The sequence below is a fragment of the Tiliqua scincoides genome, chromosome 4, assembly GCF_035046505.1.
Source record: "Tiliqua scincoides isolate rTilSci1 chromosome 4, rTilSci1.hap2, whole genome shotgun sequence".
NCBI lineage: Eukaryota > Metazoa > Chordata > Lepidosauria > Squamata > Scincidae > Tiliqua > Tiliqua scincoides.
The window spans coordinates 97,965,897-98,037,689 of NC_089824.1; the positions used below are offsets into that span (position 1 = coordinate 97,965,897).

At 46.8% G+C, this 71,793-nt stretch overlaps 1 protein-coding gene across 3 annotated transcripts; it reads right to left on the minus strand.

The window, feature by feature from the left end:
* Positions 1–19,476: 19,476 nt before the first annotated feature.
* IRX4 (iroquois homeobox 4) lies at positions 19,477–40,044 on the minus strand. Of its 3 annotated transcripts, none has more exons than XM_066624869.1 (6): positions 39,694–40,044; positions 30,142–30,308; positions 28,076–28,327; positions 25,583–25,689; positions 22,341–22,654; positions 19,477–21,050 (listed from the first exon to the last, which is right to left on the minus strand). In XM_066624869.1, exons 2-6 carry the CDS (start codon positions 30,184–30,186, stop codon positions 20,308–20,310), a joined length of 1,461 nt encoding a protein of 486 aa, XP_066480966.1. In that variant the 5' UTR covers positions 30,187–30,308; positions 39,694–40,044; the 3' UTR covers positions 19,477–20,307. The 3 variants fall into 3 exon arrangements, with proteins under 3 accessions (XP_066480966.1, XP_066480967.1, XP_066480965.1); XM_066624870.1 differs by lacking the exon at positions 39,694–40,044 and adding an exon at positions 37,896–38,107; XM_066624868.1 differs by lacking the exon at positions 39,694–40,044 and adding an exon at positions 37,431–37,871.
* Between the last annotated feature and the right edge of the window lie 31,749 nt (positions 40,045–71,793).

Below are 71,793 nucleotides of genomic sequence, written 5' to 3' on the forward strand. Positions count from 1 at the left end.
CTGCAAACTAGACATCACTGCATTTGTTTCATCCTTTTTGTATCAAAATTTTAATCCTGTTAATTGCAGTGGTTCTGCATGAGAAAGTTATTGATGTTCCTTGTGTTGCAAACTCACACACAAAAGGGCATCCATTTAAACTCCATGGATTGATGAATATGGAACTGATGAATGTTGGCTGTGGCAAGGCACAGTCAGCTACTGAAGTGCAAAATAAGAGGGCAGAATCTCTTAATTTGAACTTGATGTGGCAAACCTGTCAGAAAAATTGGCCGCTGTTGTTTTAGGGCCACCCTTTGTGGGTGCCATTTTTTGAGTACCACTACTGCCACCAGAGACAGCCGCTGTGCACAGCAGTGGGAGGCTTGCCCCATTGCTGGGGCTTCATACTACACCCTCTCTCCCAATCCATGCCTCTGTTGAAGGACTAAGCAGCTGCACAGTCACATCTTGCCCACTGGTGCATCACCACCAGATCAATCTCCACTTCCAGAAGGACTGAGCCTGGCAGGGCAATGCCATATAGTCAACATGGTAGTGGGGCCAAGTACCACCTGCCATACTATGAAGGGCCACCAATGGTAGTAGTGCCACTGGTTTAAAAACACTGCTATAGAGAGTGAATCAGAGAGAGTTTAGTTTGGCATCCTTCAGTCTCGGAAGACTATGGTGTCACGCTCTGAATGGTGGTTCTGGAATAGAGTGTCCTCTCCAGTGCGCAAAGCATGGGTAAGGTAGATATGGAGGATGGGCTGTTACCCATGCAGCAAATCCCCCCTCTCCACGTCGCTGAAATGGTCCAATGGAAAGGCAGAGGCCAATACGGTTGGTTCCAGCGGCATCGCGGGAGTCGCCAGAACGTGACTGTGTTCAGCCATGAACTGCCTCAGGGACTCCGGCTCCGGATTTTGCCTCGAGGTTGACTCCTGAAGCCTTTTCCATATCTGGATGTAGCCACAAGGCAGTGGAGGTTTGGGATCAGAGTTTTCCTTCTCTCAGATGAGCTGCCTTCCCAGGCTGACGAGTCCCATCTACCCGGTGGCTGTTTAGTCGCCTCTTACGACAAGTACAGCCAAACTGAGGGCCTATTCTTATCCTCAGCCCCCAGGGGAATCAGAGAGAGATTTAAAAACAAAACAAAAACAGGATCAGATCCTTTGATTTGTGAGACTTTGCCAGATAATCAAATTCATACTTTTTTGGAAATAAGTCCCATTGAATTAAGTGGGATTTGCTTCTGAAGAAGCATTATAGACTCACATTGCATGAGTAGCTGTTGCAAAATGTTCTAAAACTGTTGAAAAATGTATTTTGGTTTTGAGAATGCAGTTAATGATTGGATGAGAAAGAGATGAACTCCACCAGCAGAAGTGAACCAGAATGAATAAAAGAATCAGAGTTGGAATGGACCTACAAGACCATTGAGTTCAACTACCTACCAATGCAGGCAATCCACAACGACAACATCCCTGACAGAGGGCTGTCCAACCTCTGCTTAAAAACCTCCAGAATCTACACCTTCTGAGGCAGGTGTACTGAGGCAGAGAACTCAAATAGTTCATAACATCAGGAAGTTCTTCTTATCATCCTGTTAAGCTGTAAGGAAAATTCTACAGTATCAGGTACAAATGTTCAATTGAATAGGTCTACCCTTATATTATGTATTGAAAAATATCTTTTCACCCTGCATTACCATTATTTTTAACATTATTGTTTGAATTATTTTCAGGGCATAGTTAATTGACAGAACAAGATTTAAGCAGAGTTTGAGGCAAGTTTGAGTTTGAGGCAAGCAGGCCAATCAGACTATAGCGAGCAGTCAGACTAGTAGTCCGGTGATGGTAGAAAGCAGGGATGGCGAATCTTTTGGGCTTGGCATATCAAAAATTCAGAAAATGCCTAATTTGACTCTGCAGGCATGTCACTCCCTCCCCCCCTCCCAAAAAAGTGGAACAATACATATTCATTTATTTTTTAAAAATACAGTCCAATCATTTGTGATGCTGTGCATTATATAAAGAAACATCAAATAATTACAAAAATGAAATACGAGTAAAACAAAAATGAAATACGAGTAAAACAAACTCAGTTGTTGTTGAGAGTTGGTGAACACTGGTGTGTTACCCAAAAAGTTGTGGTGTGTCACCCTTGACACGCATGTCATGAGTTTGCTATCACTGATACAAAGCAAGACCGGCTGCCCAATCCTATCTAAATCCCCACATGGCAATGCAGCAGCCTCCGTGTGGCTGCTGCTGTATTCCTTAGAGGACTTACATCTGCAGGAGGTCTCCTCGGGGTAAGGGGATATTTGCCCCCTTGCCCTGGGGTAAGCCCCAGCAACCATTTGATTGCCAGTGCAAGTCTACATTGACCTGGGAAAGCAGATCAGGTGTGAGAGGGGAGTTGGAATTCGACACGCACTACCAAGCCCACCCACCTCCTGGACCTGATCAGTTCCCATCACTGCCCCCTTTTTCCCACCCTCACCTCCCTTCAACCCCCTGTGCAGGTTTACCTGCTCCAGTGGATCTCTGTGGGTCTGCTAGCATACTGGAGGCTTCTCTAGCATCTAACACAATGCTAGTTACACCAGTGGGTGAAGGGGTAGGAATGGGCCACTAGTTTTCTTCCTCAGTAATACTGTCCAGACTGAAGGAGTGCAGCAGATTTGTGAAGTTTATATAAATCTTTAGAACAGAATTGGCTCTGTAGTGTCTTTTGATTCCCTGGGCGAAGAAGATTCTGGTTTGTAGGCAACTTTCCCAGCAGAAAACTGTTTTATAATGAATGTTTGCCACTGGTGTGTATTTGTTCATCTGAAGCTTCCCATTGTTTTAGTATCCATATTTCATTCAGATTATTTTGAAGTGTATGTGTGTGTGTTAACAAATGATAAGGCAATATCGGATAGCTAAGTAGCACATTTTGGATCAGACTAAATTCAGAAGGATTCATGTATTTTTAATAGACTTAAATGTGACATAAAACAGAGCACAGCTGTATACTTTAATATATATAGACAGGCACATACATTTACAAAGCTTGCTTAAGTAGTCTGCTCATCTTCCTCTAGAATACTCCAAGGACTAAGATGACATGTGGCAAAGGATCTTTTAAGGTAATCATATGAGGGAAACTAAACAGGCAGAAATACATTAGTTGTTGACCGTAAGGTCTACATTCCTCAAAGGCATTGTGTGAAAGTTGTCAAGAGGCTCCCTATTGAAACAGGCTTGGATCTAACTCTAGCCTTCTTTTCTCCTCTGTTTTGAACAAAGGAGTCAATCATTTATACTGTGCCAATGGTGCACATTTGCAGAAATTATCATGTGTCTGAAGGAGACATTCAGTTATGTTCTACTTTAAAAAAAAAAAAAAATCATAATCAGCAACAAAAGAAGGGGGAAGCATACTTTATCTTGAGCAGGTGGATCACAGGAAATGACTCTGGAGTCCAGAAAGTGGTCTGGTTGAGATAGGAAAGAGATGGGGCATGTTAAGCTGAATCATTTTTTGGATCACAAGCAATAACCACCCCCAATATGTTGTTGGAGTTTGGGGCAACTCCGTCTGCTGTCCAGAGGTGGCAGGATACTGTCCTGAAAGGGTTAAGCCATGGCCCAGTGACCCTACACTTTACCTCTCCCCTTTGGATGACCTATGTGGGGGTGTGGCCCAGACACAATAACCTTCCCTTCTGCTCCGTTCGCGCCCTCTCTTCCTCACTGAACACTGACCTGACAAGATGGGTCACAGCAGGGCTCTGCTGGCGACACCATCTTGACCACATGGCACACGCAGGATGAGGCAGCTCCAGGGCCTTGTTATCTTAAGTTTAGTGTAACCTCTGATCATAATCAGATGCTGTAACATATGCTTCTATGGAACCGTGAGTAAATGACTTTCTTTTGCAATTTCAACCAGCCATTGTTGTTTGTCTTTTATTAATTACCAGTCAGCCGGGTGTGGGAGCTTCCCTGGGGTTGATTCCCAGCAAGGGGGGGGGGATCTGCTGCTGAAGCTACTCTGCTTCCTCCCTAAAGAGAAAACCAATTTTTTAAGATTCTTCCAACATATGTCACTCACACACACACACACACACACACACAAATTTTTGTCATCTTACATATATAAGAGCATTAGAGAGCTGTATTTCTTGGATTTTTGTAAACATTCAGTGAACCTTATCTACACTGACTTGTCTACCCACAAATTCTTCCATGAATATCCCTTGAATGTTCCAGAGGATGCTGGGGGGAGCATACTGAGCTCAAATAAAGAGCAGTGGCCAGACATGTTGGGTTTTGCCATACCCTTGCATGATATGAGAATGCACCCTAGAGCATTTATGATGGCCATAAAGCACATTTCGCTGGTGGAATGTTAGTTCTGGTGGTGGTAGCTGGGGATAGGATTGGTCTGCAAGAGATTTAAAAAAATGGGCTGCATTTATTGACTGGATTTATAGAAGCTGGAGATGGCTGCGTTGGTGCAACACTTGGAACGCCTGCAATCAAGAATTTAATTTATTTACAAAGCGATCCTTTATATGTTTAGTTGGAAGTAAGTCCAGCTGTATTCAATGAGAATTATTCCCAGGGAAGTGCATTGAACTGTAGTCATATTGCGGAGTACACAATATGCCCTGGGTATGACTTTCAGGAAGGCTTGATCCTCCATGGACTTGTCATTAAGCATTCTTCTTGATTCTTCATTTTTACTACTTCTGATTCTTGAATCAAGCCCTTTTCTGGTGTTGCTGGGGGAAGTGTTGTTTTATTCTTGCTTCTTCTTGCTCTACCACTCATTTTCCCCGTGGTGGTTTTACCAAACAAGAGACAGTACCTATTGACTAACAGAAATACCTCTGAATGTTATCTATCAGCAGTGTGAATCTGTCCATTGTAATATATTTTGGGACTGCAATTCCTTAAGCATAGTATGGCTGTGATCCAATCAAAATTCAAGACATTGAAGTTTTGTTGATTTCAATGGGGGATATTAAACACTGACCATTCCATCTCAGAAGGGGAAAAAACAACAACAACACCCATTAATGTTTTGTTTTTCATTTTCTATTGCTGTAACACATCAGAACCAAAATAGTCTTATATCCCCATCCTATCCCCCTCCATCCTATGTGGTGATGCAGCTGGGCTGCCAGAGAGCACGCTGAGGTGGGGTGTGTGTGTGACCAGGTGTGTGACTCTCTCTCTCTCTCTCTCTCCACACACACACACACACACACACACCTTTCTCATCCCATTTTCATCAGACTTATTACGCCAGCTATTTTTCTGGCATACGTCCGAGGAGAGACAGGGGACATGTTGGGCCAGGAACATGGGAACAGGATGTGGCACTTACTAGTACAGTTGAGATCCCCCCTCTCCCACTCTTGTAATGGCCTTGGCCTGCCCTGCTCCCCACTCTGCTCCTCTCTCTCATGAACCACCCCTACTTCCACCTTACCTGCTCTATTCACTCATCAAATCTTTAGTTGTTTAGTCAATTAATGCCTTCAGCCATCAAAACAAGAATCAAAGACTTGTTGAGTCACTATTAATTTTTTCTCAGTTCTTTCAGTCACCAATAAAAACGTCAATTGCATGTTGCTTCAGATGTTTGCAAAAGATTATGTGTATTATCTTTAGTTCCAGCAGCCATGATTTTCTCTGTCTCATTCATTTTTCACTTTCTTCTTCCATTTGCTTTTTTATTTGTTGAGTGAGTTGGATGTTTGCTTATAAAGAAATATATATCCTGATTTTCCCTAAAAGTGCTCAAAGCAACTCACAACAATAAAAATCACAGGCATTTATATAATGGGAGGGAATTTAAAAAGAAGAAACCCACAAAGGCTTTTTTGTAAGGTCACCAAGTTCAGAGCTGGAGCCAGGTAATGCCAATGAATTCAATTCGTAACAGCCACCGGGTAGATGGGACTTGTTAGCCTGGGAAGGCAGCTCATCTGAGAGAAGGAAAACTCTGATCCCAAACCTCCACTGCCTTGTGGCTACATCCAGTTATGGAAAAGGCTTCAGGAGTCAACCTCGAGGCAAAATCCGGAGCCGGAGTCCCTGAAGCAGTTCATGGCTGAACACAGTCACGTTCTGGCAACTCCTGCGACGCCACTGGAACCAACCGTATTGGCCTCTGCCTTTCCATTGGACCATTTCAGTGACGTGGAGAGGGGGGATTTGCTGCATGGGTAACAGCCTATCCTCCATACCTACTTTACCCAGGCTTTGCGCACTGGAGAGGACACTCTGTTCCAGAACCACCATTCAGAGCGTGACACCATAGTCTTCCGAGACTGAAGGATGCCAACAATACAATAGCAAAGGAAAGAAGGCACTGTAGTTCATGGTATTGCTTAAAAAGTGTGGTTTTCACCTGGTGTCCAAAGTTCAGCAAAGATGAGATGAGGCATGATGCGGCTACCACAAAAGCCCTTTCCCACCTCCCAACCAGTGCATCAGATATTGCTAGGGTGTAGAGAGGGTCCTCCATTGACTATCTCAGTAGGTGCGGAGGTTCGCAAGGAAGATAGCAGCTCTTCAGCTATTCCAGATCTTGGAAGCTTCAAAACAGCAGCTTATTCTTTCAATAAAAACAATTGACAGAACAGAACAAACAAACCAAACTGTACATAATAAACAGAAACCAGCAGGCAGCATGAGCCAAATAAAACTAATTAGCAGCCCATTTCTAACTAACTTTCCAGCACGGATACAGCCATGTCAGTGGGGGACTCATTGCATCCTAGGCAGAGGGATAGTCATGGAGGTCTCCTCAAGGTAAGGGAGTCACCACTGATAAAACCCTGTCTCACATTCCCCACCTCAGGAATCTGCACTTGGATTCCCCAGTGTAATCCAAGGATAGAATTGGTTCATTTGCTTATCAAAATGTTTTAATACCTTTGAAAAGAGACAGAATAAGAAAAATACTGACACTTTTTGGTCGTTACAATCTGTATTGGTCAATTACTCATGGAAAGAATGTGTTGAAACATAGTGTTCCTTCAGAGTAGCTGTTCTCAATGGGAGCCTTATGGCTCCCTGGGAAGCCCTGGCATGTTTGAAGGGGGGCATTGACTGAAAACCTAAAAAAGTGATTTTATGGTTTTCTGTTCATGCTTGATGGGGGACCCCCAAACTTGAGAAGGGGAGCCCCCCCCCAAAAAAAGGAAAGAAAGAAAAAATAAAAAAGAAAAGAAAAAGTTGAAAAAGGTTGCTTTAGAGCATGCTAAAATTCTTAAAGGTGCCTACATAAAACCACAGTCTTTTTTAACTAAGGATTTTCCGCATTATGTGACTTGGTCCCCTTTGAAATCTTTACAATTAACATCAATATTCCAAAGAGAAAACAAATTGTAAAGACACCAGCCTTGGTTCTGCTCCAGAGAAATGAATTGGCAAAGCTCCAATTGATTTCAGCTGGAGACCTATTGACCCCTGAAGTGAAATCAATAATTATTTGGCAGTTTAAGGAAATTAAATAAAGTGGTATCACTGGGAGAAAACAAACATTCTGTACACCCTAGACAGTCACCCTGAACCAAAGGTGTTAAGCTATATGCTGTAGACTTACCTACTGTCTTGAATTGTTATGGATTGCTTACATTTATGGAGTTCTACCCATATTAAGCAGAGCAGGCATCGGGGATGGAGTTTGTCCAGGGTTATTTGCTTGTTTATTGTGCAGGAACAGAATTGTTTGTCTTAATCAGTCCATCTTCCCTGCAAAAGCCATGTTTGATATAAAGGGGTTTCTCAAGGCAACAAAATATGGCCTGGGCACTGTATTTGTACAAGGCCTTGTTCACACCAGCTGCAAATGATAGCACAGTTCTAGGTATGTTTACCTGGAAGTAAGTCCCATTGTGCTTACTTGGTAATCACTGTTTAGAATTTTAGCTTCAGGTGCTAAAAATTGGAGAGGAGATGGGATGACTTCATAGTTGAATCCCTCCCCCCCATATGAAAACACCGCTCAGGGGAAAATAGATGTCACAGAGGACTGTAGCCTAGTATTTTCCATGAGACACTATGTTTCCTTTAATTATATTAAGATTTTTATTCTGCTTTCTCTCCTCAGATCAGAGGTGCCCAGAGTGGTTAGCAAGACTTGAAAACAACACTAAGTAAATTATAAAAAACAAACAAACACTCAGCAATAAGCACTAGAAACAAAGCAGTCAAGCAGCAGTAAAATATTAAAGCAATTGCAAAGGCAAGAGTAAAGCCCACACAAAGAACAACTCATACATTCTGCTGGAATAAATGTTTTTAAGCATAGACAGAACACTGGGAAAAATGGAGCTAATTTTTGCTAAAAGTCAACATGGGAAAGCACTTGTGTGTGTGTGTGTGTGTGTTGCATGCTCATCTGTGTTTACATGTGTGCATGCCCTTTTCTCTCTATAGGAGACAGTTCAAGCATGCAAACCCTTTCCCCAGCCCACCACAGTCACTTGTAGTCTAAAGTGGGATTGTCCAGGAACAGTTTTATCACCTCATTTGCTATTTGTGTCAATCAGCCTAACCACATAGCCTGAACCACACAGTGTAGTTTACCTTTGCCATACCCATCACACAACGGAAGCTGCTGTCACAGAAAATAAAAGCCCATAAGGACTACCAGGTTCATAAGGACCACCCATAAGGACCACCAGAGACCTGTTTTCTAGTGCCATGTTGAATTTCAAAAACAGTGAAAGCAATTTTTTTGAGATGCCATGATTGCAATGAACCCATTGCTTACCTTCCTTGTTTTGCTGCCTAAGGGCACAATCCTAACCCCTTACGTCAGTGCTTTCCAGCACTGACTTAAGGGCAATGCAGCTCTGAGGTAAGGGAACAAACAATCCCTTCCTTTGAGGAGGCCTCCATGAGTGCCACGCAACTGTAGGATGCAGCACACGTCCCATTGGCACTGCTATGCCAGTGTTGGAAAGCACTGACATAAGGGATTAGGATTATGCCCTAAATGTGGCAAATGGCTGGACTGATGGCCTCATTGATGGTGATGATGATATTCCTACTGTGCAGTGTTATGCAAGCCCACTCAGAAGTCAACCCCATTGTTTTCAGTGGGGTTTACTACTAGGAAAGTGTGCATAGGATTGTGTATCCAATCTTATCCAACCTTCCAGAGCTGATACAGTGGTGCCAATAGGGCATGCACAGCATCTTACAGTGGGGGAGGGTGGCCATGGAGGCCTCCTCCAGGTAAGGGCTGCATTATAAGTGCATTGGCACTGGAAAGTTGGATAGGATTGGATAGGATAAGTTACTGAGTGCATGTGTGCCTGCTTGCTGGGGGGGGGGGTCCTTTTTGGAGACCAGGTTCTTTCATTGTTTTTCATAGTTCTTTCAAAATTGTAATAGCTATCTTCAAATACGGTCTATTTATTACACTTAATAATGCTTGTATAATTGCCATAGTTTCTATAGTTCTCCTTGCAAGAAACGTCAACACTTTGTCAGTTTGACTAATTCTGTTCCTGCTAGGATTGTGTACATTGGATGTGCTGATTATGATGAGTGTGTTTGAATGCTTAGCAAAGTAAATGATGGTGTAAAATTATGCCACCTGAGTTTGAAGGCTGGGGACGCGGCAGCTCTAGGCACGAAGAAATGATATCATTTGCTTGTACCATCCTGTGGATGGAAACTAAGGAATCTTCTGTAGCCACCTAGAATGACATCACTTGTTCTGAAGATACTCCCAACAGAATAGAGCTGCAAATGGCTGAAGCAGGCCCAGAACTACAAGATGGAGTGGCTCACAGTCTATATGATGCAATCTTTCCAGAACATTCAGTAAGCTGGAGGCCTTTCCCTTTTGGTTGAGGTAGCCCTGCAGAGTAGGGAATTTACCTATTCCAACTCATCCTTACTCTGGGGCCTATAAATAATCTCAAAAGTCCTTCTAAATTGGGGGCAGGGAAAGAATGGTGACATGTAGACTTATTTGCTAATGCTGTGTAGTGACTACTAGAGTATTTGCCTGGGGAGACTTGGGTTCAAATCCTAAAGGCCAAGTCCTATCCGACTTTCCAATGCCAATGCAGACATGCCAATGGGGTATGTGCTGCATCCTACAGTGGGAGGGCAGTTGTGGAGGCTCCTCAAGGTTAGGGAATGTTCATTCCCTTACCTTGGGGCTGCATTGGTGCTGGAAAGTTGGATAGGATTGGGCCCTTATCTCCCATAAACTTTGCTGAGTAACCTTAGGTGGACTACTCTCTCAGACCTACCTCACAGAGGAGTTGTAAGGAGAAACATTGCTTTGAGCTCCTTAGAAGAACAGGATATAAGTGGATGGATAAATAGGCTGCATTGTGTGGAAGATCCACTGAAATCAGTGGAACTGTAAATGTCCCTTGACAGTTACTACTGCATTTGAGTGTTTGTCTTCAGAACTGTTTGGTGGGATGTACTCTTGTGATTTGACTGACCTCCTCCTCAGCATGTCACCTAGAACTAAGGGGAGCCTCAACTTATCTAACACACCTACCATTTTCCCCATACATGTGGAGCAGTGGTGTAACTAAGGGGGTGCAGGGGGTAGCAGTTGCACCGGGCATCAAACTTCAGGGGGGCAACAAGCTAAGCTTGACCAAAATTGTAAAAATCTTGGTATGTACAAACAATAACATCATATTATATATCATTGGAAAGATAATTTAATACAGTATGCAATGCAGCAAACTGCCCTGGAAAATCTGTATTCTGTCAAAAGGTATGGTCAATTATCCAGAAAATGAAAACACAACTGTCTTGTGGAACAAAAAGTAGATTTGCTCAACTCCAAACTGACCTATGAGACTGATTGTTCTGACTGCCAATGAGATGTTATTATGATACAGCATGGAACCAATAACTTTTTATTTATTTACTTAATTAGATTTGTCATGCGGGGGGGGGCTACAAAATCTTCTTTGACCCCAGGTAGCAGATATATGCCTTAGCTATGCAACTGACTGGTGGGAGGCAGCAGAGCAAGTGGGTGGTGAGCTGCTGGGGGGAGGAGGTGGGTTCCTCCCAATTTTCACTTTTTTAAGAGTCTGGTTGTGACGTCATTTCTGATTGTGACATAACTCCCGGGGCAACATTTTGAACTTGGGACTGGGCTACATGATCATTAGGTACGCCACTGATGTGGAGGTTGCTTCCAGGGATGGGAACTCAAGTCAAGTGTCTTGAGTCCAAGTCACAAAAACATGTGTTTTTCACTGAGTTGTGTAGTCACCTGTGTCGATGACTCAGGCACTAACTCTAGTCTTAGGCCACTGACTCAGTACGCAGTTCCCACACATGTAGACTCATGTCTGTGTCTGGGTGTGCTTGCTTCATGGCAACTCGGAAAGTCCACCCGTCAGGACTCGTTTCGAGTTGAGTCATGGTGGCAGACTGGTGACTCAGCTTGAATCAAGCCACGCTGGACTTGCCTATCCCTGGTTACTTCTACCACAGCCATATGATTATGAACACATACAGCTGCCTCAATACTGTATCAGTCACTTGGTCTATGCAGCCCAATACTATCTACTCAATCACATCTTTGACTGAGCGTTGCTGCTGCCCCACCTCATTTTAAGTTTATAGCCCTGTGGACTGAACTTAGAACCTCATGTGCACAAAGAACACCATTGGCTCACTGCAATGGCAAACCTCTGGATACCTCCTTCTATGAATGGTCTTCATACTCTGGAGTGCTGAGAACCAGCTACCTTCTACATTTCCACCAAGTGTCGCTTCCCACTTTGGGAAATCCATGGGGCTTCAGCTGCTGGGGGGCTGCAATTTACTTGGAAGTAAAGTCCGGTAATTAGCAATGGCTCCCACTCTCAGAGAGCTATTTTAGCTTCTCCGCATAAAATGCATGACAGCCCCATTGCTGTCAAACAAATGTCCCTCCCTAGTGGCCTTCATTGTGAGGAGGAATGATTAAACTCCAAACATTGGGATCAATTAATAAACGGAGCTGATGCACAGGGTGACGCACAGTGATTTTCAGAGTGAGAGAGTGCCTATAAAGTGTTGCTAGAAAAATGAGGATATACATTACTTTCTTTGGCTGATCTTTTCATTTGCAAAACAGGTACATAACTGACAGCTGAAAAGGACCCCTTTTCATTATACTTAACTGTTTTATTAGATTTCAGGGAAGGAACACTCCTGCTGAGAATAGATTCTTGTAGCTAACTATTGTGACTGTTTCTTTCACCTTTTATTAATACAGACACATGCGTGTCTGGAGATCTAGGTTTGCATTCACACACATTCACGCAAGCCTGGAGATAGAAAAGCGGGGCTTGCACTGTTCCATGCCAGCCTGCTGAAAAGCAAAGAGCCGCAGAAGCAGGTGACAGAAATCGCATGCATAATCTCAGGAGACGATCATTTGAAATCTTAATTGGCTGCCTTTTAAATATCATTTAAGGTCTCGTTTCCCCCTGCCTCTCTCGGGCGCACGCCAGTTAAGAAGGTGTGGTGTCAAAGTCTATTGCTTTGGTGCACGTCTCTCTCTCTCTCGCCTCTAAGTTGCAGGGTTTTTGTTTTTTTTTACCCTTGGAAAAAAAAAGGAAAGAAAAGAAATAGACCCATCAGCCGAGGTTTGCGAGGTCGATAAAGCTTTTAGATTTGAAGATGTTTTCAGGGAGCCCATTTCCTGCGGCTAAGAGTTGTTAATGGAGCTTAAGGAATTATCTTATGACCGCAACTGGGAGAACCATATATATATGGGTGTGTTTATCTATATATCTATATCTATATGCATTAGATACACACACACAGACCCATATATATGAAAGAGAGTATATTATCTCTCTCTCTGTGTGTGTATATATATGTGTATATATAATACATAGATCCATAGATACACACACACAGGGCACAATCCTAACCAGGTCTACTTAGAAGTAAGTCCTATTTTGTTCAATGTTCAATGGGGCTTACTCTCAGGAAAGTGTGGTTAGGATTGCAGCCATAGATAGATAGATAGATAGATAGATAGATAGATAGATAGATAGATAGATAGATAGATAGATAGATAGATAGCAACTGAGAGAACCTATTTTATATATACATAAAAAAGGTTCTCCCAGTTGCAGTCATAAGATAATTCCATAAGATATTTATATATAAATTCCCCTCATAAGATAATTCCATAAGATATATATATTGGCCCCCCTTTTCCTGCTCCTGCTCCCTCGACGAGGCTGAAGCTGCCGCCGCCGCTGCTGTCAAACTCTCTTAATGAAAAGTAACGCACCGCTGATTACAGTTTTATTTGGGCCCGATGTAAAAGGCGATGTTAATTTCCCATCCCCTCCTGGGTGGGTTGGAATTTGCCACGGCCGAATGAGTACCAGAGGCTCTCCTTTTCAAGCCCCGCGATCAACCCCCCCTCTCTTTTCCTTTAGGATTCTTCTTCTCCTACCCGCCCCCCCTTTTATATCTGGCACTTTTACACATTGGTCCCACTTTCCAATAGTTCCCCCCCACTGGCACGATCACCTCCAGGTAGATGGGGGAAACTCTCTCTCTCTCTCTCTCTCTCTCTCTCGTGGAATCTATTGATCCAGATTCTGGATCTGGGGATTCATTTCTCCGTAGCCTGCTGTTCAGGCTTGATGTGACTTTGCTGGGCAGATCCGTGGATCCCCGTCCTGCTTGATTGCAGCACACAGGGGTCGTAATTCACCTGCAAGTTCTCCTGCCTGCATCAGCCCTTCCATACCTGATTTCCTTCCATACCTGCCGTTCATTTCGTTGCGACAGGAGAATCTTCCAAATAATGGAATCCTTGAAATGATAGCCTACGCTGTTGGGGAATGGGGTTCCATTGGAATGTTATCCTCAACTCCTGCTCATTTCAGTGGGACTTGCGCAGGAGAACTTCCCAGGAGATTGTGTTCCAGATTGTTGTTCTTGGGTTTTTTTTCTTTTCACAGAGAGAGAGAGAGAGAGAGAGAGAGAGAGAGAGAGAGAGAGAGATTAGCTAGCAGCTCAACCCTATCCATACTTTCCTGGTAGTAAGCCCCATTGACTCTAGTGGGACTTACTTCTGAGTAGACATGCCTAGGATTGGGCTGTAGGACTGCACTCCTCTCCACACATGGCAGTAGTCCCACTGATTACAGTGGCACTTTTTTCTGAGTAGACACGCCTAGCATTGGGCTCTAGGATTGTTGGCAAAGAAAACCCTTCTAGTCCTGTTGCATAGGACTGGTTCTATATTGGCAACCTCCCCCTCCCCCACATGCTGTGCTGAGGGTATCTCAGATCTGAATCTATGCCCTGTTGCCATAAATCAAATTACTGTTTGGGTAGGGAGGAAGATCGTCTTCTTCCACCGTGTGCTTGAATGCAAGAACATCTAGTTCAGCGATTATTTCAAATACGGGGCATGATCCAATCATATTTCAGCTCCTGGAGGTCCTACTCGTTTCAGTTGGAGTCCTTTAAGCATATGCTTAATTCTCTGCTGAAAATCAATATGAAGTCAGAGTACTCCTTGCATTTGCCAGGTTTAAAAAAAAAAAAAAAAAGAGGTTCCTGCCAATATCATAGGAAGCCCTCCGCAGAATTCTGCAAGGAGTGGTACAGTCTTGGGTGAAAATCAAGGAAATATTGAGAAATTTGGCGTCACGCTAGAGAACACACACACTGGGTGGGGGCCGGAATAATTTTGGAGATAATGTTGAGAATTTAAATACTTGAATGGGGAGGAGAAATGGCCCAATCTTTAATGAGGCCCACCTCCAACCTCGAAGGAAGGATCTCTCCAGGGCAGCAAAGGAAGAATCCCTTCTTCCAGCCAAGGAACAATCCCTCCAGGACAGAGAAGGAAGGATCCCTCCAGGATCCTTTCAGCAAATTCTTTCAGCAAAGGGAGAATCCCTCCAGGGCAGTAAAGGAAGGATCCCTGAAGGATCCTTTCAGCAAATCCTTCTAGCAAAGGAAGGAACCTTCCAGGGCAGAGAAGGAAGGATCCCTCCAGGATTCTTCCAGCAAAAGATCCCTCCAGGACGTGGCGTGGACGTACTTTATACGCCGACCCATGCCTGTAGCCTCCTGGCTGGCCTTCCCCACAGGGTGGATGGATGGATTTCCCCAGCCCCAGACACTTGCCCACCCTGATTTTGGCTGGAGAGCTGATCTGCTTTGTCTCGCGCCGGGCTCGCCGCCTCCCGCCCAGACCGACTGCATTAAAATTCCTCTTGGCCCGGCCTCCGGCTGCACAGCCGCCTCCCCAGAGACGCCACTTTTTGCTATTACTGTCAAGTCCCCTTGACTCTTTCTTCGTGCCCTTTTTATCTGTTACAACTAATTCGAGTTCTTTTGCCCTTTTCAGCGGCGAGACGTGGCTTCCCATGAAATCCCTCCCCCAGCCAGCCAGCCAGCCATATCTCGGGTGCAGAAGATGCGTGTGTGTGCGTGCGTGCGTGTGTGTGTGTGCGTGCGCGTGCTATACTGTCAAAATGAAAATTTCACTTCAAATTATCTTGGCTGATGCCACGGGTTGCCCCCCCCTCTTCTCCTCCCTCCCCAGGCCGGGGGCCTCCTGTCTCAGCCTCTTGACAGCCCCGATCAGCAGAGAGGTCCACTCATTTCGATAATATCATCCAAGAGAGCGAAAGTCAATATAATGACAGGGTGGGGAGAAGGAGGGAGGGGAGGGGAGGGCTTGCCGTCCAATTACAGCCGCTGCTGCTCTCCGCCAGCGAGAAGGGGAGGGCTGCGCACACCCCTCGCCCCGGCTCAGCTCTCCATTCCTCCGCAGCCGCACAGAACTGGGCTCGCTAGCTGGAAAAACTCTCGGGCACAGGCTGCAATGCTAGCCACACTTACCTGGGAGCAAGCCCCTTTAATGGGACTTACTTCTGAGTAGATATGTACAGGACTGGGTTCTAAAGCTGCAATACAATTCACACGTACCTGGGAGTAAGCCCCATTGACAGTAAGCCCCATAGGATTTACTTGCTCGAAGGCTGCAATCCTATCCACACTTACCTGGGAGGAAGTATAATGGGATTTACTTCTGAGTAAACAGACAGGCATGGGCTTGGACTGGAAGCCCTGCTTGTCTGGGGCGGAAACGGAATCCCACGCCTTGCCACAGTGGTCACAGATCCGATCGTTGCTCTTTTGTCAGCCCTGACCTCATCAGAGACTCATTGAAGGGGTGCTACTTCTGATTAACGGGGTGGTAGTTCGGATTAAGGGCTGGGGGCGTGGTGGTCTAGATCTCCGCAGAAGGGAGGGCGAGCTCAAGATTCATAGTAGGCTGTGCACATTGACCTGGGAGTAAACCCCTTTGAACACAGTGAGACTTACTACCAAGTGAATCTGCAATGGAAAGGGATGCACAAGGTCTTCTCGGAGTTATATTTATGTTTCAACTGCAATACTCTCTCTTCTCGACACTCCTCCCCCCAGTATTTGTGGTGGCTTTCATTCCTGTTTAACTTTCTATAGAAAAGGGGCTCCCCAGATGTCATCACACGTCGTCTGAGAGCCTATGCCTGTCTACTCAGAAGTCCCATTCTAGTCAGTGGAGCTTACTCTCAGAAAAGTGGGGTTAGGATCCTTCCTGAGATCCTCAGTGCTTCAGGCTGCGATCCTAACCCCACTTTTCTGAGAGTAATTCTCCAGTTGCTCTTTAGTCACCGGATTCAAATCAAGGAGGACAAGGCGAGTGACTAAAGAGCAACTGGAGAATAATTTGTGAGATTTTGGTCTCAAGTTTCTGATTTATTTTAGAATTACAGGAGTCGAGACTATTTGGGGGGGGGGGAATTTCCTGGCTTTTGAAAAGATTTGCTTTGTGGGTGGGAGAGGAGAAAAAGGCCCTCTCCCCTTCCCAATCCCTCCTTGCTACCACCACCCCAATTGTGGGCGGGGGGGGGGGACAGATTTCAGGCAAGTTTTGCCGTGCTCCTCTCGCCCTTCAGAGGGGAGGCTTGGCTCTTCTACCCAGCTGAGACTTGGCTCTTCACCCCAGCCTGCGAGAAGAGGGCCTGAAGGCGCTGCTGCCTCCTCCTTGACACTCGAACGTAGCTTGCCCGGACCTGGGGGGGGGGGGGAGGAAAAGGAGCTCTCTCTTTCTCTTGGCTGCGCTTCTGTTTCATGTCAGAACGCTCACGCATCCGCCCTGAAGTGCTGAAATATTCATAGAGAATCCCAGCGATTCTTCCTCCAGGCCGGCGGAGAAGCTGCGAGTTAAAACGGTTGTTTAAAACATCAAATGTTCCATGAGAATCACTTGCTTGGCGCACATGAAAAAAGAAGGATGGGGTGGGGGAGGGAGGGAGAGTAGCAGCCACTACAGTCACCTCGACTCCCCTTTTGATTTCACAGCCAGACAACCCCTTCGCTCTGCTTTCCCCAGGTCCACTCTTCCTTTCCACGATCATTCTCCTAGCCCACTTCCCCTCCCTTTCAGCTACACACACGGACGAATTTATCGACTGAGGCTGCAAGCCTTTGCACACTTCCTTAAAAGTAAGAGCCCTTGAATTTAATGGGCCTTTCTTCTAAGCAGACATGCATAGGGTTGCACTGTGATTTGCTATGACCTACTACGGAAGAGTCCTCTAGTTGTCCCCCGGGGTAACTCTGCACGATCCTATGCATGTCTGCTCAGAAGTAAGGCTGCAATCCTATCCGCACTTTCCTCGGAGCAAGCCCCCTGGACTATAATGGGATTTACTTCTAAGTAGACAGGCATCGGATTGGGCTCTAAGTCCCCACTGAGTTCAGTCGGACTTACTGCCAGGTAGGTGCGTACAGGATTGCAGCCTGAATTAATTTTAAGGGATTCCTGTGCATCGCGATCCTATGCATATTTACAGTGTACTCGAAAGCAAGTCCCTGTGAGTTTATTGAGACAAGTTCCAAGCAAGCAGACGCGAGGCTCGAACGATTGCGGGTGGAAAGAAAGCCCCGTTTAAATTCCAGCTCAATCTTCTTGTGGATCGCAGCCCCCGTTGCGCCGCTTTTGTTTTTATATACGTCTATCCGGCTTGTTTCTGAAAAGGGGGCGGGAAGAACTAAACTCAGGGAAGCAATGGAGAGAGGGCAGAAGGAAGCAGCCCCCCCCCCCGCTTCCAACCACGTGCGATTCTTGTTCAGGAACGCCACTACTGCCTCTACACATTGACACACCATTGTTGTGTGTCAATGTGTCATTGTTATATATAAACCATTGAATGGCCCTGAGTCCTTCGGCTTCAAAGGCTGTCTAATCGGACATGGTCACACAGTCATTATGAGGGGCTGACGAAAAGTAACCCCAACAAAAGCTCTGGAAACGCAGATGCTTGTCTTTGCTCCTTCACCTTGAAGGTCTCTTCAAAGAGTCCTTTCACCCTTAGATCTTCCCCACCCCACTCGCTTCCTGAAACTTGAAGTGGAGCAGGGTGACCAGATCCAATGAAGGACAGAGTGCCTCTACCTTTAACCATTGTATGGAAGAGGGAATTTGGGCAGGTGCAGTTCGACATGGAAGGGTTCACCTGCCCAAATTCCCCTCTTCTATATAAAGGTTAAAGGTAGAGCACTCTGTCCTACATTGTGGGCCCAATCCTATCCAACTTTCCAGCACAGATACAGCCACAATGCAGCCCCAAGGAAAGGGAACAAATGTTCCCTTATCTTGAGGAGGCCTCTGAGAGTGCACCCCCACCTCAAGATGCAGCACTTGCCCCATTGGCACAGCTGAGTCAGCGCTGGAAAGATGGATAGGACCCTGTATCTGGTCACCCTATGCTTATGAGGTCTGAAGATTCTAATCCTGGCTCTGGTGAAGTCCAAATCTTTAGGATTTTAAGTTCGTTTAAGAGTGCAAAGAGGCTGCGCATTGCCCCAGTCGTCCCACTGACACTCAGTGGGACCCATTGGTCTAAATCCGACCCATAAATCCCATATAGTGGGACCGTGTTGCTGAGTATGACTCCCATTCAACCGCAGTCCAGACACCAGTGTATTTGGGACTACCCTAGCGACTTTTACTTCCAAGCAACATCTATTCCGGATCGTGGGTGGAGGTGGGGGTGTCTGATCCAAGATATTCAGGGCGCAATCCTAACCCACTTTCCAGCACCAACATAAGGGCAATGCAGCTCTGAGGTAAGGGAACAAACATTCCCTTACTTTGAGGAGGACTCTATGAGTGCCACCCAACTACAGGATGCAGCACATGTCCCATTGGCACAGCTGGAAAGTTGGTTGGGATTTGGGCCTCAGGCTGCAGTTTCCTGGGAGTAAGCCCCACTAAACACAATGGGACTTACTTCCAAGTAGGGTGCCTCCTAGATTGGTGCTATCAGGCTCCAGGCGGTTGAAATCCAGGGAGCAGATCCAGCTGTCTCTGAACTTTCCTGCTCACCCTAGCAGCCTGGGGGAGGGGGCCCTCCTTCCATTGGGCAGCGCGAACAGACCACAACTCATGGGCTACCTCTGAGAGACAGACACTTTATTTGGAGTGAACATACCTTTTTAGACATAGCTCAGTCGTCACTTTCAAATGTTTGGTGTGTGCTTTTGCGTGCGCAAATGGTGTCAACTCGGTTAGAAGAAGTGCTTTTTTTGTTGTTGTTTTTTTGCTTTTTTTTGTTGGTGAGAGAGACTAACAATGAAAAGAGGAAGGAGGGGAAACCAAAAGTCCGAGGAAGTCGGCATGCCACAAATCAAAAATAAAAATTAGGAACAAAAAAATAAAAATGGGACCAACAACTCCCTCCCCCTCCCCGAAGTAGCTGAATTCGAACCGGGCGCCCTGGTCAACTCGCCAAGGGAAACGCCTCTAGAACTAGTGGAACGTGCTCTGGACTTAAATAACTGTGAAGAAGTAGAAGAAATTGATCCCTTAAGGTCGCAGCCGTGTGAAACTCTTCCAAACAGCAGAGAAGGAAGTCTTTTTTTTGTTTGTTTGTTCCCCGCCCTCCTTAAGCCACTTCTGCCCAATGTTGCATTTCCGCAACAGAGACCAAAGAGTGGAAAACTTTGGGCCGGGCAAGAATGGGTTAAATCAGCAAACGGAACTGTTTTTTTGTTTTAAATCCATGTTGTGTTTTGCTCTTGAAAAAGTCTCTTCTGAGAAGTCTCTCCAAGCCACTCTCCGCAGGATCTCTCCAAGCCACTCTCTGCAAGTCCTTTGTGCCCCCCTCCCCAACAGTGAGCGGCTCCGCCAGGCAGGTCCAAGGCTTGCCCGCCTGGCCCTGCAAGTGGTGCGTCCTCCCCCCCCCCTTGTTCCAGGGAGGCCGGGCCGGGCGAGGCTGGGTGGTTAGGAGCAGAACATCTTGCTGCCTGCTTTGGGGAAGGCCAGGAAGTCTTTGCCGGAGTCCTGCGGCGCGGCCAGGCCGGCCAGCTGCCCCTTGAGCACGCCGCCCCCCAGCGAGCGCCCCAAGGCCCCCGTCTCCAGGATGGAGCCTTTGGTGGTCGCCCAAGACACTGCGGTGCTGCTCAAGGCCTGGTTCAAAGTGCTGTGCCGGAAGAGGGGGTCGTGGAACACGCCGTCCACCCAGTTCCTGAGGTTGGTGACGGGGGAATCCTTCGCGGGCCGCTCGATGACGCTCACGGCCGGCGGCGGCGCGGCGCCGGACGCGCTCGGCGCCCCCTGCTGGCGCTTCAGCATGCAGGACGGGTACTCCGCCTGGTTGAGGGACGTGGCCGTGTGCGCCAGAGACCAGATGCGCGGCTTGCTGCCGGCCTCCAGGAGCTGCTGCTGCTGCTGCTGCTGATAGCACGGCTTGGCCTCGCAGCTCCTCTGCCTGCCGGCGCCCAGCAGCTCCGCCGCCTCGCAGCCCTCCTGGCCCGCCGCGGGCTCCTTGAGGCAGCTCTTGGCCCTCTCCAGGCCGCCCTCCAGCGCGGCGGGGGGCTCCTTGCAGGGCTCGCTGGCGCACGCGTCGCTCTCCACGTGGCCGAAGGCCGGCGCCTTCAGCTCGCCCTCCGAGCTCTCCGACTCCAGCGGGTCGTAGTCGTCCAGGTCGCTGAGGCCCAGCTCCTTGTCCTCCTTGCTGGAGGGCTCTGGGGACGGAAAGAGGCGACAAGACACCTTAGGGCCACATCAGAGAGCGCACCGCATTGCCTCACGGCTTGGGGGTGCTACTCCTTGCCACTTCTAGGTGGAGTCTGCCATTCATCATTCCCAGTTCACAGACAAGGAAGGGAGCCTGGCATTCACTTGCTCAAGGCCACCCAATGGCTGAATGGGATCCAAACAATTTAAACCTTGATAGAGAGGTAGTGTGAAATGTTGACCTTGTATTCAGACCTCTAATCATTCCTAGGCAGCACACCTTCCAGATTTTCTAAGATTCTAGACCTCAGGGTGGTAAGACAACACAGGTTTAGATTTAGGGGCTGGAATGTGAGATGCAGGGCACAATCCTAACCAGGTCTACTCAGAAACAAGTCCTATTTTGTTCAATGGGGCTTACTCTCAGGAAAGTGTGGTTAGGATTGCAGCCACAATTGCAAAGTGGACTTGTATCACTGACTTGACAGCCTACTCCCTCTGTCTGTGCAGAGTATATAATCTACACTGGCCACACTCATAAGAAAATTCCCTTGCTTTAGATTAGAATATATTGCTTAATGAGACTGCAAAGAAGCCTGAACACTGCAGCTCTTTAAACAGTGCACTCTTATGCACATTTCTTCTGAATTAAGACCCCAGATGCCCAATGGGACTTATTTCCATGCAAGCATGCAAAGAATTGCAGCCTAAGGCATCGAAGACAGGTTTCTGCTGCAACAGACTAATGTGATTTATCTGAATCGAACCTTATTTTTCTCTTACTTTTACTGCCTTTACTTTCTGCCTTTCAGTTTTAGAGGACTTTCCCCCTGGGATCTCCCCTGCACAGAGAATCTCTCCATGGAGACACCTGACTGTGGAACCACTGTTACCCTGCACACGAGAAATAGGAAGTGAGAACTTTTCCATGGGGAAAGGGCTTCCTGGTTCTGATGTCCATCAGCATAGCATCCTAGCCCAGTGCCTAGGGCTGCGATTTTCAACCTTTTTCATCTCATGGCACACTGATGAGAGGCTAAAATTGTCAAGGCACACCACCAGTTTTTTGACAATTGACAAGGTACACCCATTGACAGCAGAGGCTCACATTCCCCAGTGGCCCTACTAACAAATTATCCTCCCCAAACTCTCAGGGCACACCTGCAGTCCATCTGAAGCACACCAGTGTGCCATGGCCCAGTGGTTGAAAATGGCTGGCCTAGGGGTTTCTGTGGTGAAAGGGCATAGGAGATCAAGAGGTGCGTGAGCTCCTCCAACATGCCATAATTTCCAGATACCATCGAGTTTCTCATTCTTCAGGCTCTCTCCATGCCCTTCTCCATCGTCCTCGTCCTCATAGGGCCTCTTTTCGTCTGCGCATTTATTCCTGGGTGGCCAAGTCATCTTGTTCTCCTTCTTGAGCCTCCGCCGGGCGTTGGCGAACCAGGTGGAGACCTGCGTGAGGGTCATCTTGGTTATGATGGCCAGCATGATCTTCTCGCCTTTGGTCGGGTAGGGGTTCTTGCGGTGCTCCTGCAACCAGGCCTTCAGTGTGCTGGTCGTCTCTCGGGTGGCGTTTTTCCTCCGCGTCCCTCCGTCCATGGTGCCGTATCTGTGGTGCGGGAGGGGAGGGGAAGCATCAGTGGAATTGCATAATCATTGCCCCAAAGTAACGCCCCGCCCACTGCCTCTGAGTTGGATTCCCTTGTTAGTTTCCTACCTAATGGAAAAGGAGGCGTGGCCAGTCTCATGTCAAAGGATATGTTCCACCCCTTCTATCTACCTAGCATTAGTCTGTGGAACTCCTTGCCACAGGATGTGGTGATGGCTCCTGGCCTGGATAACTTTCTGGATTTCTGGAGAAGCCCATCACAGGATACAAGCCACGATGGGCATGTGAAACCTCCTGGTTTTAGAAGTAGGCTGCCTCAGAATGCCAGGTGCGAAGGAGTGGCAACAGGATGCAGGTCTCTTTGTGTGCTCCCTGAAGCATCTGGTGGGCCATTATGAGATACAGGAAGCTGGACTAGATGTGCCTTTAACTTGATCCAGTAAGCCTCTTCTTATGTTCTTACCAGCACTAAAAGGGTTGGCTGTAATCAGGCAAATCTCTCAACTCCATTAATGCAAACAGCTACCAAGAGGGATAAACAGTCCCAACCCTATGGAACAGGCTCAAAATCTTCCATTTCACCTGAGCAACAAGACTTTGGGATTCAGCCCACAGACGACTTCCATTGGGAGTAGAATGGTCAAAGGGATTGCCATTGAAATAATACTTCGCATTAATTTGGCAGATAAATTGTTAAGTTCAAACAGGCATGTCAACTCAGAAGTACATCCACTGGGGTTCAATAGGATTTACTCCCAGGTCAGTGTGCTTAGGGCAGACAGCCTGATTATACGTGTGTTTACTCGGAAGTAGCATCCAGTGAGCTCTGTGGAGTTCACTGTTAAATGTGCATAGGATTCCAGCATTAATTGCGCAGACTCCTGTGCGAGAAGCAGAGAAAAAGTTTTCCCTTTTAAGAGATGCTGGGAAGGTGGTGTGAGATGGAAATCTTAGTAAAACGTCAATTCACATGCTAGCAAATGTACCTCTCCGACAGAAAAGGCCGAAGTAACCTCAGGGTGCAATCGTTAATAATAATAAAAAAATATTCCTTTTATTATTAGAAAATCTCCTGCCTACCCTTTCATCCGAGAGATGTCTTATTATTTGTTTTAAACCGCGAAAGACATTGGGCTGAACCTGAATATTGAATGCACATCATCCAAGGAAAGGTCATCAGCACCCAGTGGGCTTAAAAGGTTGAAATAGTTGGCGTGCGTTCTTTCCAGTGCAGCCCTACCCATGATAAAAAAGGATGGTTTTCTTAACAGGTCGTGCAGATGAGGTGTGTGTGTGTGGGGGGGGGGGGTGCGATAACAATTATCCCCATTCGTCTGTAATGTTTGGAAATGGAGCAGAGTTGCACATGCAGCGGGATGAGTAAACAATGTGGATGACACAGCAAACTGAGCATCCTTGGCTGCATCAAGGCAGTGTCCACTCATTCATTCGGCTGGCAGTTATCAAGCATGGATCAGGTCAAGTGTAGAATGTACAAGCGTGTGTGAACGAGCCTTTAGAAGCCAATAGTTATGACTCAGAGAGGGGGGGGTATGATTGATTAATTCATGCTACCTTCGTGTCAATCGGTCTAGTGGAATCCAGAGTAAGGATCAAGCCATCCCTGCAATTTCTGACTTCCTAAAATCTTAACCTGCCCACGGGGATTCAATGCATGACAATACTGAAATCAGGGTCCAATCTTATCCAAATTTCCAGTACCAGTGCAGCCGTGCCAATGGGGCGTGCGCTGCATCCTGTGGTGGGGAGGCAGTCACAGAGGCCTCCTCAATATAAGGGAATGTTTGTTCCCTTACCTCGGGGCTGCACCGTGGATGCACCTGGAAAATTGGATAGGATTGGGCCCTCAGCTGTTTAATGTTGCACAAATAATAACCTCCGCTTTCCATGAGCAAATGGGGTTGTCAGCCAACGAATATTTTTGCAATCTGCTCTTCTGCTTGCACAGAAGTTGGCTGGCTGCTGCCTGAGGAAAGCTCAGGTCCGCACAAAGCAGACCTGAGTCCAGACAAAAGACCAAGAAATTCCACTGCGCGGGCTTCACCTAGAAGGCGCATGCGCAAAAGAAAGTCCAGGTGGATTGTGCCTTTGAGCTACCACTTTACAGATCATTCCTGAACACTACATGATGGAGAGCGGGTCTTAAAATCTCGGAAGATGCACTGGGTCAGGGATTCCTTGGAAATGACTTCATATTATTCCTTCTTTAATAATATGGCTAGGACAGGGACATCATTGGGGTTTGAGACTGGAGTGACTGATGAATGAAGATGTCAAGGAAAAGTGTCACACTTTAAGTGTGTAGTTCCTGCCGGGTTCCTGAGAAATGATGAAGGGGGAGGGAAGGTGTCAGGCAGAGTACATAAGCTCCATATCAGAGCAATGACCAAGAAGCAGACAAAACATCAACATAGCTTGTTACTGGGCATCTGGTGAGAGAGAGAGAGAGAGAGAGAGAGAGCGCCTACAGGTCGCAATCAGGGCCACAGGATCCTAGAGGTGGGTGGGCGACTGTTTTTTCAGGGTGTGCAATTATGCCAGATATATATACTAGTGTGCAAAATTAAAGGATAAGTATGGAGTAACATCAAAGACCTGTAAATGCGAGGGTGGGCAAACTGCTGACTTAGGGTGGGCAATGCCTGACTCCCTCTCCCCCCCCCCGCCCCATCCTTCCCACATTTGCTCCTGCTGGGACTCTTATAAATGCACAGTTACACACAGATCAAATACACTGCTGAGAGTTACAGGAATCTGGACTAGATGGGCCCTGAGCCTGGTCCAGCAGGGCTCTTAGCATGGAGCCACGACTTCCCCAATGAGGGGAAGGAACCACCACCTGACCCTGCCTTCCTCCCCTCCGCCGCCCTCCTTCTGCCTGGCAATTAATCGCTGTTTGGTTCTTACCTGTCATATTGATACTGGCTGAGCGTGTGGTCATAGGGATAGTAAGCAGCCGCCTGGGTGATGCCCGCATGCGCAGATCCACTCCCATCCTTCGAATCGAAGCTATTCTGGAACAGGAGAACCGAGCGGGCTGCTTAGCAAGTTCTTCCCACTCACCCCCACCGGCCTTTGGGGAAGGGGGACACACACGAATCAATGGGTGCAGTAGTACATGGTTATGACGACATGTGGGGAGAGGCATACCGATAGGCACGATCCCAGAGGACAGCAGCTGCAACCCCTACACATGTGCCTACAATGAGTAAGCCCATTGAAAAGTGGGGCATACTTCTGAGTAAATTTCAGTGTTAAGCATGTGCTTGTATAGAAATAATAAAAGCATGCCTGGATTGTGCCCTTTGTTTACAAATTCTTCCAGAAAGTGTGTCCACACACTCGGTGGCATGTGTGAGTTTCCAGCCTATGCATCTTTTTACAGACTTAAATCCCATTGACTTCAATTGAGCGTATTCCCCAAAAAGTGTGGGTAGGATGGCAGCCTCACAGTCCAATCCTGTGCACACTTAACTTGAAGTCAATCTCATACTGAGGTCATCTTCCTAGTGGACATAATCACGACTGGGTTGGTAATTACAACACTCCCCACTAGGCAGTACTACCCTGCTCCCTATAGATCCAAGGACTGCTTCATTAATTCGATTCCATGGACGGGCCAAGGGCAGATTCCTAAGAAAGAACAAGGGTGGTCAAATCTGGCATAGACCCTGCCGAACTTTGAATGGAAGTTGAAAAGAAGTGGGAGGGCAACTTGCTCCCAGCAAAAATCTGGGGCAGGCTGTTGTTCGAAGCCCAACGCTGAGACCTACAGTCCACTCTACGCAATCCTCAGATGCAAGTCCTACCTGGTTTCGTGGAACCTGGGCTCAGGTAGTGCTGTGTGTATATTGTAGGATTGCAGCCTTTCTCCCCAGGGGAGATGTTTAGAATTGACCTATTCTTAAGGGAGAGAGGGGTTTGGAAGTGGGGGGTGGAAAGAGCATTGCCTCCTGGGAAGGACCAGCAACCCCTAGAATCGATAAATCCATTAAACAATGCTCTGGTGATACCAGTAGAGGGAATAAGATTCGTCCACTTCATAGGTGGATCGGTGGGGTTGCTGAACGTAGCGTGTCAGAGATCAGGAAGTAAACATAGACTTCTAACACAGACCTAAGCATGTTTATTCAGGAGTAAGTCCCACTGATTCCAATGGATTACAATCTTTTTTTCCCCCCCAGCAGTGCCTGGGTTAGGTTCAGTTAAGTCCTCCTGGGGATTCAACTTTATTACGGTCCGTAGCATTTAAATTTTAGATTGTAAGCAAACCCCTTCGAAATATCAGACTCACTTCCTTGGCTCTGTTGAAGGATGTAAGTGACAGAAAAGAGATCAGCAGACTGTCAAAACAGTCGAATCCTGGCCTCTTTTTGGTCGGACACCTGTTTACTCAAGATGCCTGTGATTGAGCCACATCACTGATCCCCATTGCTTAGACTCAGGGGTATCCAAAGTTTTTGGCAGGAGGGCCACATCATTTCTCTGACACTGTGTCGGGGGCTGGGGAAAAAAAGAATTAATTTACATTTAAAATCTGAATAAATTTACATAAGTTTACATAAATGAATATATTAAAGATGAACTTATATGAATGAATGAAGATCTTGCAATAGCGCAAGGCCTATAAAAGGCCTTGCACAAAGCAAGGCTAGCCTTTCCTTTGCTGCTGCTACTGCATCACAGACGTGAAACAACAAGCAGTGGAGGGAGCCCTCATCCCACAGCTCACGCAAGAGGTCAAACAGTTGCCCTCATGCTGAGAGCAGTTGTGTCGGGCCAGTGTGGGCTCCAACAAATCTCCGGAGGGCCAACAGTATAGGGACAGACCAACCTTGGTACTCGCCCTGAGCGCTTGAGGTAGGGCGGGCTACACATTGGGGTTAAAATGTGAATCCCAATGCACATCAGTCTGGGAATCAGCTCCACTGAACACACTGAGATTTATTTCCGAGTAAACCGACTTAAGTTGCAATCCTATCCACACTTACCTGGGAGTAAGCCCCATTGACTATAATGGAACTTACTTCTGAGTACACATGCATAGGATTGGGCTCTTAGGCTGCAATCCTATCCATATGTACCTGGGAGTAAGCCCCTTTGACTATAACGGAACCTACTTTTGAGTAGACATGCATAGGATTGGGCTCTTGCAGCGCAATCCTGAACATGTTTACTCAGATGAAAGTTCTGCTGCGTTCAATGGGACTTACTCCCAGGTAAGCGTCCACAGAACTGCAACTTTTAGGGGTGCAGGTTAGGAGGCTGTGGCCGACTGAGATTAATTGGACGTCCGGAAGTCCCCTGGATCTCAGTCATTGGGACTTCGTTAGTTAGTAGATCCGTGGAGTTAGTAGGACCGTGGAGTTAGTAGCTACTCTTGCCACCCACCAGACTTACCAAGGAATAGAAAGCCGAGGCCTCCGTGCCGTAGGTGACGTAGTTCCCATAGCCTTGAGTGTTTGTGTAAGGGTTCCCATAGACTCCCAGGGCCGCTGCCGAGTTGAGCTCGTGCCTGGCCGTGGCCAGCAGCCTGCTCTCGTACACGGGACAGTAGACGGGGGTCTGAGCTGAAGCTGCCGCCCCGGAGTCCGTGAGCGTCCTACCGCTGGTCTCACAGCAAGTGGTCAAGGAGTTGGTGGCCATCAGGAACTAGGAGGAGAAAGGACAGCGCAGAGAAGGCACCGTGAAGGCTTGATGCCAACAGGCCGATGGGCTCACCTGCTACGGCAAAGGCAGTGTTGGGTCCCAAATCAGTGAGGCTTTACGCAACCTACTCATGGGGGGGGGGGGGCGCGCGCAAAACGTTACCATTGATTTTAATGGGTGTGGATTGACCCCTGCTCCCCGTTCATTTATCTGAACATAAATATCATGCCACCCCTTGATTTGTCACCATGGGACCATGTCGAGTAGACGACCAAGGTACCCGAGGGCTAATTGGTCGGCTCTCGTGTCCATCATTCTGCTTTGACAAGGAGAATATCCAAAGTCACCCGCCATAACTACTGCAAGGGAGGTCTGTCATCATTTGGCTGGGTTGAGCGATCTTACAGCCCAATCCTAGGCCTGTCTACTGAGAAGTAAGTCCCATTATAGACAGTGGGGCTTACTCCCAGGTAAGTGTGGATAGGATTGCAGCCTTAGGAGTAAGGCAATTACCTAAGGAGTAAGTCACTTGCACTTACCTGAGAGTAAGCCCCATTGACTACTATGGGACTTACTTTTGAGCAGACATGCATAGGATTGGGTTCTTCCATCTTACCTATCTTAAGCCCAGTTGCTTAACAGGTTTGGGGATCGGGCAGTCAACATATTCCTGCAGGGTTCATTTAAAGAGTAGAGTGTCTGGGTGGGAGGAGAGCCCTCGTCATCAGACTAGTCGATGGAAGAAAGGAAAACTTTTCAGGGTCGATTAATTACGATTAATTAATCTCGTGGCAGACCCTCACATCCACGCCCACACACGCTTCCCTCTCGGTCCTAGAACGCACTGACTGTACTTCGACGTTAAACTCCTGTAGCTGTGAGTGAAGTTGACTTCCAAAACTGGATCGCACTCTTTGAAACGTCACTTCTAAACTGCTTCGGGACCGCACATTCCTTTCCCAGCAGAGCTTGTTTTGCAGGCAAGTCCCAAGTCAGAAGCCCACCCCACTTCTCAGAAGCGCTGCGTTTGTTCTAAGTGCAGCCTCCTTGCAACAGCTTTTTCTGGGCTCGGGGAGGTTCCCTTCTGCCTCCTTGGAGCCGCAGCTCATCTGGAGATCTGGGCTACTCTCGGGTGCACGTTTACACCAGTAAACTAAGTGGGACCACGTCTGAGTCAGCATGCACGGAACCAAACCGTGAAAAACAGAAACCTTGCCACCCTCTGCTCATTTACTCCAGAGTAGTGCCATTGATTTCAGTGTGACGGAGTTACTTCCTCCCCCCCTCCTTCACTTCTTGGAAGGAAGACCTGACCACTTAGCTCAGAATCTCTGGGACTGTCCCTTGGGGGTAAGCATGTGAGCTGCCCTCCCCCATCCTAAATAACTCCCCTCTAATTGATCTCAGTTGAACTCACTTCCTCGGAAAGGGTACCAGAGAGAACACCTCCCTTACGGGCCTGATCCTAACCAGGACACTCAGGTTTCAATCCTATCCACACTTATCTGGGAGTAAGCCTCATTGACTATAATGGGATTTACTTCTGAGTAGATATGGCTAATATTAGGCTCTTAAAGACGCTCAGAAGCCAGTGTCTTTGCTTTCCCTGGCACCTGCGCTTCAAGTAAGGACTGCAGTCTAAAAAGATCAGATGTTGGTAGATGTTTATTTCTCTCCCTCAACCCCCCCCCCGCCCCCACACATCAGGGTCTGGCAAGTACATCTTCTATGCGGGAGGGGGATCTTCCGAGTCAAGACTCGAACGGCACCGGGAAAGAGAGGGCGGAAGGCGATGGGTGGCTGGCAGGTCTCCTTACCTGGGGTGCAGACGAGTAGGGGTATCCGAACTGGGGGTAGGACATGGCAACGGGGGGCTCCCAGGGCTTCAGAAACAAGCAGGAGAGGCGAGGGGTCCGCGAGCTCCGGAGGCAGCCTGGCTCTGCCGTATTGTCCCGATTGATGGGCCACGCGAGTTTCTTAGGGGCTGAGAGGACCAAGCACAAAACCACCTTCAGTTCTTCTACCTGAACCTGGATTTTTTTTTTTTTAAGGGGACGGGGCGTTTACCCCCCCCCCCCCCCATAACAAGGTCTTAGAAACAGACACCCAAGAACTGTGGCTTGTTTTTCCCCAGCTGTATAAAAGCCATGGCTGCTCTGAGATTTTATAGGGAAAAAAAAATACATATTTTTCCCGCGCGCACACGCACACAGAGAGAAGGGGAGAAAACAGCGGAGTGGGGGACGCAGAAACCACCCGTAGCTCAAACACACATGTCAAGCCAAATAACATCTGACGTCAGGAGGAAGACAAAAACCCACACAAATTGCCCGGCGCTTTTTTTTTGGGGGGGGGGGGGGAGGAGAGGCAGCAATCTGGGTTTTAAAACCTTGCCAAATGGAGAGTACGCAATAGATTGAAGATCCCCTTTGTCTTGTACAACACGCTGGTCATTATTTTAGGGAGTTGATTGCACTGATCAAGCTATACAATTCACACCTTCTCTCTCTCTCTCTCTCACACACACACACAGAGTACAATCCTATACATGTCTACTCAGAGGTAGGTCCCACTAAATCCAGTGGGACTTACTCCCAAGTAGGTACGTATAGGATTGCAGCCCCCCCACACACACACAGTGCAATCCTATAGAAGACGTAGGTCCCACTGAATCCAGTGAGACTTATTCTCAAGTAAGTACGGCTAGGATTGCAGCCACACACACACACACCTGCCCACGGCAATAGTTCCATAGATTTTTAAATGGCACAGAACTGCACCAGATCTAAGTTGCCTGGCGCGGAGGAACCAGTGTTGCGCGGGCGCACGAAGTCACGGAAGGATGGCAAGCACTTTTAATTAGAAATTAATTAATGAACGGCTGCCTGCTGCTGTTTCTCCCCTCTCCCCCTCCCCCCATCATCAGTCCTACTTACAAACGAGGCCGATGAAGGAAGGGGACACGAGCCGGCCAGGCTTTTAAATCAACAGTTGAAAGGAGCTGACAGCAAGCCAAGCACGTGCAAAGGCGACCCTGTCCGTCCCCCCAGCTCCAAATCTGTGTGACCCCACTAGGCACCACACCTTCCCGAGACCAAAGCCCACTTTAGGATTTGACAAGGCACCGAGGTTTGCATTGACTTGAGTTTGATGGGGGGGGGGGTATCAATCCTTTGCGGAGGGGGGGGTAATCTTCATTTCTAGGGTATGCCAAAGAAACGAGGGGGCGGGGCACCAGATTGCCTAGGTTTATTTTATTGCCCCCCCCCCTAATCTTTAAACAGCTGTCCAATTTGATTTGCAAGCTGGAGCAGCTCTTGTCAATACAACGACGTCAGCCACAAAGATGCCGCACTTTAGAGAGAGAGGGAGCACCCATTCTTCCAGAGAACTTCACAACAACACTGTAAAGTAGGTCAGTGTCGTTCCCCATAGTGCAGATGGGGGAGCTGAGAGAAAGCAGCTTGTGCTTCAAGGCACATGGCCAAAGGCGGGCTGAGACAGGGGACTTCCTGGGTCATCACGTCCTGGGACTTCTACTGCATTCCTGTACAACAGTAGGTCAAGCTCGCTTCGGTGGAGTGGGGATGTAGATGATTTCTGGTCCACAACGCTGCCCACACTGGCCACATGAAGCACCTTCTGTAACTGGAAAGCCTTCATATACAGTACTTTCATGATGAGCTTCTGAGACCATTTCTAGCCACTCTTTGCTGGAACCACTATGGCACCAGCTGCCCATATTGCCAGCTCAAGACTGCCCTCCCTACGAGGCCTTCTCCCTTCCAGTCACAACAGCCTCTCAGATCTTGTCCTGTAAGACACCCTCTCAATTCCATTCTAGATCCTTGACTTCATGTCTTCTCTCTTTCACTCACCCTCTGCCACCTCCACACACTACTTTAATTAACAGCCCAAGCCTATGCATGTCTACTAAGAAGTAAGTCCCATTATAGTCAATGGGGCTTACTCCCAGGAAAGTGTGGATAGGATTGGGAGGTCAAGCTACAATCCTATTCACACTTTCCTGGGAGTAAGCCCCATTGACTAAAATGGGACTTACTTCTGAGTAGACATGCATAGGCTTGGGCTCTAATTTAAACTATCTATATCCTACTCCCCCCCCCCCAAAGATGGGGGTGCCTGGGGTGGATTACAACGTTTTAGAAACATAAGTAAAAACAATAAACACAATCACAAAATCATACTAAATCATAGTTGGTACGAAGGCATAAAAGCAGCGACTATAACGAGTGAAAAGTTTCAGTTTTGCAACCCCCTCCCCCAGCATCCCACTATCCATTGTACTAGGCCCGAAGTGGAAAGCGTTAACTTTCATCACAATATGAGGCAAGACAGCAGGGCACCCACCCCCTCTTGATGACTTTCAGCCAAAGATGATGGGCCTGGTTTCGTCCCTCCATTTTTGCACCTCTCCTGTTATCTCTGGCCTCTTGCCCGAGCTACATTCACAAGATAACCTATTCGCATGTCTGGAGTGTCTCCTCCCCCCATATACACAAAGTCCCTTAAAACATGAGCTGGAGGGGCCAACATTCACCCTCTCACCATCCTGAGAGTGGTGGCCAAAGTGAGACAAGTGCCGGATAAATTAGTCCATTGGAATACCCCAAATTCATCCGACCCCCCAAAAGAAAATCCAGCCTGGAAAATTGCTCAAAATTGGTGGAGTGTAGGCCATTTTATTGGAGCTGGCATGTTCAGACATGGGGGGCATGTTCAGACATGTTCAGACATGGGGGGGAGGGTAAACTTTCAGCATAGACCCTTTTGATTTTCCTCGTTCAATATCTCGAGCAGCCCATGTCACTGTTGGGGAAGCAATCCACTTTTCATTGACTTGAGCAGCAGAAGTCTCATTCATTTGAATGGAGCTGGTATGTCCTGCTTGCTTGGTCGGTATCCAAGACACGTGAGTTCAAGGGGTCCTCAGAAACCCTTCAGCGACTGGGGGAATCTCAGCCTGGGGTCCCAAGCACCAGAGTCCTTCGACAGGTTTCAGGGGTCCTACTCCCAAGGAGGCCGGCTCAGGAATTCGGTTTCTGTTGGCTGCAGGAGCTCCATTCTCAACAGGATTTACCCTTCAAATTGCAGCGTGGTTAAAGATTGGAACGTGTGTCAGTTCCTCTTCTGGGGAAATGGGATTAAGGGAGACCTGGCCCGCGAAGAGAAGGAGCAAGATAAAGATCAAAAGCACTTGACATCTTAATTGGCCGTAAAGATGCAAAGCTGATTCAAAAGGCGAAGACACTGTGCAGTGGAGTTCCTGGAGCACCTTCCTGTTTATAGGAGTCCTTTGCTTGGAGGTCCGCCAAATCCTTAGCCTAAGCACAAACGCTTGGTGTTGAAACTTGGATAGATTGGGTTTAGTTGAATGGGTGTGTGTGTGTGTGTGTGTGTGTGTGTGTGTGTGTGTGTGTGTGTGTGTGTGTGTGGAGAGAGAGAGAGAGAGAGAGAGAGATTTTATTTGCCCCCAGCCATAGGGCAGGCCAGGGTATAAACCCAAACAATTAAATACTGTAAAATTACTTTGAAGTACTGCAAGTCTCGTTGATTCCAATAGGATTTACTTCCAGCACCTTTCTTAATCCTAAAGAAAGCCCCTGCTGAAAGCAGGTACAGTACTCAATTTTTTTTTATTACTTAAATGTTACTTAACGCAAAATATCTTTGGTAAATCGAAGCTTCTGACTCCAAAGGGGACAAGTAGGACGCTGGTTCATCCTATAATGATGTACTTCCACACTCCCAAACACTTTCCAAGCATGACACTTCACGCCGGGGGTTTTCATACCACTTCTTGGAAGCAAGCCCCGTTGAATTCAACGAACGTTACTTAAGCGTGCTTGGCTTGCACGATAAAAAGTAAGGAGTGATTCAGAAAGAATCACCATCACAGCAATCCTACCGCTCCCCTCCACCCAATCTCCTTGATCTAGGTCTGTCATGTAAAGTGAAGAGTATATAATTTCCCTTTGGGGGGGGGGGGGACGGACAGGGAGGGAAGAACTCAAGGCTGCAGTCCTACCCCCACTTACTTGGGAGTAAGCCCCACTGACTATATTGGGGCTTACTTCTGAGTAGACATGCCTAGGATTGGGCTCTGTGGTTGCAATCCTATGCACACTTACCTAGGAGTAAACTCCCTTGGCTATATTGGGACTTACTTCTGAGTAGACATGCCTAGGATTGGATCGGATTACTCTGACTAGGAGAAAGGGCAGTGGGCAAGTTAGCCCGACCCTGAGGAGTCTCTCTCTCTCTCTCTGTCTCTCTGTGAGTGGAGGGGGAGGGCAGCTGGGGCTGAGGGAGGCGAGGGAAGGAGTGCAGACTTGCTCGCAGAGCTGCCTGGGTTCAGACATGAGAATAGCCCCAGGGTCACACTCTAATTAATGACGATGTTCCCTTCTTCTCCCCAGCTGGAAGACTTGGTGCCTCCCAGGGACGAATCTGCCCGCTCTGACAGCTCGATTGAGGGTGATGGATGACTATCCGGGGACCGCAGTACACCTCATATAATCACATCGGCCGCGTAATTGCTGTAATTTACCGAGGCAAAGACTTGGCTCTGGGAGAAGCGAGTTCGAGGCGGCAGGGCAGCCTTCAGAAGATGCCTGCTCCCGGCTCTAAGTGCGGTTACTCGGAAGGAGGACAGCCATCCAAACCACCCAAGGCTTACTCCCGGGCAAATGTCTTCGGACTGAGGAGGCCAGCAGCCTGGCACCTTGGTGGGGGTTGGGGTGGTGCGTGGGCAGCTGATGCCTCGATTCTGTCCACATGGTGCGAACATGAGCCCCATTGAAACCAATGGGCCTGCCTGACTTCCAAGAAACACAGCCCCACCCTCTGCCCCACTTTGAGAGTAAGCAACCCAAGAATAAGTCCCACTTTGCTCAGTAGAACGATTACAGGCCAACAACGTGGACAAGGGGTTAACACCCCCCTCCCCCCAAGCATGGCTGCTCCGATGCCATGTCTAGAACCTCCGAGAAAACAAACACGTCTGGAGATCCCACACGGATCTCGCGGAAGGCGTAGCTTGGCCCTTCCCAGTGTGTGTCTTTCTTTCGACCAGAGATGCTGACAGACTCCGTGGAAGTTGCTTTGCAGAAGCTGTGCAGAGGATGGCTGCCTTGAGGTCTTTAGGCTCGAGTGTGGCGGTGATGAGATTGAGGGAATGAACTGAGGGAAGGGTGGCAGGTTGTAGAAGCGGTTTGCAGACAGTTCCTGTTCATTGACATCGTCAAATGACTTGTTGGGGGGGGGGAGCAACAGCCCGATCTACCAACCCGAACAAGCTGATTGGCACGTGCCCGATGCTGCTTGGATGCAAGTCGCCTTGAGTTCCGCAGGGCTCACTTTCACCTAAAAGCATCTCGGTATTGATCTCGCTCCACTGGGATCCCCCTCTCCCAGACCCACTTGAAGTCACTCACGGAGAGCCCAATCCTGTCTACTCAGAAATAAGTCACATTGTGGTCAGTCGTGTTTACTCCCAGGTAAGTGTGGATAGGACTGCACCGGAGGGTTGAGGATCTCAGCAGCCTGACTTCTAAATCAACGTGTTTTGTCTCTGGATGGGGGTGGCAGGTCAAGAGATGTCCTTTCTTATTGCTTCTCGGGCAAGCTGTGAAATGGATTCCTGCCCCTCCCCTCGCTTTTCATTCTTGACCCTTGTCAGCGATGAGGGGACCAGCCAAGTGGGGAACCTCGTGCAGGAACCAAAGCTCTGTTCTTCTGTAGCGATCTGGGGCTTGCAGAGACTTTTTAGCTGCAAAGAGCCGTGGAGGGTGACAAAGGACCTGCCTTGATCGCAAGGGACCTGCCTTTTCCCACGCAAACCTACCTTAGGCAGGCAAGCTCCAAGCAGCGCTTGGGGAGATCAGGGGCGACCATCGCAGAGCTCCCCAGCCACCGCCTTGCCCGTGTGTACTGGGGGTTTGTTTACCGCAGCACGCAGGCACGTCATTCACCAGTGGCTGGTGGGGGGGCGGCGGCGGCTGCCTTGATCTCTGGAGTGGTTCACCCTTAAACGCTGCAATTAACTGATCGAGGCCGAGGACGACTCCAGAGCGCGTGGCAGGCGATGGGGCTGTTCTCCCAACCCAAATCCTGGAGCTCGTCCCTTCGCAGTACTTGCCCCACTCCCTCCCTTTGGAATACGAAGGCAAACATTTCAGGGGTCGTGGCCGGCCGGCTGGGACACCCCCCTGGACGGACGGATGTGCAAATCGTCTCTGGTCTATTTCTACACCACATGCAAGCACCACATGCCTGGGAGTTCCCTTCTTAACCCCCCGAAGACAAGGCGCTCGTGAGAAAGCCACCCAGATTTTTTCTTTGCCTCTGACTTATTGCCAGGCCACTGTGGCTGGCGACTCTTGTCCCAACCTCTCGTCTAAACACGAACAGCCCGCTCCAGAGATGTAAGTAAGTCCCATGGAATTCACCGGGTCTCCCTCTCCAGCAATAAGCAGGCTTTCTTGGAAGTACAGAAGTGTGAATTAGGCTGCCAGCCTATCCACACTTTCCTGAGAGAAAGCCCTATTGACTATAACGGAACTTACTTCTAAGTAGACGTACATAGGACTGGGCTCTTAGGCTGCAATCCTAATCTCACTTTCCTGGGAGTAAGTCCCATTGAACACAATAGGACTTACTTCCGAGTAGACCTGGTGAGGCTTGTGCCCCTAGGCTGCCAACCGATCCACGGTTACGTGGGAGCAAGCCCCACTGACTCGAATGTGATTTAGAGCCCAATCCTATACATGTCTACTCAGAACTCCCATTACAGTCAGTGAGGCTTATTCCCAGGATAGGATTGCAGCCTTACATCTGAGTAGACATACCTGGGTTTGGGCTCTTATGTCCAAGTTGAAAAAGACAGGCGCTTTTGACGATCCCTGCAGTGTTTTGGAGTTTGCCCCCCCCCTCCTTTCCAGCCCAACCAACCCTGCTCGATGAACTGACAAGCGCTTCGCTAAGAAACGCTCCACGGACCAACTTTTTCGGAGAGTTTAATAGCATGCCCCCCCCCCAAGCGGCGCTGCCCACCCCGGTGCCCCACGACGCACAGTGGGTGTACCTGGAGAGTCCCTGGCCCACGTTGACATCCATGGGGAAAGATGCTGGGTGCTCTCCCGATCAAGCACTCGGCCAAACCACCGGCTTGCCTGGTGCGTAAGGCAACTCAGAGAATCCTAGATAAGAAGAGCCCCCCTCCCCCACCAAAGGAGCAGAGCCGTCTCCTCCGCAGCAAGCCAAGGAGGGTGTCCACCCAGGACAACCTGCGGTGCCCCAAAGATCTCCCGAAGTCACAAAGCACTGGAGTCAGCCTGCCTGCAAGGTCTGCAGACCTTCCTCCTCCTCCTCCTCCTCCAAGGAACTGAAGCCAAAGTCTCAGCGTGCCTTTCTTCCTCTCCCACCCCCTTCGAAAGAATATGCAAGGGAATGGCGGTGCCCGAGCAGGCCCCAGCAGGTCAGGCACTTGCTCTGGTGGATGTCGGCAGGGAGGCCATCCAGACACGCTTTAAGCAGGTCCAGCACTCACCGAGCCTGCCACGCACTGGAGCGTTCGCAGCGGGCACATTAATTACTCCGCATTCTTTGCTCAGGAGTAACCACCAGCGTAGTCAATTCGGATTCGAATTCTCATTGCTTTTCATAAAGGCTCATTCGCCGCTGGATCCCAGTGGAAATCAGCGGGGTTTGCTTTTCAGGACCCGCCTGGCAGGGCGTTCAGTGGTCTTGAGCCTGCGACCTTGGAGGCTCAAGGAATCTCAGCAAGGGCTTCTCCAACTATTCGCAGTTGGGAACTGGCGGAGCTTCTTTTCCAGCTCCAAGATGCACTCAGAGCCGTCAGGGAGAAACCGCTGCTGACATCTCCCTGCCAGCGGCCGTCGTCAGAGTCAGGACTCCGGACTCCAGGGTAGCCAGTGCAACTGGCTGGGGTGGATCAGCCGCCGCACGAACTGAGTGCCAGAGGCGCGCGTGGTCCGAACTCTGAGATTCCTCTCTCCAGCCCAGCGCGGGGCTCTGCACCGACCTGGGGGCACAACCAGCCCTCCAACTTCTGTTGACCAAGCCCAGTGCCATCACGATTAAACGACCCTCTAGGCGAATTTAGAGTCCAAGCCTATGCATGTCTACTCAGAAGTAAGTCCCATTATTCTGGGAGCTTACTCCCAGGGAAGTGTGGATAGGACTGCAGCCTGTTCACAACTATCATTGGGATTTCTTTCCCAGGCTGTGTTCAGGGTCTGAAACTGGACCCCACGCTGACCCCGCCCCCCACTTTCTTCCTCGACTTGCAGAAATGAAGAAGCCGAGGAGAAGGTGGACAGGGTTGGCCTCTTGAAAATGAATGGAATTACAGCCCAATCTTATCCACATTTACCTGGGAGTAAGCCCCATTGACTATAATGGGATTTACTTTTGAGTACACATGCATAGGATGGGGCTCTATGGCTACAATCCTATCCACACTTATCTTGGCGTAAGCCCCATTGACTATAATGGGACTTACTTTTTAGTAGACCGGCACAGGATTGGGCTGTTAATCAAATGTGGGGCACGCCTCAAATCATGCTGAAGGACGTGAAGCCGTGACCGAAATGTGCGATGTTGGGGGGGGGGGGAAGTGTTTCTGAGAATGTGCAGAGTGCCTTGCGATCACTACCGAATAACCCTCAACCCGCCCCACACCCCTGATACTGTAGGGGGAAAGAGTTCTTGGGGCGCTCGATTGGCACCACTCCTCGTAGAAAACGAAGCGGCGAGTTGGCCGCACGCGTTGAAAAGCGAACGAGCCGCACTCCAATCTTTCCTGGAGAAGAAATTATGGGGGTCTCCCTTCCTCCCTCCCTCCAAGCTGTCGAGTCCAAGCTGGTTGTCCGGTTGGTTCCCGAAACTTTCCTGGCACAGAAGCGAACGCGGCGCTGCTCTCCTCGCCCCAGACCTCGACAGAGACGCACGAAAGTTGCACTCAATGCACGACTGCTGAGCCCCCCCGACTCCCATCCCAAGCAGCTGGCTGGCAGCTTCGCCCTCTCGCCGTCCCAAGGCTGCAATCCTAGCCACACTTTCCTGGGAGTCAGCCCCATTGAACTCAAAGGGACTTACTTTTGAGTAGGCACGCAAAGGCTGCAAGCTTACGCATGCTCTCCTGGGATTCAGTCCCATTGAACTCAGTGGGACTTACTTCTGAGTAGACATGCCTCGGATTAGGCTGCAAGTCAGCTCTGCCAGGATTGATCGCAAGTAGTTTCTCTGCCTTCCAGGAAGCCTGCAGGAGAAGACCCGGGCAGGAGGGGGGACGCGACAGGACAGCCCAGCCGCCCGCCCGTTACCTGCGCTCACGCTGGGCTGCGCCTAGGATCTGGTGGCCGGAGCCTCTTCTCCATGGCACGGGCTGGCCGCCTGCCTCCGCTGCCTCGGTCGCTGCCTGGGCCCGCTGGGGAGGGAGCAGCCGCCGCGGGCGCCGCGCGCTGATGGAGACATCGCGCAGCGGGGGCGGGAGAGCGGACTGGAGTCCGTCGGAGGAGCGAGGCAGCGAGCGAGCGAGCGAGCGAGCGCCTCCAGTCCCCAGGCGACCCAGTCACTCCGCGAACCCCTCTGTGCACCGGAGTGACGTTCGAGAGCAGCGCTGCGCTCAGGCGCGCCGTCCGTTCCCCCTCCTGATTAACACTTTCCGAGGCAGCCCTGCCTGCCGGAGACTCCCCCGCTCGCAACTTCTGTGGCTGTGCCGGCAGGCAGGGGTTCCAGACCCATCGTGCGCAAGGGGAGCCCCCCTCCACGAGGAGCAGCATTTACAGAGCTCTTTGCACAGGCGTGACCTCAGTGGCCCTTTACAACAGCCCTGCAAGGTAGATCGGCACCAATCTGGGGCGGGAGGAGGAGGAGGAGGAGACCGATCCCAAGGCCGCCTGGGGTAGGGAGCTCTTGGCTAAACTTGGAAGCAGGAACTTTCCACACCACCACAGCTGTTCCTCTGCTGCTATCCCCCCTCCAGTATCCAACGCCCTGGACCAGTTTTCTCTCCAAAAAGACCCCCAGTGCCATTCATTTCCATTCACTCCGCTTGGCAAAGCCTGATGCTAACCTACTAGCCTGTCCCTGCAGGGAACCCCAAAGCTGCTCTCACAGCTCCTTAGCTGCACAGCCCTCACCTGTGCACATGTATCCTGGCAGATGTCATGGATCTCAAAGGGGCTTTGGCCCCTCCCCAGTATGAAGACCTGAAGCCAAATCCTATACACATGGACTTAGAAGTTTCATAGGGTTCACTCCAAAGTCAACGTCCATAGGATTGCCTCCCTGCAGTGCAAAGCCATGCATGTTTGCTGGGCAGGGCAGTCATATACTGCTTGTGATGGAGCTGACTGCAAGGCTGTGGTGCATGGGATGGCAGCTGAGCTTCTGCAGGACAGGTTTATTCAGAAGAAAAGCCAAAAAAAGCCCCCAAAAGTGTGTATAGAATTGCAACTCAAATCCCATTCCCATCCTCTGTAGAGCTACTCAGCCAATTGTTCTAAACTGTTCCATAAATGATGGGTGGAGCTTAGGTGTGGAGATCTGCCTGTCCTCCTTCATGCCTCCCAACCCCACAAGCCCAGCTGCAAATTTGCCCAAGGGCCCAGTCCTATCCAACTCTCCAGTGCTGATGCAGGCACAATGCAGCCCTGAGGTATGAGAACAAACATTCCCTTCTTAAGCCATTTTGGTCCAACATTGCATATATGCAACAAGGACAAAATGTGCACACCTGTGGGCTGGGCAGAATTAAGGAGACCTCCATGACTGTATCCTCCCCCCCAGGATCCAGTGAATACGCATTGGTATATCTGCATCAGTACTGGAAAGTTGGATAGGATTGGGCCCAAAGTATTTTTTTTTTGGTGCGTGTGCACACCACCCCGAATACCACATGGATGTGGCAGGTGCAATTTCTTTTCTTAGAAGGGCTCTGTCAGGAAAGGACCTGATCCTGCTTCTGTTTGAAGTCCTTCAGCTGCAGAAAGGACAGACTGAAAGCCATCCAGAAACAGAATACCTACCCTGGGAAGCAGAAAGAGACTTCCTCCCAGGCAGCACTTGAAGTTTGAAGTAGTGCTTTGCATATATACATGGGGGGGGGGGGGGAGATCTGCTGGCTGTAATCTGTGGAGTTGAACTCCAGGCCTCCTGGATGTTGACATCTTGATTTTGAAGGGCTGGTGCCAGACTCCTTTGTGCCCTAGGCAAGTCTCAATGAAATAGAAATATGCCATAAGACTTTATACTCCACAGCATGGTTGTGGTATTTATCTTAAAATATATATTTTAAAAAATATATATAGTGTCAGTTAAATTTTTTACATGGGTTAAAAAACCTAATTTGTATAAAACTGTGCCCCTCTGAGGTCTGCATCCTAGGCAATTAGGCCTAGTTGGCCTAATGAACCGGCCTTGGTTGGAGGATGGGGAATGAAACTGCCTCAGTGATGTCTAGTTTAATAATGCTTTGCTTTGTGCTTTGGCCTTTGAAATCTAGGCCCCAACCTAAAAGGGGCAACTGGTACAGTAAGCCAAATTTCTTTCTTTCTTTCTTTCTTTCTTTCTTTCTTTCTTTCTTTCTTTCTTTCTTTCTTTCTTTCTTTCTTTCTTTCTTTCTTTCACTACATGTGGGAGGAGACACCCGGGGTCCATACATTTTGGACATCTCCCTACCATACAGTAAAATTAATTAATTTGGGCTTCAAGTCTAGGCGGGAGCCCAAGTCTACCCGCCCAGCAAACCTGAGCCACAGAAGTTGAAATTCAACCAGGAGCCCAGGTCTACCCACCTGGAAGAAAAGGAAGCTGACTCATGATAACATCTTATTGGTTCCATGCTGTGTCATAACCTTGCTTGTTTTCATAACACTCAGGCTCAGTTTTGAGTTAAAGAAATCCACTTCTTCTGACACAAGGCAATTGTGTTTCCTTTTCTGGTTATTTGGCTATAGCTTCTAAGAGAACACAGATATTTCAATGCAGTTTGTTTTATTGCATTCTGTTGTAAATCATGCATCAAATGGTATGTGTTGCATTCCTGATCTGGCTGCCGGGCAGCAGGGATCCAGAGGTCCTGTGAGTACCACCAGATGCCCCTCATGTACCACTGGTGGTACCTGTACCACTGGTTTAGAAACACCAATTTAAAGCAATGGTACTAACAAGTCTGCTAATGTCATAATAAATGGCTGTCTGTGAATAAACAGCCTTCTTATCTAATATACTCAGTTTATTTGGAAACAAGCCCCACTTATTTCAATGACACTTGCTGCCAAGTAACTATGCTTAGGTTTTCTGCCTATTTTAGTGTTTCTCAACCAGTAGTACTTGTACCACTAGTGGTACTTGAGGTCCTTGAGGTGTCTGGTGATACTTATGGGAACCCAGCTGCCTGGCAGTAATGCAACTCAACAAGCAGTAGGAGGCTCAGATCAGCAGGTAGAGCTCCAGTGTGCACTTTTAAGAGTGCTCATGAAAGCCCTCCCATCTGCCCTGAGCCTTTTACTGGTGTTTGTTTTATTGCGTCTGGCCTCTCAATCCAGATGTAACTAGCTATGACATCATCACCAGTGACTTCCGGTGGTACTTCCAGTAGGTGGACCATGTGTTGGAGGAAATTAAAAATAGTTTCCTTTATGGGGGGAAGCAGAGTAGCTTAAGCAGCAGACCCCCCCTCTTTTTGGGCATCACCCCAGGGAACCTCCCTCACCTGGCTGACTGCTAATCAATAAAAAAAGACAAAGAGGCAATGGTTTGTGAAAGTTGCAAAAAGAAGTTATTTACTTACAGTTCCATTGAGTCTATATTTACAGCATCTGATTAGGATCAGAGGTTCAGCTAACACTTAGAGATAGCAAGGTCCTAGAGCTGCCTTGCCCTGCATGCTTTGTGCTCAAGATGGCCTGGGCATCAGAGCCCTGGTGTGCCCATCTTAACAGGTTGGTGGTCAGAGGACAAGAGGAAGTGCTCAGAGGAGAAGGGAAGGATAAAGGGTTAGGGCCACACCCCCATAAGGATCACAGGTAAAAAAGAGTAGAGTCACTGGGCCATAGCTTGACCCCTTCTGGACAGTATCCTGCCCCCTCTGGATAGCAGACGGAGTTGCATCGACTCCAACACCATGCAGTGTGGTACAGTGGGGAGCAAATGTTAACACTGTCCTATATTTTGGGACTGATGCTTTCACTGACTTAGCCAGTGTGGTTTAGTGGTAGACTAGGAAAATTTGGGTTCAGGTCCCCATTCAGCTGCAAAGCTTACATAGTGACCTTGAATCAATCATTGCCTCAGAGGCTAATCTATTTCATTGGATAAAGTGCAAAGGGAACCATGTGACCCCCTAGACCCACCGCCAAATATGCCACTGTGCTCTGGACATTAGGAGTTAGCAAAGTAGTCTATTACATTTTTCACCACAACTATTTTGAGTTCCCTCATGGCTTTTCTGCATGTTTTTTTGCTCATCTCCAAATAGCAACGTTGATTTTAATGTACACAGACCTGCAAAGGGGGACATTTCTTTCCTTTCCCCTTCTGCAGAGTTCATGACATGACGCTGAAAGGACTGAAATACATTAGAAAGCCCTTAAGGGCTTTCACAGTGGAAGGTAAGTTATTAATTTGTGAACAATGGCGGTAGTGCATGTATTTAAATATTAATTATTTACCTGGCACTGACCTGCAGTTATCCAAACCCACAGCTATACAGAGCCGTAAAGCATGCAAAAGGGGTGGGGGGAAGAGTAAACACAGGGATTGTTTATTGCGGCCTTTTGAATTGTGTTGTTTGACATGTAATTAAAAATTTGGAACACTGTTGGGGCAGCAATCCTAAGCATACTCATATGAAAATAAGTTACTTTGAAAGCCAAAGGATTTACTTCTGAGTAAACATGGTTAGGATTGAGCTGTAAGTGGTTTTCTTTTTAATCAGAGAATTTGCTAATGAAAGGCACTAGAATAGCACAGAAATCTTTAGGAGATGCATGCATTGTGGGAACCTGTACTTATCATTGGGGGGAAGGGGAGGATTATTTAAAAACTTTGCCAAGTTTTTGCCAAGTCCAGAGATCCCTTTCCTTAATCAGGCCACTAATAACATTTTGAGATGGCTATTTCAGGTTAAACCCTTTCTGCCCAACGTTGCATATACACAACAGGGATCAAATGTGGACTGGGATCAAATGTGGACACCTGTGGACTGGGAAGAAATGGGTTAAGGGCTTGCCCAGAACCTGCTTAAATGGAAATATTTGGATAGCCAGTTTACAGCCCTATCCTACCTAACAGCCCAATCCCATCCCCAGTGGCTTTGCCAAGCGCAGTGGCATAAAATGGCTACCACTGCATCCAGTGGCACTGCTGAGGCTGATGGAGATCTCTTCAGGGGAAGCCTCAGGCCCCACAATGCAGCTTCTCAGATTTGCGCCAGCTATTTTGCCTCTGTGTCAGGCTTTGCAGGCTGACACGGAGGACAGGATTCTGTGGAGCAGAGCTCCACCAGTCTCACTCACTCTTGGACCAGTCCCTCCCCACCTCCACCACCCCCAAAATACTCATGACTGGTACTGGTCCAGTGCTGGTGGCCCCTCCTCTCTGGGTGCTGCAGACGTGCCTTATGGCACATTTGCAACATCCAGCACCAGAGGTGGAGCTCAGCACCAGCACTGGAGCTCAGCACCAGTGCTAAGGGTTAATAGGATTGGGCCCTAACTTCCCATGTGGCAATTCAGTGGTGCCTGTGTGGCTTTTGTTGCATCACACAGGAGCGTTTGGGCTGCTGGAGGTCTCCTTGGGGTAAAGGCACATTTGTTCCCTTGCCCCAAGGTAAGCCACATCAGTTGCTATAGGTCAGCTTGGACCTGTGCCAGTTCAACTGTTGGCACAAGTCCTCATTGATCCATGAAGTCAGATCAGCTCTGGGAAGGGGGTCAGGATTCGGTGTGCACTGCCTCCAAACCTGCTCCCTCCCAGGTTGGATCCATCCTCCTCCTCCCCATCCCCATCACTGTGTCATTTTCTCTCTTTCAGAAAATCAATAGCATTTCAGAATGTTTTTGCATTGGCACCAAAATCTTAATTTTAAATTTAACTATTTTGATTTTGGAGAGCATTTGAATGCATGCCCTTCCTTTTTTCAACCCGAGATTGTATCTTAGATACAGAGATGTATGGTGCCGCACCTGGCTTTGATGGCACACATTGGTATGTTAACTTGGCTTATCCTGTAGTCAAAATTGTTTGTATTCCATGTTTGCCAATCAAAATTTTGCACCATGGGAACCAAAATTCCGCTCCCAGAAAAGCTGAACTCTGCAAAACTGCACGCATTACATAAATGAAATAAATTGGCATATTTTATCTAATGCATAATTTACTTGGCAATTTTTATAATTTTGCATAATTTATTTTGTTCCTCCTGATCACTGGGAAAGGCAGGGAGCTAAGCAGGGAAGGGCAAGAACCTAATTTGATTCAGCAACAATCCTAGATCTGAGAGACTGTGGACCACATCCTTACTGCTCTCAGCACCCCTGAAATCCATTGGTCCCTATTGTCTGCATTGACTTGCAGTTCTTTTCCAGGGTTTCTGACAGGAATCTTTCTCAGACTTGCCTCCAAGGGAGATGTTTTAGCTGGGGCTAGTGGGGCTGATCTTATGCATGCGAAGTGTTTATTTACACATTTGTATCCCACTTGTCTGTTAACAGACTTTACAAGTGACTGACAAAAAGGGAAAGTTAATACGTATATACAGTAACGAAGATGTTTGTAAAGGTAATGATGACTGATGAAGGCTCTGGAGAAGGAGAGATATAAAAAGTTCATTCCAGCTGGGATGGCATCAGAGGTCAGCCAGGTTGCTCACTGACCAAAGGCCCACATCCATCTGAGGACCCATCCAGCTGTGATAGCCTGCTAAACCTCTCCCCAGGTCTGATTGACTCAGATAGGGTCACTTAAAACCACTGTGGGTTTACACTTAAGAACTGTAGCATGTGAAGTGTCAGGAGGTGTGGTGTGGAGTTTGAGTTGTTGCCTTGCCTGAGAAAGCTAAGCAGGATCAGTTGCTTGGAAGAGAGACTATGGGAGACTGTAAGGAGCACTGGTGTATCTCTGCAGAGGAGTGTGGAGGAGTCAGCTGGCCAAAAATGGACAAAATCTTGACAACACATCTGAAGTTTGGTTTGCAGTTGTCTGTGAGAGCTTGGAGGGTACAAGTTGATGACTGCAGTATGAAGGGAAACATCTATGAGATTCTATGAAATTTTCTCCAAGTGCTTAAAAATGGGGTTTATGTTCAGCCTGCCTATGTAAATTCCCTTGAGAAAGGTGATAGATAAATATGGTAGTAAATAAAGTGGGTTTAAGCCAGCATGATTAAAAAAAGGCTCAGCTCTCCATAAGAATATCTGTAAAAGAAAAAGAAAGGGAAACCATGACCCCGACCTATGTTCATTATATTTAAATGGGATTAATAACAAGTAAGAGTTAACAGGGCAGTGACAATTACCCCATAATGCAATAATTAATGTAACATTTACATTTTCCTATTAGGAACTGCTGGAACAAAGCTGTCTGTTAATAATTCTAATTAGCATTTTAAAATGCTTTTTCTTGAATACTCTCAACTGTCGCTATTGCAGAAGAGGAAAATGCAGAACCAACAAAATGAATAAATAAAAATTATGTCACTGATTATAAACACACAACAGAGAGGGAAGGGAGTGAATACTATTCAGATTTACTACAATCTGTTATCTAATTTTTTTTTTTTTAATATGGAGTCTAATTGTGTTTGCTTGTCACTGTCATGTAATTATCACTGGGCTTCAACCTAAAACTGTGCCAGAATTTTGAAAAGATAGAAAGAAAGAAAATGAGACAATTTTGCTTGGCTTGACAAGTCTGCTACGTTACCTATGTGTGTTTTAAGTTAAACCAAAATATAGCCTGGGGCAGACAGGAATTTCAGCAGTGACCACTGTAATACTGAGTGTTTTTAATTACTGTAACAATAAATCACAGAGGAATATCCTCCAGGAGTGAAATGATTTTCTTAAAAAAAAAAATCTTGGAATATTTCTGAAATTCAATTAATTGAACGCACCAGATAAAAGGTACATGTTCTTAATGGCTGTAAAGGAGCCCTAAGGGATGTAACCGAGCTCAGAGCTGAACTTCAAAGTGTGACAGAAATACTTACAGTATTACTTTAAAAAGTATTCAGATCAATGAATCAGTTAAAATTACTTATACATTTAACAACCTTTTCATTTTCTCTTTTTGAGCTAGGAAGACAGAATTGCTCTCATTTCCTGAAATACCCCCCAAAAAGCTGTTGAAACCTGTAAAAGAAATTGTAATTAAAGCTCGCCTTCAGTCAAAAATTGGTATTATGAATTTCCAGTTGACACATGATAAAGAGGCCAGGAAAACATAAAAGTGGCTTGATGAGACCTACATTTGCAGGCTTTATGCTCACGTTTCATAGGGTTATGTAAATATTTCTCTTCTGAACTACTGGAGGTACTAGCTTACTAGCATCTCCACTTACTAGCTCGCCAATTGCACAACACCAATCCTCTGATCCTCTCTTTGTTACTTCAGTGGAACCTCCATGTTCAAAGGCACTATGTACTCAGTAGCAGTTCCAGGAGACTCTCTTCATACAGAGATGAATGGCATGTGCTCTTGCTTGATAACTGGCCCTTCCGGTCTGGCAACGGCCTCCTCAGGGCATACTTCATGCATGGAAAGACAAAGTGATCACAGAATGTAAGTGACTTTTGGACAACACCTTCTCTCCCCCCTCACACAAAAGAACAGAAATGAAGGGATGGCAGCACCAAAAATGGCAACAATGATAAATGGAGAGAAAAACTTTGAGCTGATGCAGAGAGAGTGAAAAATGTGAGAACCATTTTTGTGAGCAGGACTTTCCAGGATTTTGGGAGTCCGGTACAAAATGAATACTCAGGGCTCCTGCACTATTGGCACTGGGCTGGGTGGGGGTAAAATGGAATCATAATGAGCTACACAAAGGACGGTGTTTTCTGGGTGCCTGTATGCTCACAAAGAAACCTGAGTGCAGGCAAGTTCTCTTTTCCTGCTGCCACCATATCACTGCAACAACTTCATAAAAGTAAGAAGAAGCACCAGTTTGCACATAGATAAGGGTGTTGGTGGGTGAACATAACTGCTTTCTGAAGCTGTGGTCCTTTCATGGGTATCTCTGTGGGACTGACTAATTTTTGAAATTGGAGTACACATAACTATGACTCTTGAACAATACTGTGTCCAGCTGTGCTGGGTATTTTTATACATTCCAGTTTCTCCTTGGGCTTTTCTGACCATTGTTATTTCCATGTCACAGATAGGAATGTAAGACTGAGATCAGCAATGTGCAGACAACTATATTCAATGTACAGTGAACTGACAGAGCCAGTTTTGATGGTTGCTGCAAACCAGACCCATGCAACCACTAATGTGCATGCTCTTGGCATGTGCATAAACTGGTTCCTCCTCTCCTGGTCAGTTTTCTTAATATGGGGAAAATGAATGAATTCCCCTTACTCCGAGTTGTGCTGCAATCCGGCCCAGCCCTGCTCTAGATGCAGTGCAGGTCGGCTGGCCTGCCTGCTCAGGGCAGATAAGAATTGGGCTGCCCATCACATTCAACATACATAACGATAGCTTGCAAGGAGAGTTCCAGAGAGCAAGGCCTACTTCTTGGAGGACATAGCAGCTGGGTGCTCAGTGACTGACTGCTCCTCTTTACAAACTAGTGAGTTAGCACCTGAAACTTCAGCACTCCAGTCCACAAACAAGTTTACCACCTTGCCAACTTTGTGAGAACTAGGCTTCAAGTAACGGTTGGGTGGAAGGAATTGGAATTTGTCTGGAAGGGAAGTGTTACACACTCGCTCTGAAGCACAGTCATACCAGCAAACTCCTTTGAACCAAGGGTATTATTACACATTTTTGATAACTCTGTGTACTACTCCCTAACCTATTGCAATGGCAAAGGGGAGTCCTGAGGGTCAGCAAATGCGGGAAAAATTCACAGTAGATTACAGTCACAAAGTCAGCGGTCCTAAGGTGTTTTATGATGGCTCATTCGCTAGAAAACACAACAGGGCAGACAAGTGATTCTCAATAGACAGCATAACAGAGCCACAAGGGATGGAGAATTGGTGATAGTGACATGTTAAAAAAGAGATAAATCATCATGTTGCAAAAGAAATAATTTCCAAGACAAAATGGGAATACTGTACGTGTGCAATATAACAATAAGGCACTATGAAATATTAAGTTAATCAAAATAGAATGCAAAGATAACATTTCCCACTGGTAATATTGTTCAACTTTAGATCTGCTATTAGACTCAAGTCAGTCATAGTCTAGTATTGTGGCTGAGAGTTCAGCTATGCTATTCCCTCCTATAACGGTACAATACTTCTAAATCTAGAGTCTAACCATCACCAGAATCTCCTCAATGGGCAAATTGTCCAATTGCTCATTTCACCATCTTTATGACAATTTAGTGTGGAAAAAATGGACTCCCAGGGAAACATATCCATGTTAGCAAATGTGAATAGTACTACGTACATTGCCCCATGTGGAAATCACAACTGCTGGTTGGGCTCAAAGGATCCTTCTTCATAAGAAAATCTTCCCTTCTCTCAGTCTACTGAAGAGGTGTTTGGTGGTATCCTGTCTGATCACTTTTGGGGGAGAGATTTTTGGAAGGGGATTTGGAAGGGGATCTGTGGTGATATTTGAGGGTGACTCCCACAACCAAAATGTAGCTGACAACATAAATGATATCCGCAATGCAGAATCATTGCATATGAAGCCGTGTGAATTGGAAGTGGATTCCCTCTATATCTGGAAACCCCCTTTTGTGCATGCAGGGAGCACAGTTTTGGGGACTGCGCATGTCTAACTGCCTGTGCTGGTCTGGTTCACAGAGGTTTGCCTCTGGGTTCACCTCTTGTTTGCCTAGACCTTGTCTTCTGGAGCACTTGAGAACATGCTGTTCCAGGTTCAGCTGCCCATGGTCCAAATGTGCTTGCACATAGAAATCAGCACTCAAATATATTCTGGGAATGAGGAGGAACATATCTAGATTTTCCCACTTCACAGTGGAGCCTCTTTTGATATCCAATTTTGTGTCAGAGTTTACAGCAAGGAAGACTTGGCAGCAGTATTTGTGTGTGGACAATACAAGCTTTTGTCTACTGCCTAAACAACCCATTTCTGGTTGGTTTGTTGTCTCTTCCATAGTGGCCTTGCCGTGTCTCCGTTCCAAAGCCCTAAGCAAGCCAGAAATTCAGAATTAGACTTTTATGACACCACCAATGTTTCTAGATGCTACATTTTGTTTCAACCAGTCCCCTTGTTCACAAGGCTCCTGGGTCCTGGAGGGTTTGCTTGTTGGTTATTATGTTGTCTGGGAAAAAAAAAATGTTTTTGGTTTGAAAATTACATGTGGGGGAAAAAAGCAAGTTAAGACTGGAATGATCCAAGAGGAGGATAGGCTGCCATATTGGATTTGTACCTGTGCCACTGGCTTGCATCAAAGCATCCACTGCTACAGAGCACCAGCCTGGGTTGTTGTTGTTGGCATCCTTCAGTCTCGGAAGACTATGGTGTCACGCTCTGAATGGTGGTTCTGGAACAGAGTGTCCTCTCCAGTGCGCAAAGCCTGGGTAAAGTAGGTATGGAGGATAGGCTGTTACCCATGCAGCAAATCCCCCCTCTCCACGTTGCTGAAATGGTCCAATGGAAAGGCAGAGGCCAATACGGTTGGTTCCAGTGGCGTCGCAGGAGTTGCCAGAACGTGACTGTGTTCAGCCATGAACTGCCTCAGGGACTCCGGCTCCGGATTTTGCCTCGAGGTTGACTCCTGAAGCCTTTTCCATAACTGGATGTAGCCACAAGGCAGTGGAGGTTTGGGATCAGAGTTTTCCTTCTCTCAGATGAGCTGCCTTCCCAGGCTGACGAGTCCCATCTACCCGGTGGCTGTTTAGTCGCCTCTTACGACAAGTACAGCCAAACTGAGGGCTATTCTTATCCCCAGCCTATTCTTATCCCCAGCCCCCAGCCTGGGTAGTAAAATACATTTTCAGCCTAACTTGCTATCTGGAGGCTGAGCAGTGCTTAAATACAGAAGTTGACTAAATTCTCAGGACTTAGCTATGATGAGTCCTCTGCATTTCCCCCTGTGTTTCCCTATTTTTCTACATTTGGGCAGTTTTAATTCCCTAGCAGCTCCTGTGCCATTCTGCTGCTGGAATATACTTTACTAGCAGCTTTTGTCCTTTCTTAGACTAATGCCATTGGCAACATGCTCTGATCCAGTTCATCTTCCCTTCTGAATTGGCTAGCTCCCTGCTGAGATTGAAATCTGCTTGGCAATTAGGTAACAGCCCTTGTCTATCTAGATCCAAGGGGTGGGATGGAGTGACCAGGTAATTTCTACTCCTCCAGTCAAGTAATATGATGTCATTGCAGCCAAGTTATAAAACTTCCAAGCCCACTGGAAGGGAGGTGGTTCTCTACTAATTGTCTGAGTGACCCATTCATTGGGAGCTCTGAAAGGAGCACCTACTTGCCAAATTGCAAGTGAAAAGGATTGGGAATTCCTTGTCATGTAAGTAGCTCAGGCTAAGGACTGTCTAGCCAGGATTGTAAGGCTTAAATTTTTTTTTTCTTTTTGTATGTTTGTTGATATACCAGCTGGCTCACAAATTTCTCCTTGTGTGATGGAGTAGCATCTCAGCACCATCTGCTGGGTGTAAATGGTTACTGCAAACTTTCAGTAAAAATCTTTTCCTTATGCTTGCCTACCAAACATTTTTCATCACCCTACTGTACTTTTATTCCTCATCTTTCTTTTCCCATTTTGTTTAATTTCTTTGGTTTAGACTTTTGTTTTGACTATTTCCATTTTGACCCTTAGTCTGCCTTGACCATGTTCATGGGTAATTCAGTGAACTGTCATATCTTTTAACTATACAGACACTACTGTGGGATTGATTTTCAATAGGAACCCAAGGCACTGAGTGTTCTTTTTGAGTGTTTTTTCCCCAGGTGACCCTCCTATACCTGGTGACAGATGGTACAATCTACCAATGTTTTTACCCATTCAGTGGCTTGTCCAATAAAGGGACAGTGAGGAGCAGGAAGGGATCTAGAGTGCTAATCACTAGGCTTGGGAAACTCTCTTCAATTTTAGTTATATTCTGCATCAAAAAATTGTAAACTTCTTGGCTGAGCTAATCCAAATGCTGGGGTGATAGAAGTTGAGTTTGAAAACACAAAATAAACATTTGCTTTGGATTTGCAATTCATGAGAAGGGGACAAAGACCTGCAAAACTCCCCACCCAGATCACTGCTTGATGGCTGGTGGCTACTAGGTTCAGGATGTCTCCCACCTATTAGAAAAACAGATTGGACAACTGGAAAGTGGGTAATGATACTATGGATTCACCCAAGAACTGAATTAGGCATGTCAAGTGGGAGTTTTGATTTTTTTTCTTTGGAGAGCAGACAAAGACACTTCATGCCCTGTCACAAACTGCTTTTCCTTCCTTGGGGGCAGGAAGTGTGGTCTACGGGTTGAGCTATCACCTTGCCTGAAAAGCGAAGCAGGATTGGCTGGGGTCTCGCCTTGGATGGGTGAAGCTTGGGTCTCGCCTTGGAAGCTGCTGGTTAGAATGGAGGAATGTGGAGGAGTGTGGAATGTGAAGGAGTCAGATGCCAAGAATGGATATCTTGAGAACCAGCCTTGGACATGATTTGCAGCTGCTTGTTGAAGCTTAAAAGTGCAAATGCTGTGCAGTCAGGATGACGAGTGCGCTTTGAAAGGGGAGAAGTGGAGGGTTCTATGAATTCCCTAATACAATAATACTTGTAAAAACCCATTTGAAAAAAGAGGGGGGTTATGGTCAGTATTTTGGTCAGTATTTTGGTCAGTAGTATGGTCATATGGTCCCTATGTATTTTTGAATTTATTTTGGTCAGTAGTATTTTGGTCAGTAGTATGGTCATATGGTTCCTATGTATTTTTGAATTAACTTTATTTTTCATTTTTCAAAGAGATATCCAAAATCACATCTTATATAATAAATTAAATATCTATAAACTAACACAGAAATCTATACCATAACACAAAACAGAACCACCCAAATAGAAAAAAGTGTACTTATTATCAAAGTATTACTTATCCTCACACACTTTGCCTATCACCAAATATTATACTGATAAATGACTCAAACATCAACATGTTCAATAAGTCTTCTCTCCATTGATCCATTGTGGGTGGGCATTTATCCTTCCAATGTTGTAATATTGATCTTTTAGCCATTGTAAGGGCTTATAGAGTCAATTTCCATTGCCATTTATTCACCTTCCAGACAATGGGTATATATTTTACAGCGCAATGCTATCTTGTAATGAAACAGGCAAGCCAGGAGGTCTGCGCTGTATCCAGTGCAAGACAGGAGCCCAAAGTGGCTCAACTGGAGGTAAGGAGAAACTCTTCCCTATACCCTTGGGTAAGCCACCGCAGCCCCAGTAGGTCTCCTGCCACCTCAGGAGGTGGCATAAGTCCGACGAGAGTTATGAAACAGAGGTGCCACTCAGAAACAGGGGCTAGGATCGGGCATATCTACTAGGTCCCAGCCCTGCCTCCTGCAACCCACCCGCCCACCCCCCGGGACTGCCCTCCGTCTGGCCTCCCCCGCCCTGGAACGCCTCCCCCTACCCCGGAATGCCTCCGGCCAAGCTCAGCCGCCGCAAGCCTCCCCTTTCAAGTCAGCTCAAAGGCTGGCTTCAGCCTTTGTGGGCCAGTGCACGTCCCTGCGCCAGCCCAGCTGACTCCTGAGGAGACGCAAATGTTCCTTATCGCAAGTTTGTGACCCTCCTGGGCTGGCGCAAGGGACTTGCACTGGCCCATGGGGCAGATTGGATTGCGCCCCTTATATCACATATGTCTCTGTAAATTTCAGTGATTGTTGTAACACAGTAGTATTGCATTAATGACTTTGTAGGGGCCCACCCCTGGAGGGGCCTGGAGCAGGCTTGTTCCACCCCCAGGGAGGCCTCAGATTGGCTGGAGGGGAAGGGGTTCCAGTACCCTTGTCCTCCTCCTTAGCAGAGCTGCCACACCTGGCTTGGGAGCAGGAGCTGTTCACCTCACGGCTCCCTGCTTCACACTGTCCCCCTCTCATCCCTGGCCTCCCTGTTTTATGGAGCAAGCCCGCCCCCTTTTTGGCCCCTCCCCTTCCTCCAGGTGGGGCAGAAAAGGCCTTTCCTATTCCCGGCTTGTTTCCTGCAGTGTTCCTTGTTGGCCCTGCCAGCCCCCTCTGTCTGGTTGGGGTGAGCCAACCTTCTTTGCCCCCCTCAAGGGCAGGGAAGCCTCCCCACCCTGGGCATGGGGTGCCTGCTCCAGGGTAAGTCAGGGGTCAGGGCATCTGGGAGGGGCCACGACAAACTTCAAACCAAAAACCCACAATTACGGGACAAGACCCTAACATGTGCACAAAGGATGCTTCAGATGATCCACAGTGCCAGCATCTAGACTCCTTAATAAGTCCTTTGTTATACAACCTCTGATCGGAACAATACACTCTAAAAACAATTTTTTGTTGAATTGGATGAAGTCTGAGATCCACAGATAAGGCTGTGACATTTTCCAGCACTGTCCATCATTGAACAATGGAGGTCAGACTTCCTATGCAAATCATCTTGAGTCTATGAGAAAGGCAGTAAACAAACAAACAAGTTTCCATAGTGATTTGCCCCACAAGGAAAATGGACTGCAGAATGATCACCTGCTCTTGGAGAAGGCGTGGGTCATTGTCTCTCTGTATGAGTCTCCCTGAACTGGCTTCCTTCCAATCAAGAGGCATATTCAAAACAGTGACTCACACAAACATTCAACAAGTAGTTTGCAGGCAAACAGTTCTTAATTCTATTAAGATGTAAGACTGAGGTGCATGTCTTCAATGTGTCTTTTGTTCTTAAAAATGTGTCTTCTCTATCAGATGTCTGGGCAGCACTGCTGAAGGAGCTATCAAAGACATAAGGAGTGCAAGCGTTTCATTGTCCCACAATCATTTTATTACACATTTGCCATTAGGTTTTGACAATAGATATGCACATAGGTAGGCTGACTACAGTACATTTTAAGCATCCATGTGGTGTACAGAATCTCAGCCTTTGAAAACCTGATTTACCCAGTATTGGAGGAGACCACTTACATTAACTCATTTATAAAGTGAAACAACCTTGTAGTGTGAAGAATAAGGGGGGTATTTCAAACGCAGAATGATTCTCAAGTGTTTGGGGGTGGTCTCATTTCCTTCTGCTCTTTCCCTGTCTTCCATTCCCACTTTTATGAAAATGTTCCAGCTTTAGAAATTCTTGGCTTAGGTACAAAAGAATTTTTTGCTGGAAATAAATTTGAGTGAATGATTGCGATTCTCATCTCCCATCTCCAAGCAGTAAAGGATGTATTAATAATCAGGTGGGAAGGAGGTGGTGGAACAATGAATTACCAGAATGCACTCCCCCCCCCCCCCGGGAAAAGACTTATACCTTTGGGTAAAGCCATATCACCAGTGCCAGCCAGCCTTTAGTGTAAGGTATAGCAGAAGCTCCCCAATGAGGCAGCATGATGGATAACTTCATTATACAACTTACGGTGCTTTTATTTCTTTGTCTTGTACCTTTTCAGATTCTGTTTAATCACTTAGCTCTGGTTGAACCAGTTGATTTCCTCAGTGTTGTATGAAAAAATCAAATTTGAGCCTACCCAGACTGACTAGCAACTTGAATTCACACATGAAAATAATATATGCCCTAAATCCTGCAGTCTGGACTTGACAATGAAGGGAATGGCTTGCTGAAGATTTGGGGTCATAAAGCTCAGTATGGAGTATATGAGTTCCAGGTTCAATTCAGGTAAATGATCTCAGGGTCAAACTTTATATTACATATAGTCGTGTACAGTGGTGTCAATAGGGGGGGTGAGGGGGTGCATTGGGGGATAGCCTCAGGGGGTGGTGATGACACCTCTACTGGCCAAAATTGTGAAAATCTTGGTATTTATGAATAATACCATCATGTTATATATCATTCAATGGGTAATTTAATGCAGAATGCAATGAAACAAACAGCATTGAAATATCTGTATTCTATCAAACATTACAACCAAATAACCAGAAAAGAAAAACACAACTGCCTTAAGTAGCAAAAAGTAGATTTTACTTAAAACTGACCCATGACACTGATTGTTTTGAGGGCAAAGGAGTTGTCAATAAGATGCAGCAGGGAATCAATAAGGTGTAAGTATGAGTCAGCTCTCATTTCCATGTATCAGAGCCAATACTAGAACTCTGATTCAGTTGTGTGAGTGTCATTGAGGTGGTCACCAGTGTTTTGCTGGTTACTGATTTGTTGGTTGACCTGTTGTGTTACATACATAAATAAATAAATAAATAAATAAATAAATAAAGTTAATGGGGGCGATGCCAACCTTAGTGATGCCACTACATTTGGTTGGCAACCTTCAGTCTTGAAAGACTATGGTATAAGCCTACAGTACCCGGTATTCCCAGGTGGTCTTCCATCCAAGTACTAACCAGGCCTGACTCTGCTTAGCTTCCGAGATAAGACGAGATTGGATATTGAGTCTCTCCACCCCCCCCCCACTACATTTAGGCTGTGTGAATATTGTGAAGCTATTCTGTATGGTCTGGTACGAAAAGGGGTCCATATGGTGATGCAACGAGCTCTCGCACTGTATGACACAAAGCCTAGTGATGCCACTGGTCATGTAATTTTTCCTTGGCATCTTTTAAAAGGAAAAAACAGGCATGGGAAGCTACAGTTATGAGTAAGACATTGGAAAGGGGGGTGGACTTCTTAATCCTTTTCCTTTCTTTCCACTCAAAATCACTCTCTCCACTGAGGGATTTCCATGGGATATTAAAGACTTAAAATAGTCTCATTTGTTAAGTAATTATAAATAACACAAAGTCTCCAGGTGGCAAGGCTGGGTTCTGGGACAGTTGCTACTAGAACAAGAAGCAGTGGACTATACAGAATAGGGCAATGGTATTCAAACTGGGGCATTGCGATGCCCCAGCCTGTGGGTCCTGGCCTCTGCCCCCTTAAGGGGCGGGGGCAGCCAGGAGACAGGGGGAAGGCAGTGGCGCGGTCTGCAGGATCGCGCCACTCAGGGGGGCTACAGGGGCTTGGGTGCACTTGCCCAATCCTCCTGCAGCCTCCTGGGGGTGCGGGGAGCCCTGCGCAACCTTCGGCAGGGCTCCCCAGGTCAGGAAAAGTGAAAGTGGAGTGATTGCGCCCAGCTCTGCAAAACTGGAAGCGGAGCATGATCGCTTTGCTTTCCCTCCTGATGGGGCTGTAGGGACTTCAGTGCACCCTCCAGTCCCTGCAGCAGCCATCCTTGTGTGTGGGGAGCTCTGCACGAGTGCCTGCAGGGCTCCCCAGGTCAGGGAAAGGGAGAGTGGGGCTATCACACCCCTGCCCCTTCCCCCTGCCCCTGCTGCCTTCCCCCCGCCAAGACTTACTGCAGGTTTCAAACTCCCGGTGAGTTTGAAAACCGCAGGAATAGGGTATCAACTGTTCTGGAAATAGATTATACTGGGTTCCTGAGTTACAGATGTCTGACTTATGGATGTCCTGAGTTATGGAGAGCCACACTGGCCCTTTTATGCAGGAGCAGTCTGTCCAATTTTGCACAGGTGCAATAGTGCTGACTTACATCCATTCTGGACAAGCCTCCAGAAAAGAACTGGGATGTATGTTGGGGACTTACTGTACTCTGGTACTGGGTTGGGCATGCGAGTGGAGCTCACAGAAAACATCTTGTTCACCCAAGGCAGAGGTTTTCAACATTCATTCATTCATACCCACCCCGTTTTCTCTCCCTGCTGGGCATTCAGAGTGGCTTCCAAAAATATCAAAAATAGACATACATAAACATTAACATACAATGAAAGAATAAAAAACCGAAAAAACTCATAAAAGCCTAGTGTAAGAATAAAACCAGCAGCAAACAATACAATGATAAAAAAAGAAGCTCACTAAACAGTATAAAACCCTCATATTAAAAGCCCTAAACCTGGAAGGTGAATGTAAAAAGAAATGTCTTTGGAAAGCCCCTAAGAAAGGAGCAGTTTGTAAGCTAAAGGGTAACATAACATAATCTGGTTCTGGCCTTCAAAGCTATAGTTTCCTTCCTGGGGAAAACAGCAGGCATAGAGGAGAGAGGATCCTCCTTGGGACTGTGGCAAGGGCAAAAAGTTATATAAGTTACAAATTATAATTGTGGCTTCTATATAAGTCATAAAAATGGACATGTCTGCCCTAATTTCTTGTAGGACTGATGGTATCATCAAGGCAGCTGCCTAGGGGGCAGAACTCAGAGGGGCACAATAGTGACCTTTGAGGTGCACAGTTTTGAACAGATTAGTGCTTTTTAAGCCATGTAAAAATGCAACTGACAATTTATATTTTTTCAGATAAATGACACACCAGTGCTATGGAATATAATAATTCTGTTCCATAAAGCACTGCTCCATAGCACTGTTGTTGTCTTATGGAAAAAAAAAAATTGTTGGCAGTGCAAGCAGTTAGCCTTGTCTAGGGTGCCAAAGAGCCTCACACTGGCCCTGATCTAATGTAATGTGATTTAATGATTTAATGCTTAATGTAATGTGTAGTTTGACCCTATGACTGATAGGGAATTGATGAGCATTCTGATTTTGGGTTAAAGAGCTTGTGCCAAACTGTGCTTTCAGTTCATTACATGAGACAATCAGTCAATTTTGCTGAAGATCTATGAACATGGCTGGTACCTGAATTTACTGTTGATGAGGGATAGGCCTGAACAAGTGATAGTAAGTATACTATTTGCTTCCTTGACAGTAGCCGTCTTGAAACAGTAGGCAATAGGAGGTGGAGGGGCACAATATCAGAGCTAATGGTGGGCACAGTGATTAGTCTTTGAGGGTGGAGAGGCCAGTTTGGACTTGATGTAGTATCCCACATCTCTCTCTGAGAACCCTAAAGTTATACTGAATATAGATATGACTTTTCCAGTACAAAAACATGGAGAAGTGATTCATTCTGCAAATTTGAATTTGAATCATGGGATAATCTTGGTGAACTTTGCCTATGATGACTCAAGAAAAAAAACAAAGATCAAAGTCAAAGTGATTAGCTGAATTAGGGCCCAATCCTATCCAACTTTCCAGCACAACCAAAATGCAGCTCCGAGGTAAGGGAACACATGTTCCCATACCTTGAGGAGGTTTCTGTGACTCTCTACCCACCACAGGATGCAGTGCATGCCCCATGGGCACAGCTGCACTGGCACTGGAAAATTGGATAGGATTGGGCCCTGAGTAAGTTTTAAATTAGAGTCAATTTTAAATTCTAACAGGAAGGTTTATACTTTAATTAAAGCATGAGCCAAGTAAAAGACATGCAGGTAGAAAGGTACAAACTGTTTGCAGAGGGGAAGAATCTCAGTGGGAAAAGCGAACATGTCCTTGGGCCATGCTCCCTTACCATGGGATACACCTCCAAGTGCAAATTCCATTGAAATTAATGCAATTCAGAGGGATGGTCACTGCATTCAATCTCTCAAGGAGCATCCCACTAAAAGTCAGTTATTGACCTCCCATTGTATTAGATGGGGCAAATGCCCCAGGTGTGAGCCTCTAAAATCCTGCAGAAGCCTCTCTGAGGCTCCCAACGGGGTTGGAAACTATGCTTCTGGTACCCCAGAAGCACAGTTTATAGCATTGGGGAACCTCAGAGAGCCTTCCCTGAAACAGCCCTTGGTCGCCTGAGGCTCTGTGAGCTTCAGGTGTGTGTGTGTGTGTGGGGGGTGGATTTTCACTCAGAGGGGCAGAGACAGCCTGAGGGGGGCACCATTGTGGACCTTTGCCCCAGGGTGCAGGGCTGGGGAGGTCTGCTGCTGCTAAAAGTCATGCAATATAGAATACAGGTGAAGCTGTGTTTCACTATTTCATGCACAGGGGCATTGCCCATTTCTGAGACAACAGATTTAGGTTTTCTCTTTGCGTTCAAGCAGCAGTAGATTGAAGGAACAATGGCTGCAAAGGGATACCAAAAATTTGTGGAAAACACAGTCACTTTCAAATGATCAGTTTTGCATGACTTCTCCCCAAAATTGCAACTTTCTCAGGACCTCAATAAATATCAGGCACAGCATTAGCTTGGAGTTGCCTCTGAAGGAGGTCATCAGTCAGGATCAAGACCTTACTGACCACAATGGAATGCCAGGCTAAACAAAGACCTAGAAAAAGAGGGCCAGCACTAAGGAGCACACTTGCAAAAATAAAATCTAACCATGGTTAATTGATGCCATTACAATCATAAATAGGATGGAACACCAGTACCATCTTAAGTTCCAGTCTCTCCCCTTCCCCCCCCAAACTTCTTGTTTTAACTTAACTTGTGACCTGATGATGTCACAATAAGCATTGTTGCCCATCAGGAACTCATGGCAAGCAGTGGAACATGAGGCCAGATGGGCAAGATGTTGCAGAGAGCAAAGGGAGAATTTGGAGATTTGCAGAGGGGCAAGTGCAGATTTTCAGCAGCAGGCTTGTGTTCCTTTTAACATGGAGCAAGAAGCAGACAGTTTCCATTTGAGATGCCAATCCAAACATGTATGGAAATCCATTCTGGGCTCCAGACGCCTTCCGAAAAATTTCTAGGATGACAGCTTAAAGCACCTGAGAAGTTAAATATATTTATTCCCTCCACTGTGCTCTGCTTTGCATGTGTTAATATTGAAACGCCACCTGTCATCAGCCTCTCCTGTCACCCCTCTCTACTGGCTCCTCAGGCATTCAGCCCTGTTTCCTGCAGCCTTGACTAACCTATGCTATTTTCTCATCTTGAAATGTGCCACTTCTTTGTTCATCCTCTTTCCAAGATTAATAATGAACATGATCTTTTTGCATCCTTTTATTCTCTCAAATTCCGTCTGGAGGTGACCTTGACTCAGCAAGCGGGCATATCTTTTCCAGAATTTGCTGGAGACGTTTCTCCAATGCTTTACTCTTTTGCTGCTGATTTGTAGCTTATCTACTTTGCATATCTTCAGTGGTTATTGTTTTTAGATTTCCTTTGTCATTTATAATATGCTGCTGGGTGATGGAAAGAGTCCTGTTTGTCAAGATATGCATTTAAAAATATAAATTAAACTAATACTATAGTAAAAATAATTACAAGGGATCTGCGTGTTCAGGCCTTGAAGTCTAAGACATTTAAATCAGAGTTCCAAACACCCATAAACAACATGTTGAGGGAATGGGCAACAAACAATCCTTACTTCTATAATCCCCATGAATCAGAAAGATGAGGTGTGGGAGGGGAGGATTATTGTTGCGCAAACATCAGTGGTGTTTCATATGAATAGATGAAGCTGCTTTATGCTGGAGAACTTAAAAAAACTTGTCTGTGTAGCTCATTCTCTGCTCTGATTCACAGTGGCTCTCTAGTACCTTTTAAACTGGGGATATGAGGGATTGACAAGGATGGCACATCCATTAGGCCAATTGAAGTAGCCTGAGATTGCTGCTTGCACTCATTCATCTCTACTCACTCTCTGGATGTGAAAAGGAAGGGGGGCACAGAACAGGAGGGGAAATTGTTGGGTTAAAGCAGCGTGCCACTTGCACATGGATCCTTATTCCTCTAGTGAAGGGGCAGGCCTATTGCCTCAGGAAATGGGAGCCCCGCAAGTGTCTTGTTCAAGAGTCCAGAAAACTTGGGATCTGCTCTTGTTTGTGCATCTATAATTTGAAGATGAAACTAGATGCTACAGATGGCTTGGGATGCTATTGGAACCAACACCCCATATCTAGTTATCCCCGATTCTTGATAACACCTAATTAAACTCATAATGTAATGTATGTATTGGCAACCTTCAGTCTCGAAAGACTATGGTATCACGCTCTGAAAGGTGGTTCTGGCACAGCGTCTAGTGTGGCTGAAAAGGCCAATCCGGGAGTGACAATCCCTTCCACACCAGGAGCAAGTGCAGTCTGTCCCTGGTCTGTCTCCCTGGCTATGGGCCTTCCTTCTTTGCCTCTTAGCCTCAGACTGTTGGCAAAGTGTCTCTTCAAACTGGGAAAGGCCATGCTGCACAGCCTGCCTCCAAGCGGGCCGCTCAGAGGCCAGGGTTTCCCACTTGTTGAGGTCCATCCCTAAGGCCTTCAGATCCCTCTTGCAGATGTCCTTGTATCGCAGCTGTGGTCTACCTGTAGGGCGCTTTCCTTGCACGAGTTCTCCATAGAGGAGATCCTTTGGGATCCGGCCATCATCCATTCTCACGACATGACCGAGCCAACGCTCGGTATAATGTAATGTAATGTGATGTCATCATGTGGTGTATTTCCCTAAATTCAACAGAAGCAGCCAGAGCAGGGACAAAGAATCTTATGATATGACGATGCCATATCTCACAGTAAGTGTTACTAGATATTGTGGAGAATCAGGGAAGAACTAGACAAGGGGATGCCATTTTCAGTGGCAGACTTGTGCCTTCAGTAACATTTAGTTATGTCCTAAGAAGGCTGCACTTCTGGAACTTCACATTAATCATGCACTATAATCCAGCAAGGCAGGTTATTAAAAAATAAAATAAAACAAATGCAATGAATATAATTGTATAACTTGAGGCCATCCTAGTTTCCTTACCATAAAAACTCCCTAATTCATATAGTGAAATGAACTCTAACTTTTCTCAGTCACAAAACCATTGAACATTTGCTTTTTCTGCATAATAGAACCACCAATTTTTGTTCTTTTCTATAACTGTAGTCTACTTTAAAAGAACCTCAAGTGTGTCTATCTTTCATCAAATGAATCTTTCAGAGCCTTAAAAATGATTTTCTGGTGCTTTTATAACTTTAACATCTCCTGTGAAATCTTTAGGGACTGTGTAAAATCCAAGTAGAAGTATTCCAAATCCTTTCCTATTATCATCTCTGTTTACTGTGGCCGCGTCACAGGTTTCTTGATTCTAAATAACTTAATTATTTAGCGGTATATCAGAATAATACGTAATAAAAAGAGACAAATCGTCATGTTTTTTTCAGGAGGCAGTGCATCATACCTGAGCAAATGACCTGACTTTTCCATTAGAGCCAGCGCAGAGCGCGTGGAGCTGGTGGCATTCACACTCAGATGAAATGCAGATTTCTTTTTAATAGTTTGATGAAAATTTAAATATAGAAATGTTTCCACAAACCCTTCAGACAGTTTTAAAAAACCTTACATCAAGATGCTGGGGATAAAATAGGACTGCAAACTTTAAGATCTTTCATTGGTAGATTCAGCTACTAAAGTTTTACTTGTTTAATTGGTGGGGAGCACATAGAATTACTCTGTATTCTGTGTGTGTGTGTGTGTGTGTGTGTGTGTGTGTGTGTGTGTGAGAGAGAGAGAGAGAGAGAGAGAGAGAGAGAGAGATTAAAGGCTATTTTGGTTCTAGCGTTTTCCTGTAACAGAAGATAAAAAAGAATAGGTTTTTAAAATGGCCTTTCCTTCTAGTAATAAGTGCCAGCTTTTTATTTCAATCATAAGTTTGGATTGTGTTGGATTTATTTGGTGTGAATTTGTTGAATCTGAATTATTTTAATATTAACTGCATGGGGCCTGTGGGAGAAGAGAGGTATAGAACCTTTTAATATAATAAAAATGTTATTTCATGATTCTTCAATAGTCAGTGGTCTGTGAGCTCATGATATAACAACCTTTATGGAGACAAGTCTGTCACTGGTTATGATGACTATATGCTGCCTCCAAGTTCACTGTGCTTTCTAATACCACTGAACAGCCATTGAAGGGGAGCAATGGCAGGAAAGGACCATTTCCCAACATGCCCTGCTTGGCGGCTTTGCAGTTGCAGCTGGTGGACCACTGTGAGAATCAGAGTGCTGGCCTAGATAGGCCCTCAACCTGATCCAGTAGGATTCTTCTAATGCTCACCTTGTTGAAGCTAAGCAGCTCTAGGCCTGGTCAGAGCCTGAATGAGAGAACAAGCATCAATTCCATGCATGCCACCTCAAGCTCCATGATGGAAGAAAGGCTGGACATAAATAAATACCATTCAGTATATCAGGCATACTGACATTCTATGGATGTACCAAACCGTTTAATGAATTTGTTTGAAGCACAGTGTGCTTTACGGTGGTGCTGAAAGGTGATGCACATTTAGTGCAGTCAGGCCACCGCCACAAAAAGCCAGCGGCTGTGGCCACATGCCAGCAGTCTGCAGAGGAACCTTGGTACCAGTAAGTCAATGTGGGGTGGAAGAGGGTGAGGAAGGGGTTGGGTCGAAGTTGGGAAGGGGGCAGTATTAGCGATAGTGACATCGCCAACATCCTATCCCCTTCCTGGCCTTGATTTGCTTTCCCAGCTCCACTTGGACTTGCACCAATAAAATAATGGGCACAGATCCTGAGTAGACCCATTTGGGCAGTGGAGGCTTATGCCCAGGCAAGGGAACAAATTTTCTCTTACCTGGAGGAGGCATCCGGGACTGCCCCCCCCCTTACAGGATGCAACATGTGCTCTGGTGGTGTAGCTACATCAGTGCAGGGGAGGGTTCAGATAGTATTGGGCTGTTAGACTTTTTAGGGTGCAACCCTAAGCCCTTACGTCAAGTGTTTTCCAGCCCTGGCATAGCGGTGCCAATGGGACATGTGCTGCATCCTGCACTTGGGTGTCACGCTCGGAGGCCTCCTCAAAGTAAGGGAATGTTTGTTCCCTTACCTCAGAGCTGCATTGCCCTTGTGTCAATGCTGGAAAGCACTGACATAAGGGGTTAGGATTGTGCCCTTAATTACATGCACATGCACCACAAACTGGGGCTAGAATTTGAAGGCAAAATAACACAAAAGTTTTAACGACTTTATGGTTGTCTCCTGTTCCAAGTGCTAATGTATTGTTTGGAATTTAGAATAGAATAATCCAGCACTGCGGTCTCAATGGCAAGGGGAACAAACGGGGAGGGGATTCATGTATGCACATGCCTCCCCTGTGTGATTAGAATGGCTGGGGGATGGAGTATCTGAAGTGGCCCATGCGTTCCCCCTAAAGAATCCTGGGAAGTGTCATAAGGAGCAAGTGCTGAAAATTCTCAATGAGAGAATCTAGTCCCCTGTCCCAAACAGCCCTTCCCAAGGTTCCTTTTCAAGAACTTTTAAACTCACTTAAAGGCGAAGGAACAGAAATATCAAAAAGTGGCACAAAGGGCCGTGAAGATGGTTTGAGACCACTTTTTAATGTGTGTAATGGCAGTACATCAAAAGCTGCTTCACTACAGCCATTGGCTGGCTGCTCCACTAGTGCTCCATTTGGAGAATGAAGCATCCCACAGCTGCCTGCCTATGCTTGAGGAGTTGTGATTTTCTTTTTTTTTTTTTCAGCAGCAGGAGGAGGAGGAGGAAGACGAGAGGGAGGTATCAATGGTAGTGGTACAGAGTGGCAGGCAAGGGAGATGCGGCCTCAGGTGATCCCTCCTCCCCTCCCCCTTGTGTACAAAGAGTTCACTGCTGCTGAGATTGGGCCCCTCTTTCTCCTGATGCTGGGAAACAAAACTTCCCACAAAGCAGGCACATCTACCATGAGGAGAAGGAGGCAGCGAGGAGGCAGCTGCCAAGTCACTGCAGCACAGGAGTGTTTGATTTGCTGCCATGCTAGTGATGTGTACATCTAAAAAGCACAAACACGGCCCCGTTGTCTGTTAGTTTTTGATACACATCTGTCTTTGTCCAACATCTGCAGGGTAAATTAAAGCCCATATTTCCATCATGTTGTGGTTGTTGTTGCTGTGGTGATCCCGAGGGTGGTGCAGAGAAGGATTCAAACTCAAATTCTGAATCTGCACCCTTGAGTCACATACACACACACACACAAAACACCACTGTCATACATGTTCTGGGGCTTGTGCAATTTGAGTTTCATACGATGTTACAACCTTCTATCCTAGCTCTCTCTCTCTCTCTCTCTCTCTCTCTCTCTCTCTGTACACCTGTTAGCTGACAGCCCTACTGAACTGAATTACCTGGGTGAAGGGAAGGAGCAGGGATCACCTTCTTTCTCACACACATATTCAGGAACCTTACCTGGATAGCTTTTGGCTGTATAAGGCTTCAGAGACATAGAGACTACATGGTTGACAACCTTCAGTCTCGAAAGACTGTGGTATAAGCCTACAGCACCCGGTATTCCCAGGCGGTCTCCCATCCAAGTAATAACCAGGCCTGACCCTGCTTAGCTTCCGAGATCAGACAAGATCCGGCATGTGCAGGGTAACAGTTGCTGTCTCTTTAGGAAAAGAACTAGGCAGGTTTGTTTAATAAACACACACACACACAAGAAATAATTTATTGGCAATAAAAATGGAACAAGGGAAGAAATAGTTAAGGGCGCAATCCTAACCAAGTTTCCAGCACTGGCATAGTTGTGCCAGTGGGGCATGTGCTGCACCCTGCAGTTGGGTGGCAGTCATGGAGTCCTCCTTAAGGTAAGGGAATGTTTGTTCCCTTATCTCAGAGCTGCATTGCCCTTATGTTGGTGCTGGAAAGTTAGGATTGTGCCCTAAATTCTATACTTGAGATCAGAGGCAAAGTTCAAAAGAAACATAAAACAGGTTGTAAATAAAAATGTTCCTGGTGGAGAGAAATCCACTTACAGCATTCTACAGAATCCTTGTTTCCTTTAGTGGCATGGAAAAATGACAGAAATTCCCCCTGTCCTGACTGGAGAGCACTGGCATTCCTTCTTGCTTGGCTGGTATCTTGCAAATTCTTTCAGCTGGTCAGGTCTCTTTGAGCCTATTTTGGAGAGTCTAGCCACCAAACTCTGATAGGTGGGTTTAAAATTAACCTATTTGCCACTAATCATGGTGGATTGACAGTACAATCCCATCCAGGCCTTATGCTGTCGGATCTTGTGTTCCGACAACATAAGGCCTGGGCTGCTGGCATGGCAGCCAGTAAACCGTTCTGTGGACTGCTGCCACCAGCCCAAAGCCCCAGAGGTATACACCTCCATTTTGCCACCCCTGTCTGAAATGGCTCTGAAGGGGAGGGTGAGGGGCCCCTTGCACCCTGCGTTGAGGCTCCCTGCAAAACTTAGTGCTTTACACCCCTTCTAGCTATGTGATTGGAAGAGGTAACTGTTTCCTCCCAAAGCACTGCGAGGAAAAAAGGGAACTCACAAACAAAATTTACTCCATGCTGAGCATTAATGTTCAATAGCATGAAATTATATACAACTATAGCAGAAAGGAAAACAAAATGGAAAGGATGTCTAAGCCTCCCGCAATCAATATCTGTCCCTGTACATATTTTTTCATGGTTCAATCAGTTTGTGCCTTCTGCTCTTAAACGTTCAAGCATTCTGTAGTATTAAAAACAGGTGAATGATTATAACTAGAACCTACATTCCACCGGGTCCTGGAATAAATCTCTCTCCAGTGAAGTTAAATGGCACCAAGGAACTGGTTGGTATTTTCATTTGGATTTCATATCGCTGTTATTCCCAAACTGTATACTGGGGATCACAGGTCCTTGTAAGTCCCAAGTACTTTCTGTACAGTTGGCGGCCTGCTGAGTACCTGCATCGTTCCCTGTTTTCGTCCAGCCTCCTTTCAATTGTGTACAAATTCTCTGTGATGGAGTGGGCTTGGAGCATTTGGTCCTTCCCAGTGCTTTTTTGTAAAAAAAAAAAAAAAAAAGGTGCAGGAACTCACAACTTGTTAATCTATCTATCTATCTATCTATCTATCTATCTATCTATCTATCTATCTATCTATCTATCTATCTATCTATCTATCTATCTATTTTTAAGCTGAACTTTGAGGAGTTTTGCAGCCTCAACTGGCCCCCCTTTTGGCAACTGGCAACCAACTTTTATATTTTGCAGCCATGGAGCACCTCCCCTCCTAAAAAAAAAAATTTCTTCCTCATAGGGATTTGAACCCCTAGACCAGCACTTTTAACACTTGAGCCATAGGAACTCTTAGACTCAAAGTGTTTGGAACTAATACTTGAGGTGCTGATGGCCACCAGCTGGGCTCAAGACCTTATATTTTAGTTCTGAGCACTTTGACTACAGGCTTTCCTGTAGCCCAGTGGAGAGAGTGCTGGGCTGTGGAGCATGAGGTCAGAGGTTCAAATCCCTCCCTAGCCCCCAGTTTAAAAAAAAGGTGGAACACGAGGTCAGAGGTTCAAATCCCTCCCTCAGTGAAAGGGGAAAAAAGGTGCCGGAACAGCGGTGCGATCTATTACAAAAAAAGCCCTGGTCCATCCCAATACAGAGATGAGGCAGCTGGATCTGCTCACACCCTGTGTTTCTGCATGAGTCACTGCTCTGGGCTTGCCCATTGAGAGATGTGGATGGAGGAGGTCCACACAGCTCGTAGCTTATCTATTCCTCCTTCGATGTGCCATGCACATCACTCATCCTTCGAATGCAAGAAACTTGTATAACATATGGAAGGAGGGCTGTATGGGGATGTTGGAGGCATACTCAGATTTCCAATTCAATGCAGGCAGAGTAAGGGAACAATTAAATGTTTCCTTTCACTGCCTGCATGCACACCCATATGCTTACAGGTAGACTGGAGTAAGTACAGCTCTATTGAGCACTGTGAAATTCCTCTCCACATGGTCACTCTGCCTACACTCAACTGGATCAGTCCTATTGTGATCTTCCTTCCTTCCTAGAGATTGGATATTCCTTAAAAATAGTTTCTGGAGTTTTTTGATAGTCTATATTCTAGAACAGCCATTTTCAACCACTGTGCCGTGGCACACTGGTGTTCTGTGAATGGTCCCCAAGTGTGCCGCAGGAGTTTGGTGGAGGGTCGTTTATTAATAGGACCATTGGGGGATATAAGCCCCCACCAACAGCATGGTGCACCTTGTCAATTGTCCAAAAACTGCTGGCGTGCCTTGAGAATTTTAGTACCTTGTCAGTGTGCCATGAGACAAAAAAGGTTGAAAATCACTGTCCTAGAAGAAGAATTATTTTTAACCTTGCTTTCAGAAGATCTTGGTTTGTGGACAATTCCAGTCTCTCTGTGTGTAAGGTTCCATTTATTACACCATTTCCCATACATTTCCCTTGATTGCATGGAGTATATTATCCCTTTGAAATTAGGATTCTATCTTATGAATAGATAGAAAGACTACTACTATTCTATGTAGTCTTTCTACACTTGGAAAGTAAGACAGGCCTTTTGTCCAAAGAACGTTCCGGTTGTCCTTAATCATTGAAATCCCCACTTCTTTCCTCCACTGTTTTATATAAGTAATATCCTGAGTTTTTAATGTACATTAATATTTCATGTATCTTTTTGTGAATTTTTTTAAAACCTTTTCTTGAAAGTTACTAACATGGCATTCTGATCTCTTCTGAAAAAACTGCAGATTATCCCAGCAGGTGATGGGTCTGATGTAATTGGTGCTCAGGTGGCACAAAACATATTTTAAATGGCAGATATGGTGTTTGGCTGGTCTTTTCCCCCCAACACCATAGTAACTAGAGGACAGGTTAGACTTTTGTCTGAGGTCAGAGTAGTGATGACTCCCATCACAGGCCACTTTTTTTTTTTTTATACAGGAGTGGGTGCAGCTCTCCTTTTGATCCAACTGTGAGTATTTCACCAACTCACTATGGGCAAAGTGTCACCCTCATTGGCAAGTTGTAGAGCTTCATTTCATTTAGATAGGTCAGGTTCAGGAATAGCAGCTGACTGTGCCCGTTCTCTTCTCTTTTCAATGACATCTGGCAACACTGTGCTCTAGGTGTTTTTGTCTGTGACCTGTCAATGCTGTAGACATTGAGAGGCATATTAAGTCTGATTTGCTTTGCATGGGATGGATAGAGTGGATAAAGTTGCAGTACCAGGAAGCAAAGCTTAAAAGAAATTATTACAGACTTATGACAAAATATCTTGTTAATATGGTAGATTTTGACCACAAAATGTTAAAATGATGGGGCTCTTCAAGGCCTTCTTAATACTTCACCAAAAATGGCATGGTGCCCACTTCCACCCATTTGATAAGTGATGCTTCAAAATAACACACACCTTGAACTGAGCATCATGGAGGAAGATCAAAGATTTGCCCAGATGAAGGGAAGGAGAGGCTAAGTGATAGTGACCTTTTCCAGCAAGGTTGACAGGAATTTGTGCTCCTTTCTAGACTGTGCTTTGTTCTTTATTTTTCAGACTTTTGGGGCTGAGCATGACTGGCCCATCCATGAAATGGGCATTATGATTCCACTGAATGGCAGGCGGGCTGGCTGCAGTCAGTCTTGTGGTGTCCTGGTGAGCTCTCAGTGAATCTCACACTTCCTGTCTTGTTGAAAGGGACCGTGTCAGAAGGAGCAACGTGAGACAGTAGGGTGCTAAATTGCTACCTTCTTCATGGTTTTGGGGGGGCTTACATTGCCAGTGGTGGGTCAGGAGTGGCGTCAGTTGGCAGATCACCTTGGGCTGCACCTGGAACTCAGGCCCACTTTTTTCCTTGAATTAAAACTGGAGGGAAACTTCCTACTCACAATTGAAGGCATCTGCTTTATAGTGTGTGTAAGAGTAAGGATTACCTGCCTTCATTGGGTTCCCCTGGAAAAAGAAGTGAAGGAAATAAAGTGGAAGAGGAAGTGTGGAGGAGAAGAGAATGGTGGGCTAGAGCAGCAGGCACCAAACCCTGGCCAATGGGCTGGATCTAGTGCCTGCTGCGATCTTTCCCCCAGGTGAAAGGAGCTTACCATTCTGCCCTGGGGCATGGGGAAATCTGGGTGCAAAGCCTGCTGGGGTGAAAGACTCTGGAAGTGTCTGGCAAATGTAAAGGTTGGGGGTGATCTGTGGCGGAACAGAGAGGTCCCCAGGTGTAACAGTAAGCTATGTTTGTGTTGGGGATGGCTTTACAGGTGCACAGTGGTCTCCACTTTGGAGACCGCTGGGTTAGAGCAGCTCCAGTGCTGTAGTCCAACACTGTCCTATCCTCCACACTTCTTTCATTTCTTTTCCCAGGGGAGAATGAGGAGGAGCATCCGAGGTGGATGGGTGGAAAGAAGAGTGTCCCCATACCAAACTGCTGCATGAGGCAACTGCTAGCCTCATGTGTGGGCCGACCCTGGCTAAATTGAACCCCAAGACACTGAGGCCATTTACTTTTGAAGATGAGATGCTAGGAACAGCCATCACCTTCATGCCTTGCTTGTGAACTTTCCAGAGATATCAGGCTGGCTGCTGTGACTGCAAGAACTGAATGCTGGGCTAGATAGACCTTGTTCTAGGCCTGCAGGACTG

Coding starts and splice junctions, on each gene's coding strand:
- IRX4 (XM_066624868.1), bottom strand. CDS start 37,458: ATGTCAACGTGGGCCAGGGACTCTCCAG. Junction 25,690..28,075: donor CCTCGGCTTTCTATTCCTTG/GTAAGTCTGGTG, acceptor CTCCTGTTCCAG/AATAGCTTCGATTCGAAGGA. Junction 22,655..25,582: donor AGCCAGTATCAATATGACAG/GTAAGAACCAAA, acceptor CCCGCACCACAG/ATACGGCACCATGGACGGAG.